Below are 53173 nucleotides of genomic sequence, written 5' to 3'. Positions count from 1 at the left end.
AGCTTTAGAATTAGGGTATCATCACAGCTTTTGACAAAAATGTTCAGACACCCAAGAAAGCTGCAAAATCAGAGTTATGTTCTAATGTACATAACATAGGTTAATCAAAAGAAATAAGGTTCATCACGAGCTAGATAATAAGATAAAAAATAATAAAGACAGGAAACACAGGTACAGCAATAAAGATCTAAGTCTGATGTACTCTTCAATTTTGATGTCACAATCCTTTTCAAATTTTCAAACAAATATACTACTGTTGAGATTCAAACACGCACCTGTTAATATTTTTGAAGAGTCTACAATATAGCCAAAAATCTTAAATGTACACTACGATGAAGTTTAGGCAGACAAAAAACTTAGAATAGATTCTAGCAACATATCTGGACAATTTTGAAGTCATGTTGCTCCTCACTGTCTTCCGAACATTTACAAAATAAAAATATATGGAGTAATTAGTTGATGTTTCAAAAGATTCCTCTAAGTATAATGACTTCCCTTAGTACACAATAAAAAAAATTATGAACCTTCACCTTTTTCAGGATCACTGTAGTTGACTTTAGATGCTGTTCTACTGTTCACTAATGAAGGACCACTTTCCTTACAGCAAACCTGAAGGTAGGAAACGTTAAGCTCTTAGGAGGATATCCAAAGCTCTATCCATTATGATGCACAATTTAACAAAAATGAGTTTTGTTCTTACAGAATTATGAATCTTATGTGGTACCCATTGGAAGTGCATATAAGTCTAAGTGATCAGTGTACAGTAAAATTAAACTGAACAAGAACAAAGAACACCAACTTCATCATCTAATAGCCGTACAGGGCAATTGAAATATCTAAACTCTTGCATATAGTTACTTTGTTACTTGCAGATGTTTAATATTGAGTTATTGTAATATCTAAAAGCAAACAAGAGAGGGGGGGGGGGGGGAGAGAACACTACAGAATGCTAACTCGAGATGAAGACATACTCATATTCATTGACAAAATCAATATGAGGTTTCAGCCTTACTAATATGAGCCCAAAATAAACCCCACATTATAAAGATCTAAGTGGCACAGACTTTTCAATTTCTATGTCACAACCCTTTTCAGATTCTCAAAAATATACTACTTCTGCGATTTGAGCACACAAATGTTAATATTTTATAAGAGTCCATGATACAGAAAAATATCTTAAAGTACGCTCCAGTTAAGGCAGACATATAACCTAGAAGAGATTCTAGCAACATAACTGGACAATTTTAAAGTCATGTTGCTCCTCACTATCTTCCAACATTTACAAACTAAAGATACATGAATTTCAAAAGCAATTGCTACTTTTGTTAAAGACAATTGCATCCATACGCTCCTCATTGTCTTCTACATACAACTGTTGCAGTTGTTAAAGAGCACTTCAAAATATTTAGTGCAAAATCAATCAAATACTGTCAGATAAATATGAAGCAGAAAAAAACATGGCATGACACTCCATCTGTACAAATATTCCTATAAATATCTCTATATTTTAAAACTTTCAACAACCTTAAAATTTTTTGTATCATTTCATAATTAAAACTTTTTTCCATGATTAAACTTAAAAAATTACTCACCATAAGTATCAACCGATCAAATATAGTACCAAATAAGAACACTTAGGCATATCCTGTATAAAAGCAAACAAATAAATTACTTAAATGTACAGTGGTGAAATAACAGTTTAAAAAAAAAAACAGTTACATTACAACAGAAATAGTACAGTTTTATATTAAACTTTTACAATTGAACTTTCAATATTTGCATTTCTAAGTGGCATATTTGCAACATTACATATCTATTGATCATCTCTTTCTTTAACAATTTACCAACTCCTAATTAGTAAAAAATATACTTTCTCCTTATTAACCCAAGTGTCATCTGTCATTTGTCATATTATTGTTATATTTATTTAGTAACTGCTATATTATTTTAAATTTTCTCTGTAAATTTTCTCCTTATTAATATTTTTGAAGAGTCCGCAATATAGCCAAAAATCTTAAATGTACACCACGGTGAAGTTTAGGCAGACAAAAAACTTAGAATAGATTCCAGCAACATATCTAGACAATTTTAAAGTCATGTTGCTCCTCACTGTCTTCCGGACATTTACAAAATACAAACATGTGGAGTAATTAGTTGATGTTTCAAAAAATTCCTCTAAGTATAATGACTTTCCATAGTACACAATAAAAAAAATTATGAACCCTCACCTTTTTCAGGATCACTGTAGTTGACTTCATATGCTGCTCTGTTGTTCACTAATGAAGGACCACTTTCCTTAGAGTAAACCTAAAGGTAGGACACGTTAAGCTCTTAGGAGGATATCCAAAGCTCTATCCATTATGATGCACAATTTAACAAAAATGAGTTTTGTTCTTACAGAATTATGAACAAGAACAAAGAACACCAACTTTCAATAGTCATCATCTAATAGCCACACAGTGTCATAAACAATTTAAATTCAATAACAGTTTCTTTAGCAATCTTTACATTTACTGCAGGGCTACAAATGCAATAAAGGAGCAGGAACCACACAAAAACAAGTTGAAAGACACATTCTCAAATTCAACATGGGAATGTGCAGTTTATATACCATCTCATTTGCACCACGATAGGATGACTTTGTAAGCAGAAAAAGAAATAGAATCCACAAGCTGCAAATTATAGTACACTATGCTCAAAGAATTAATGTGTGAAGGAAATGTCAACTTACCTCCGTAAGAATGTATGATCTATGACCCATTTGAAACATTTTTGTTGTGTATCCTTTCTTGAACAATTCACTCTATAAAAAACACTAAAAGAAAAATATCTCTAAAATGGAATTACCTAGAACACTCTGGTGAAGATCATAGACATCCCTCCTTCGAATATACATGAAATGAAGATGATAATAGGCAATACAATTGCATATAGCTGTTTCATCAAAGAAATCTGTTTAAAAAACACTAGATATTCGGTGATTTGATTAGAAAAAACTTCCACTTTTTGAAAAGTGCAAGCACAGTATAATCAACACCCCGTTCATACTCCTAATTCATCGTCTTAGGCAGTTTTATTGTAGAAAAGGAATACTCACAGTAACGGACCACGCTGATACTGTTTCATCTTTCATGGGATATTTCAGATCAGTCATCATATCCTTCTTAACAAATCGATGAAATGAAGCTTTGACATCAACAACTATATTTATATATACAAGCAGCAGTAATATAAGTCAGTTATGCGTGTTAAATATTACAATTGATAAACCATGACATAATAGTATGTCCATATCCGTGCTTAATTTCTTTTGTTTCTGTATCATATAAACCCAAATATTAATATGTGTTGTCACAAAATAAGAACGAATAAGCACTTTGATTCGAATCACATAGCATAATCGTTAGACATGGGAATACGGCGGCAACAAACATCTACGACAACAACATCATACATAGAATAGTCCCACAAAATGGAGTCTCGAAAAGGTAGAGTGTACACAATCTTAGGTAAAGTGTACGCAATCTTTACCCCTATCTCAGAGGTTGTGAGCTTTATTCCAGAACCTCAGCTCAAGGAAAACAGTCCTAAGCAGTTTAGATAAAAGAATAGGGAGTACAAAAAAAACATCAGATAAGTACGCAAAGCACCAGATATTAAGGGAAAAGAACTACAACAAAATAGTTCAAAATTTAGGTAAAAGAAAGAAGAGATAGTAAAATAATCCAAAGGACAAGAAACAAAAATGTTACATTAACAAATCTCGAATAAATCTTGACATTTACTACAAAACTCAAGTATAACAACACAATAAAAGATACTATGAATTGTGATTCAAAATCATGTACAAAATCAGCATATAATTGATATATAAATATAAAATATAATTAATACTATTTTGTTCGAGATTAACAACACAATACTAGAAAGTTTTGCAGATCAATTCCACTATTTCAATACATACAAAACAACATGCAAAAACAAATCAACCTGGATGCTAACCAATCTATTCAAAATACGAAAAGTCACAACAATACCAACAAAGCAACCCCCAATTAACAGCACATTCGACCATTTTTGACATAAATTACATAATATCAACCATAGATTCATCAATACATCAATAGAAAAGTATAACATATGCCTGAAGAATCAGTATACACATCAAATTTTGGTAAGTTAATCATGTCATTCCAACTTATAATAATCATTTTCAGCTGCATCAAGCTCAGATCTTATTTGCATGTTCAAATCGAAAAATGAAAACAAATAATAAGGAAGAAAAAGGGCTTATTTGATACTGCTAATACCACAATAACAGGGACATAATACATAGATCGAAAATCTATCTATCATTTGCCCGATATCTAACAATAAACTATTTCAAATTAGTCAACCCAGATACAAATAATAAAAACTTAGCTAACGTAAACTAATAATTACTCACACAAAATCTGGGGTTACTGAATAACAACTTTTATTGAAAATGTTAATTTAAATATAGCAAAAATAACAAAATACACAGACCCATTTACAACAATAACATACCCAGTATAGACCCATTTCGATTTAATAATGAAAAAACATATTTAAATTTAGTTTTTTACCTTCAAATTTGAAATATTACCAAGTTAGTTGCAGGCGAAAATAGAATTTTAATACAATCAGCAGATCTGATTAAGGATGTTACATATACAATCCATATAATGAAGTTAAAGAACCGAATGAGATAATTGAAAGAAGACGTATGCCTCTATATATTTACAGAAGAAGAAAATTTTATCTTAATAATGGTATAGAAATTAATATGAACAAGCATTTGCCATTTTTTTTTATCGACATCAAGAAAATAAAGATGGAGGTAATAAGATAGTGACTTTTCCGACAAAAAAACTAATACCAAATATTTCCTATTCTAGATACATCAGGTATTTATTTTATTTTTTAGAAAAAGGGACTATTATTTAATAGGCTGGATCATTATTATGAATTCACTTAGGCTAATATTTAATGGGATGGATCATTATTATGAATTAACTAGGCCTGATATTTATGGGCAGGATGTTTTTTATTTGTTTGGACTATAATTTTATTTAGGAAAACTAATTTAATAAATTCAATTAATTAAGAAAACATAAAATAAATTTGTATTTAATTTATTACTTAATATTAATGTTAGTATATTTCTTGAAACTACATGTGCCTATACATTTGCATCAGTCAATTTATTTTGATATTATGAATTTTTGTTAGTTTAATTTTTAAAAAATTTTAATATGTTAAATCAATAATAAAATTAATAAATTATTTTAGCTATTTATTAATACTTAACAATTTGGATAACATTTAATTAATAATATAATATTCATAAATAATATAATAGTAATTTATCTAAAATTTTGAATCATAGTTTAACAAAAAATCATAGATAATGAATTTTAATTTCAAATATCTAAAAATATGAAAAGATTGATAATAATTTGAGTTGTTTTGTAAAAATTATATAAACATTAAGATAAATATATATTAATAAGTATATGAATATGTATATGCATTATAATAAAATGAACATTCACATTTTTATGATATACAATTTCTTGATAGTTTCATTTTTTGCACTCTCCTACATACACCTTTTTAAAAAAAAATTATGTTATTTATGGTATTATAATTCTATTCGTTTAAAAATTAAAAATAAAAATTTTATTTATTTAATTCATAGAATTATAATATTAATTTAATACGTACATGATTCGCGCATCGTGCAGGTAAATATACTAGTTATTAGCTTCAGCAACAAACCATATAATTTTGATAACATAGTCTTTGAGCAAAATTTCAAGAGGTTGAGGAAGCATTTGTATTAAAGTGTCTTTACCTAGTTTAAGAGAATCCTATTCCTGAACTTCTACATTTAAGAGTCTGTTCACAATATTAGTCTAGTATTTAAAAAACTCAATATCAGAAGCCCTTCTTTTCCTAAAGAGATCAAGGACATTAGACACTTATGTACTAGCTTTTGGCATAAACATTAAGAAAATTGTTTAATATCATTAATTATAAGGGTTTTTTTGACCAAGTTATCCGTTATATCTCTTCAAATCTAAGTTGCTCGGACTCTTCACTAAGTTGTATTTGTTATGCTATTATGTCCTGAGCCAAGGGTCTATCATAAACAGCCTCTGATGCAAATCAAACTACGAAAGGCACGAATGGCACAAAACAGTCTACAAAGCAAGAGGAACCCGAGGACCCTTTGAGAGCTAGTTTCGGCCAACAACAACAACACAAGAATAGCAAGATACAAGGTGTATTTCACACCTAAAATAGCCAACAACATAAGGCAAACGAGATGAACACAAAGACACAAGTTTAGGATTCATTAAAGGACACAAAACAGTCCACAACGCAACAACAACAAGATGACAACAACAAATGTAAAGATAGATAGTGTGACATTGATTATTACAAGCACTAAGAACTAAGGTGTGTATCAAACACCAAAACCCTTAAAACAGGTAATAACAACACCTACACTCTTACGTAGACACAAGAGGAACGCCAATCTCCCAAGCACCAAACATTTCCAAGCCAAGAACACAACAAAAGTGAATCCACACTTTGGTTGCACTAGTTTCGGCCAAGAGGGCCTTTCTCACAAGAGAGAAATGTTTCAAGTATTATACAACTTACAGTATCATAAAAAATCTAAAGAATCAAACCCTAACATGTTCTATTTATAGCCTATTACAAATATAAGGTGAGATGACCAAAAAGTCCCTTTAATGAAGGGTGACACTTGGGCGCCCTTGGAGTGCAATTTAGGGGCTGTTTTGAGTGTGTTCCAAGCTATTCCTTTGCACTTCACTTGCACACTCCAAGTCTTTGTGTTCAATACACTCTTGCACTCATCCATTTTTGTGGTCGTGCCCGTATCATCTTCCTCTTCTTGAAAAGGATTCGACCTCGAATCCACACCTTGCAAAATCAAAGAAGGACAAACAAGCAAAATATCCTCATGACATGAGGGTTAGGGTTAGTACAATACATAACATTGTCATGCCAAGATGGGACAAACTTGAAGTATAACCAAGAAGCCTTTGTATTGATCGTAAAAAGCTTAGTACAAACGTCACAAAGGAAGTGGCTATGATAAACATCAAGAAATAAGGAACATACGCCGAGACTACTCCTTTCACACCCTAAGATGGCACCGGGATCAAATGGGAGAAGTAGCCATGGACATGGGTTACGGACATGCTCTCTTTTGAAATGGTAATCCGTACATAGCTTTAAACTACCACAGGCATAAAGAGGATAGCAACCAAAAACAATTTCACAAGTACAATCACAATTCGGGTTTCCTAAACATTCAAGCAAATCAAGGTCATCTCCACCCGATCGATAATTTTGCACGCCCTCACTAGTTGTTGGCAACTCGTATACCAACGTAGACTCACCTTGGTTTTCACAAGGGTCAACTAGTGTGTGAATACTCTTGTCAATTGGTAATGAAACTTTATTCAAGTTATATAAGTGCTAGCACTAGATGGACACAAATCATTCTTACGAGAAGAATCAATTTCGTCATCTAAAGGATCAACTAGTGCTTGCGTATGTACAACAAGAGTTTGATCCTCACATGACCTAACATAACCAAGAGTATCACAAAAGGAAGACTCAAGCACCTCTACTCTAGGCAAATCTGCAACTATATCTATTTGTTACTACTAGCCACATCATAACATTCTATGTTTATTGGAGTGTAGGGGTTAGCGTTTTTACCTTGTAGCTCACATGACCTACGGCCTTTACCTTGATATGTGTCGGGGCAGCCAAATTACTACCTTGGAAAGCTTTCACCACAAGGTTCTTGGACAAGGGAAATTGAATTTGGTGAGATAAGTGTGGATACCAATTGGCGTATCTTTTCAAGGTGTCGTTTGAATTCTGCACAATTGTCTTTGAAGCTATCAAACGTGGCATTGAAATTATTACCGGCCATGGTACCTAAAAAAAAGGACAACAACAAACTAGTTAGCTCAAAATAGCCTCACCTTACTGTCACTCTTTGATTACCTCACACGTAGCTTCACAAGTGTTGTAATCCGGATAAGGAACCCGTGAGGAGTTGAGGCTCGAGTCTACTCTTGTCCAAAATAGATTTTGGTTCGAAACTCAAACAAATCTCGTAGGACGTGATCCAAAAACTAACAACGATTCAAAACGACAAAAGCACACAACAAACGCTAACACGAACAAACGGAGTCAAAAACTAACTTACAATCTAGTAGAAGATTACTAGCTTGTCAATTAGTATTAGAACCAACAAATGAAACTAAGAAACAACAAAATGAAACTAAGAAATCAAAATTTGAGCCAAAATTGATGTGCGAACAGTAAAAATGGTGACATGGCATTCCACGATTGGTCACGGTTTTGAACAATAATTTTCTTATTCACCAATTTGAAATTTTGACCAATTTACAATTTGAACTTTAGGTGGAATTTGTTCAATGGAGGGAAATACAAACAAGTCTTGGAGCCCTTTTCCAAATTCAAAAGCAAGATTTGACTTTCTTTGTACTTCTTCCTTGAAACATGGAAAAGCATGTGAAAAGTGCTTGTCAAATCTTTGAAGTGATGTGAGCAAGTCCTTCAAGACTATCAAGTACTACACCTCTTTCCCTTCATTTTTTAGGATTTAACATTCTCTTTATGTTTCACAATATATGAAGGGTGGGTGAAGAAAATCAAGAACAACAACAACCTCCAAGGACAACAACAATTCAACACGGCCAACTTAGAACAACAACATCAACACACGACCACCTAGTTCACATCAACAACATCAACAATTCAAGCTCAAAATTAGATCTAGACTCAAGAGTGCTAGTGATGAAGAAAACTAACACTAAAAACAACAAAAGAAACAAAATGTATCCTAGACCTAGAAACACAACACTCGTCCAAGACACAACAACAAGAACACTAGTTCTCGGCCAAGAACACCAAACACAAGAACATTTTTTTTTTTAATTTTTCTAGCAAGCCCAAGATTGAATTTGTTGGAACAAAATAAACCACAAGCTCTGATACCAAATGATGCGAATCAAACTACGAAAGGCACAAAAATGGAACAAAACAGTCCACAAAGTAAGAGGAACCCGAGGACCCTTTAAGAGCTAGTTTCGGCAAACAACAACAACACAAGAATAGCAAGATACAAGGTGTATTTCACACCAAAACAACCAACAACATAAGGAAAACGAGATGAACACAAAGAAACAAGTTTCGGATTCAATAAAAGTCACAATACAGTCCACAACACAAAAACAAGATAACAACAACAAAATGTAAAGATAGATAGTGTGACATAGATTATTACAAGCACTAAGAACTAAGGTGTGTATCAAACACCAAAACCCTTAAAACAGGTAATAACAATACCTACACTCTTATGTGGACACAAGAGGGATGTCAATCTCCCAAGCACCCAACGTTTTCAAGCCAAGAACACAACAAAAGTGAATCCACACTTTGGTTGTCCTAGTTTCGACCAAGAGGTCCTTTCTCACAAGAGAGAAGTGTTTCAAGTGTTATACAACTTACAGTATCATAAAAAATCTAATGAATAAAATCCTAACACGTTCTATTTATAGCTTATTACAAATATAAGGTGAAATAACCAAAAAGTGCCTTTAATAAAGGGTGACACTTAGTGTAACGCCTCGGAAAACGGGTCCCGGAGCGTCACACGGTGCTTGAGGCTACAAGTAGCCCCAAGCTAACCCTTTGAGCCATTTTCATTCAGTTCAACACAAATCAACGGAGTTTCCATAAATAACCCTCAAATATCAATAGAGTAATCATCATTCAAGAATAAAAGAATTTCAGAAAGATAACAAAATACGACTTATTAGTCAATTTTCAACATCTATACTAGTCTGACAAGCCTCTAAGAAAATCAATAAAACCAGCGAGTCATTGAGACATGCCCCAACTGACTCATACTCAGTTATCAAATGTAAACAATTCCATGAAACCAACATCAGACATCACATCCTCGGAACATGAGGACTCACCACAACAGAGGATGTAGAATAGCGTGTCTGAAGAATCATTGTCGAACCTGAAACTGAGCACCTGAACCTATATTCCGAGAAAATACAGCCCACATCCGAAGATGTGGGTCAGTACCTTGGAAAGGAACCGAGTAAATGGGGGTGTATGCAGTTGTATAAACATCATCATCATAAATATTTATAATAAATATGCAAGATGTATGAAAGACTCACATAGCCCGAAGGAAATCATCATAATTATGAGAGGATGAAATAAGTACAATAACACATGTGAGTCATCATATAATTTGTCAATAACTTTCAGTTCATCAAGAATATCAATTCTCATAATGTAAATATCATTTAAATCTTTCGAAAGAATAACTTTCACAATTCCACTTTCAAATCACTTCACCATTCACCATTCACCATAGACACAAGGAAACACACACACACTGGGAGATCCTATAACCGACATAAATCATGTGAGCTACATGGAGTCCAACGTACAACCCACGTTGGGGAGAGTCGTCCTATCCTTGCCATCGGAGTAGGACTATCAATATCAAATCCACACAAACTAGTGATCACTATATAAATCAACCTCAGGCTCACTCCTATGGGGGCACGTAATTCTAGGAAAGTAAGGTCGTTTTATACCTCCCACTTGATGCTAAAGATTTCTGCCGGACTTAACTCAGATCATTTCAAAGACAACCCACAACAAAACAATTTCAGTAATATATAAATATACATCGGGAGCCATCATGCTTCCCATCTATCAAAATCAACCACGTTGTGGATTTCCTTCACACTCGAGTTCAAAATAACTCCATTAAGACCAAAAGGTCAAATCATTCAAAATATCTTAAGTATTCAACATCAACGTGCTTATAACACACACTTTCTAAAAAAAACACAATTTCCAATGGGGATTCACGAGCCAAATATCAAAATCATGATAAATATCATTCAAGATTCATGTTTTATATCTCCACACATGTAAATTCATCTTTCAAAATCATAAACATCAAGATTTCATAATAATCAACATAAGATATGGGTTCATGCTTCAAATTCGTAAAAAATCAAATAAAAATCATGTCTTTGCAAAGAAAAGTACTTTTGGGCACAAGAACGAAAGAGAGTTCTTGTTGAAAAACCCCACATACCTTGAATGATGAACTTTAGAGATCGATACTCATTTTTGAGATGTTAATCGTGCCTTTGAATGATGGTTCTTGGAATTCTTGAACTAGGAACTTGGAATCTTAAATAAATTTGTAGAATTAATGGTGAACTTTGGAGGTTCTTGAAGTTGGATGTAGGAGCTTAGGGTTTTCTTTTTGAGGGAATTTGATGAAATATAACATATAATGCTTCTAATAGGCTTTAATATAGGGTTTGGATGGATTTTGGGTGAGGGTGGAATGACCAAAACGCCCCTAAAAATTAAATAATTCTTGAATTTGTCATTTGGTGGACTGTTTTGATAGTCTAAAGTAGATCAACCATAACGTTTTACTACGATATCCAAATTGGATGAAACTAATTTCATTAGAAAGAGGACTCTCATATCTTTCCATTGATATATAGTATCTCACCCAGATAATTATGTACAAGGAGTTATGATCATTTGAAGTTGATCCCAAAAATTCGCTTTTGATAGGCTGAAATAGATCGACCATAACTTTTTTGCTTCGATACACAAATTGGATGAAACCAATTTCATTGGAAAGAGGACTCACAGAGCTTTTCGTTGATATATAGTAGATCACCCAGATCATTATGTACAAGGAGTTATGATCATTTAAATTTGGAGCAAAAATACGCCAGGCATCAGTACTTTTTCCTGCACGTTTTACTGTTCACTACTATTCACGATTCGATCGGAATGTTCATAACTCGTCGCTCGGGTGTCCGTTTTGGATGATCCACATATCGTTGGAAAGCTTATTCGATACTCTACACAATGGTGGGTCATAATCTAAGACATTTCACACGAAAAATTTATAATTCATTCTAGAAGATAGAACCCAACACGTTTACGCACAAAATTTCAACGAAAAATTTCCCGGGGTATTACACTTCGGTTCCCTAGGAGTGCAATTTAAGGGCTGTTTTGAGTGTGTTCCAAGCTCCTCCTATGCACATCACTTGCACACTCCAAGTCTCGGTTCAATACACTCTTGCACTCATCCATCTTCGTAGTCGTGCTCGTATCAGCCTCTCTACTTCATCTAAGGTAGTGGTATGGTTTGCGTACACATTATCCACCCCAGACCCCACTATGTGGGAATATACTGGGTATGTCATTTTTTTATGTTTTCCACATAATCTCATCATGTAGGTTTTTTAACTTTATTTTTTAAATAGATTTGAATTATTTTTGGTTGAATCTCTGCACCCTTATCCATACATGGATCCATATCCTGAATCTTAAAATTTAGATCATGAAGAATTCGACCTCTAGATCCGTACCTGTATCGAACACCCCATCCAAGTCCGATCAACTTAGCTTCAAATTACCTATTATCTCTCCACAAACCTTTTAGATCATTTATTGGAGCAATGTTTGATTTAAAAAACCACAATACACCTTGATTTCCTAAAAGGACACTTCGTACCAAGTTTGAAAAGGCTAAAACAACATTTAAAATGGACTAGAGGTAGTACCACCATCAACACCCCTACTAAACCCCATTCCTAAGAGCCCAATAGTCTCTTTTTTTCCTCATATTTCTCCATTGATGACTCAAACATCTTGTTATCTTTAAGGGTGGAGGGTCCTTACCATTAGACCATCACTCTTTTGTCACATTTATATAGCACAATTGACCGAATTAACTTAAGGATAAATCTACTAATTGTTGTTTAAGTGTATGACCATCTCATCAGAATATTTAAGTCCTTAGAGATCACACAGTTATTTACTTAAATTTTTTATTATTATGGGTAGGGGTGTACAAACCAAACCGTCAAGTCAAACCGAACCGACAAACCAAACCAAACCAAACCGAGAAAAAAAACTGACTTATGATTTGGTTTGGTTGGTTTGGCGTTAGAAAATAAAAACCGACCTTCTTGGTTTGGTTTGGTGTTAACCAAAAAAAAGTCAAACCGAACCCAAATCAAACCGACTTAATATATATATATATATATATATATATATATAGTGTCAACTTTTTATACATAAAATATTAATTATAATCTACTTTTTAAATACTTTTCAATTAGTTTTATTAATTTTCAATATTTAGAAAATAGATGTAGATATATATTCAGATTTGGGTCTTTAAGTTGTAATATTTGTCCATTAATTGCTAATTAAATGATTCAAAACCCAATATAAACTTAAAACCTAAACTATTCACTCCTCATCTTACTTTTTAGTTTCAAGAAAGTTTTCGGCTCCTCATTTTTTCATAATTGTGGTTTTCATTAGCACATGAGTGAAAACATATTTGATCTAGTCTTCAATCTCAATATAATTGTAAAAAATAAAGATTTAAAAAAAAATGAAAGAGCCGACTAAACCTAAACCGACAAAACCAAATTTATGTTGGTTTGATTTGGTTTATAGTTTTAATAAACCGACAAGATTGGTTTGTTTGTTTTTAAATTAAAAACTAAATCAACCCGACCTATGAACACCCCTAATTATGGGTGATCGTAAGACTCAAATCCTAGATCTTTATCCACTCTAATACCATTTAAGTGTTTGGTCATCTCATCAAAAAGCTTAAATTGTTAGAGAAAATACACTTTCATTTATTTAGATTGTGTTTCCAATAATTGTGATTTTGTTAAATCATCTACAACATTGTGAAGAAACATAAGAGAAAAACATTATTGAATTGTTGTATCTATGTTATTACATTGTGATCCTATTTATAGACACTATACTATAATCCTTGTCCAACTAGGATACTACACTATAATCCTTTTCCCATTGGGATGCTACATTGCAATCTTTTTCCAAGTAGGATACCACATACTATTCCTATTCCTACTCCAATTCTAACACTTCCCCTTAAGCTGGTGCATATAAGTCATATGTACCTAACATGTTACAAATACAATTAATATGAGGAACTGAGGGACTTGACGAAAATATCTGCAAGAAAACTAGTTAGGACTGCTCGGGACGTTTGCACCTATGTTGCTCGGACTCTTCAAAAATGTCAATGGATGCGTGTCGGATTCGCCAAAACTGGTGTATTTTTGAAGAATCCGACATGGGTGCGGCATCAACAGTGAAGAGTCCCCGCAACTTAGGTTTGCACAATCACAGTTGAAAAGGAGCAAACTGAAAAAGTGGTCGAAAAAATAGTTAACGTCGTGGGATTGGAAAATTGCCAAAACTAGTATTAGTATATTTGGGTTATCTCGAAATCAAGAGATGAATAGATCTTGAACAAGAAAGTATCAAAAAACTGGCCGAAACATGCTCATGTGCCGTATTATTAGAGTTGATGGCTGGAAAGCGGTCAAATTCCAAGAAAAATTATATGGATAGGTCGGAATGATGGTTCGATCCTACTGGAAAAGAGAAATTATATGGGTAAGGTTGGAATGATGGCACAACCCTACTGGAAAAGAGAAATTATATGAGTAGAATCAAAATGATGGCACGACTCTACTGAAAAAGAGAGATTAGATGGGTAGGGTTGGAATGATGACACGACCATACACAAATCAGATCAGATCTGAGGAGTCACCCAATAGATTCATGGTGGCCCAAGTTTGCTAATATGATCATTGGCCAGACGGGCGGCATATATGGATTATAATCGCCTGTCGGCAGCGGAAGCTCTTTGATTTTCTATCAAAATTATAAAGATTGTGATTTATCAACACTGGATATAATGACTCTGATACAATGTGAACAAATATAAGAGAAAAATACTATTGAATTGTTATATCTACATTATTACATTGAAACCTTATTTATAGACACTATACCATAATCCCTTTCCAACTAGGAGACTACAATATAATCCTTTTCCAATTAGGATACTACACTGAAATTCTTTTCCAAATAGGATACCATATACTATTCCTATTCCTACTCCAATTCTAACAAACATAACAGCCTTAATTTTTTTTAAAATGCTCACCGTACAAAATATTAGGAGCACAAAAATAAAAAGATTGCAAATCATTGAGACAACTTTCCTCTCTGTGATTTTAATTTCACTTTGTCCCATTTTATCACATTCAGTGATCATATATGTGCTACAACTCGTTGCTAGAAACTTTACCTAAAACCAGCTTATCATCAAAAAATACATGCTACGGTTAAAACCTTGTCGGATGAATTACTTATCAAAAGAAAATTACCCTTGTCTTTTTCATCACTATCCACATCTGCAAATTAATTACTTCTTGAAGTGATAAAAGGTGTTCTCTTTAGCTTTAAGATATCTCTACTTCTTCGAAGGTAATGATATGGACTGCGTGCATTTTACTCTCCCCAAATCCCACTTTAGAATATCCCTTTGATTCCAGTATCTTAACTGTACTATTTTAACATGTTCATTTATAACGCCAGTAGTAGCCAAAGTTATGTACGGCTTGACATTACTAGTTTTTGTATGATTGCAAGTATCTCGGTGAGTCATGCTTGTTCAACCTGATAAAAGAAAACAGTAATCAGATAACTCCCCCAGTCAAAAATAGTGCTAAAAAGGAATCCTAAAAAGTATTTCAAAGATAAGAGTGAATCAGGAAAAATCAAAGCTCCGTACCTGCTACTCTTTTTTTAGTAACCTAACCGTTCTGCCAACAAGGACTACAATCACAAGGAAAAGAAACAACTATTTATCCGTAACTTCTCCATGTTTATATTGGGTCCACTTCATTGCTCTTTTATTTTTCTTCAGGTAAATGAATCTATGTTTCTTTCCTTTTCATTGAGTAATTCATTGTTATATGTTGGAGGTTTGAGTGAATGTAAATCATTCAGAGACCATTTCCTGATAATGGGGAACATCTGACTGAAGATACTATAGCCTTCTTTCCTGCTACTGATAGGCTTGAGCATTATATAATGCAAGTTATCATATCTACTTGTGCCGATGGAACATCAGATGCTTATTACAGAAAGTTAAATTTGTTCAAGGTTAGGAATCTCTTCCTGGGCTTCTTTCTTTATTTTGATATTGGGGTAACTTAGGGTGACATAATTTTGCAAAATTAATGTGGGGCCTTTCCAAGTGAAAGATTTTGTAGCAAGTAAATTAATCTTATTGGATTTATTGTCTTCTGATTTTGGCTTTCTAAATGCTCAGAACATTTTTATTGGTCCGTGGCGGGATGGTTTGCTGATAAAGTTGTCATGTATCATGCTCAATAATTTTTATAATGAATTTGGTGACTTTCTTAGCCTTTTCTTGTTTTGATTATAGATTGAAACTACGTCTGGCTATGTTGTTGTACTGAAACTGTGTCTGGGATGTTGGTACCACGATGGGTGAACAACTTGAATGGGCTATTCAGCAGGAGGTAATGACTTAGGGAGTTGCTAAATCTGTCGATTGTAATTCATTGAACAATTATATCCTTTATTAACTTTCCCTTGATCATTATACATCCTTTTGTCTCATATTTTTCTTGCAATCCTGCTTCAAAAACATTTCTGTTAAGCCAAGGGTTTATCGGAAACAACCTCTTTATATCTCACCCTCCCTAGACCCACTTGTGGGATTACATTGGGTATGTTGTTGTTGATACATGTTTGTAGGACGGTTAAGAACATGGATACTTCAATCGGGTTGTCACATGTTAAATGCTCAGAACACTAGCCATGTGGATACAGCCTTTTTCATTTGCATCATGCATGATTAAGAGGGAAAAATGGCGATACTCGATCTCTTGGTCATAAAGTAAAATGGTATCCTTCGAATTTTTCAGGGTTATTGGTCATGAAGTTTCTTATATAAGCTGGTGAGTGTTGCTTCTGGAGTATGATGTAACGAATGTTGGTGCTCAGTGTCGAGCCTGCAAGCTGACCATTTTTGTATGAGCTAGATCAGCGATCAGTTGCATTTTCATAATGGATCTGTGTCAAGGCTGTCCCTGACCGCTTCATAGAGTGCAAAATAGGTATCCACAGTATCTGCAGTTTTCCATTGAATCTGAGGGCTTAATTGCCTGAAATAAGAACCAATGCTGATGTATAAATAATCTTTCCTTGCTTATACAGCTAGACGTTGATTATCTGATCAAACAACAGTGGCCTCTTCTGTTCATCATCCCAACATCAGTAAGTTCATTTTCAAAGGAAGCTCTGAAGCAACTTGGATGGGGCATACGTCCTTCGAGAACATGTTCAGAGCCACTAAAGCAGAGCACCTGTTCTTGGGAAAATCTAGTTGGGGTTTATTATTTTGCTTTAGTTAAGCTCTGTTTTACAGCTAATCTTCTACTTCCAGGGCAACCCAACTTACCACATATGGAACCGATAATTTTCCCTGCTTGGACGCAACAAGTACTTTGTTAACCTTCCTCCCCCCTCCCAAGGAAAAAAGAAAAGCTGAACAAATATTTCACTTTTATGGACGAATTGGTGCAAAGAGATCAATTTATGATCCATTGCAAATGTTGTCATAGTTACATTGTGTTTTTTCTCAGGAGATGGTTATATATGAGAAGTGAGATCTTTGTAAGATCATTCTATTCAGTTCAAATTGTAACTGTTCACAGGAGATCATTTCCTTTGGAATTTAGAAAGATCAATTGCGAGATGCGGTGAAAAGGAGGTCATGGCTTGACATGAACAAACTTAATTGCAGTAATGGATGGCTTTAATAAGTAGTCTTACAACTGACAATGGTTGATTATTTGATAGTAAGCAATTGCTGCAAGAGGTTTTGCCCAATGTCCTAAAGAAACAAGCATGTTCAGCAAGATGACACAATGAGGTGTCCCGTAATATTTTCACCTTCCACAGAATAAATCGTTCCTCTACTTGAGAAATCCACCATTTCTTTAGATTCCATGGTGTTTTGATTTTGTCTAGGCATTTGGAGACTGGTTTTTAGAAAAATTATGAGAAAAAGTTGTATGCTTGAATAAGCTACTGCGGAGTAGTATTTAGTCTTGATGAAAACACAGCTTAGGCTGTATATTTAGGTTTGTTTTGAAAGACGATAATGAATTTCTTAATCCAGATGCCACTTTCTAGCTTTTCATTTACCAAATGAGTTTGTCTAGAACTGTCCATAACGAATCCATAAAAAGGAACGAAATATTTCACTTGTTATACTTGTACCATACAAATGGACAATAGGCATGGGTTTCCTTTTCGCCATCCTTACTATGGCCATTGAGCTTAGTCACTGTTACATATTTTTAACCAAGTCGGACAGCAAATAAACTATCTACGAGCTACCTGGACTTTCGAAGTATACTGATTGGGGAAGGGAAATTACAGCAAAATATCTTCAACTCAAAAAGAGCAGTCCCAAATGAGTATTTAGCTGTGATTTCACACAAAAATACTCGCATTTTAATATCTTTATCTGAAGCATGAAAGCATAAAGTTAGAATGTAAAATATAAAATTCCCCCAAAGGGAAAACAAAAGGAAAAGGAATCAAAACCAACAAGAATTAGTCCTGCAGATTGCAGTTACAAATGAAAAACATGACTTTTTTAATTGGGTGAGGAAGGTAAAATTGCATTGACATCAAGCTGTGAGGAATATAAAATTTGCACTAACATCAAGCTTTGGAAAATATCACAACAAAATATCAGGGGCTTCCTTTCACCCTACCATGAGCTTTTGATCTTCCAAAAGCCGGAGAAATCAAGCAACTAATCGAAATCACAATGATAATGGGGAAACAAATGGCTTCCCTTGAACATATTGATCATACAAACGAGAAAAGCACATTGGCCGTAGTTTTACTTTCTCCAATGTTTCAGTAAATATCAGATATGCAATAGCATTAAACCATGGAATTATCCACAACTAGTGGGAGCCAAAACAATATAAAAGCTCACTTGCACTAAATTTCCTAATTCCAGTGTCTTCATTGGCATGTACCAAATGCTGTCGACTTGGCTGAGAGCACTTTCTCATCCATTTAAAGATTCTAAGGATGACTGATGTGTGGGCTCCTTTGGAGGCAGTAGTCTCATTATCACTTTAACGGTAAAAAAAGAAGAGGAACTACTCCAGATTCGCATGATGAGGAACCAATGTGTGATTTTATCTCTCAATACTGTATGGTCGATGACTCGGGATGCTGCTTATAAACTTAGGTTAGAGAAATACAGAAATACAGATAACCATCATAATAGACAGAATAAGGTGAAACTGAGTAGCTGAACAAAGACATGCTAGGCCAAGTAGCGGATACATATGTGCTCATGAATCACAGCAACAACAATAACAACATACCCCATGTAATCAACAAGTGGGGTCTGTATAGTGTACACAGACCTTACCCCTACATTGGAGGTAGAGAGGCTGTTTCCAGTTGCTCATGAATCACAGACAAGTAAATCTTTCTATTTGTTCTTCCAGCATAAATCCTTTCATTTGGTAGAGTTGGAAAGTAGCAAAATTATTCCACACTGGAAGCAATCTACTGTGAATCTCGAGGTACTTATAAGGTTACCAACTAGACTACAGGCAATATTCAGTACAATGTTACTCCTTGTCAAAGAGCAATCTGAGCTAGCATGTACCAAAAACTAGAATTAACAAAGTATAATTATCCTTACATCAACGCAAGCATCCTTCTGGAAACTTCTCTCATCTTGAAGAGAGTCGATGATATAGATCATCAGCCAAGGCCTGCCTCGCGCTTCCACCATAATAATAGAAAGACTTCTCATTCTCTAAGATCCTTGGAGAGGAACCATTCTCTTCTGGCTCCCTCCAAAGCTCTGGCTCCGGTTCCCTCGCAATCTGACACAAGTTATGCAACACACAACAAGCAACAATCGTTTGGGGTGCATGACTTAGTCCCACATTCAAATTCTGAAGAATTTTCCACCTTCCTTTCAACAAACCTATAGCTTCCTCAACCATCTTCCTCGCCTTTAACAAAGCCTCATCATACGCATTCTCAGCAGGTGAGCCAGTCCTATTCCCCGAAAATGGAGTGAGCAAAAATGACAACAACGGAAAACACCAGTCCCCAACAATGTATGGCCTCACATGTTCTCCTCTAACATTAACCCCTTTATCCCAAACAATATCACCCGAAATCAACCTATTATACAACAAACTATCTCTAAAATGCGTAGCATCGTCAAATCCACCCGGGGCTTTCACACAAACATCCCAAAATATCTTCTTGTGATCAGCAACAACCTGAAGCAATATCGATGGGAACCCATATCGGCTATAATACATACTCGAGTTAACAGTATCCGACGGAAGATGCTGCAAGTTCACAGCCGTTCCATCAATTGCTCCACATATATTAGGAAGCGAAGTCAGCTCTTGAAACCCTTGAGTAGTCTCCACAAGACGCCGTCGACTCACGGGAATCTTGATAAACTCCGGATACAGCTTAGTAGCCAAGAGGCGAGTAACCATATTAGTAATCTTCGAGATCAGATACGGTTCAAGGCCATAACGGGTAGCTAGGGTTTTAGCAGAAAACCCATGGAAGAGTCTAGAAAGTACCATAGCAACAGCATAATCAGAAGGCAATGACAATTGCGACTGAGTAATATATGGTTTCAGCTTATCAACAACAGTAGTGAAAACGGGATACGAAAGTCCGTAAAGGGACCTCCATTGAGCATCACGGAGAGGAGCTTCCATGGCCCAAATACGTTCAGTGGAAAGCGCACGAAAGGCGGATACGGAGAATTCTGCGGCGGCGGCGGGAGGAGAAGGAGAAGAAGGGTTATTATTGTGAGGTGAAGAAGTGGAAGTTTTAGGTTTTTTCTTGTGTGGGTGAGTAGCGAGGTAAGAGAGAACGGAAGCGATGGTGAAGAAGAGAAGAGGGGCGGCGGAGGTGGAAGTGAGGAGGGAAGCAGGGGAAGTGGGTGAAGCGAGGGAGGAAGAGTAGGAGGAGGAGGAATCGGAGAGAAGAGAGGTGGTTGGGTCAAGGTGGTTATGGAGGTGAAGAAGATTTGTTAGCATAAGAAGGAAAGATTGATCCATTGTTACCGACAAGGACGTCGCCGGAGATCCGATTTGCTGCTACCGGCGGCAATGTCAATGAAGCCAATTCATATTTGACGACGATGGGTTTGCGTAGGGGTGGGGTGGAAGAATTAACAGCACAAGTGCAAATAAGCCCTTGTAGTTTCGCAAATGTAGCAAAAAGGCCCATCTCAATCTTTTGATTACACATAAGCAACAAAAGAAATTGTGATGAAGTGGTAAGTAATTTCATCATAATCCCTAGAGCTGACAATATAGGTCAAGCTCGTTGGGTCGGTCTGATCCGATTTGTAATTTGATTGAGTTAGGCTTGAGTTTTTGTAGCTCATTTAAGAACAAGGCTTTTTAGCTCGTCCCGGATAAACCCGTAGCCCGTGAAGCTTGAGTAATGTGGATTGGGCTAGTCCGTGGGTCGGTCAGTAAGTCAAATACATGCAACTATTTAGATTGTTTATTAGTATTTTTATTTGATTCGAAGAATATTATGTCAAAAATTATTTAATTTTACCATTAGGAGTATTTTTTTTGGGTGTTGGAGACTTGATTAATATGTATTAACACTATATAATGTTGTTCGGTAATATTTATATATATTAACATTCTAAAATTAAATTACAAAATATTAGTATTTTTTTTAAAAAAAATAGGGTGACCCATAAGGCCTGCAGCCTATAGAGTAATGGTGTTGATTTGATGTTTTTCGTGATGGGCCAGTCTAATCTGATCCATCAAATTCAAAGCCCGTATAAGCTAGTCCAAATGAATTGAACCGACCTGTATTGACAGCTTTATTATTAATCCTGCATAATTTCTCTATATTCAAGACGAGTAAACTTTCGTACATTGTATCCTCTGAAAATCTCATCTTTTGGGATCACATATTATGAGTATCATGTAAACAGTGATTATGTTTATTAAAAATACACGTATAAGAATTTATATAATCAATAATGTTTCTTTGAATTGATATTAAGATAAACAGATAGAAAAATTTATCAAATGATCATAGATACTTTTGTTTTTTCTTGTTTGAATTTAATAGAATGTCCACATGTCAAGACGTACTATAAATAACTTTGGTCCTAATTTTCTCTATTTTGTGAATTTTGATCAAAACATCAAAAATTTGCACTTCTGGACTAAACTTACTTGGATTTCTTAAAGCGGGTCGGGCGGCCCGAATTCGAGTTTTTTTTTTTTGTCAGTTAGGACAATTTTCTCAAATTAATTCAACCTCTTTGGTTCAAAATTAGGGCTGAGAAGAAAAGGGCCGTTGATTTTGAATAGCAAACGAATTTGAGCTTTGGGAATCATCGTCTTCTCGTTGCATTCAATCCATACGTATCATCTGTTGCAGCCATGACTGAGGTACCCTATGTTAATCTTACATATTTTTACTTGCAGTTTCAAGATTAATTTAAAAAAAAAAAAAATTACTTGCGAATTCCTACTAATTCTAAATAGAATTGATTATTTTTTTTCTGTATTTTTGATTGATGAACTGTCTTAATTTTTTATCATTCGGAAAATTGACTTAACTTAGTTGAACTGATATTTTCAAAAATTGTGAAATGATAATCTTTGGAATATGACTGGTTCAGATATGATTTATACAGTAGAAATTATGTTAAATAAGTATTCAAAAAATGGTTAATTGTCATGGTTGAGGCACTGTTGAGTTTGCCATGCACCGTTAGTTGCGCTGCAGATCAAATTCTGTAAAACCATTTTTTCATAGAACATAAATATCTGTTGAATCAGTGCAATGTTGAGTATATGGTTTCAATTTGAATTTTTTATTATTGATGATTATCTTTCTCAAAGCTTGCTTATAGTGATTCCTTCATCATGATTATTTCATTGTGCATTTGTTTAAGTGTAATGTGATACGAGTACGATCGTGATTGTGGATCAATACGTTAAGAACTCGTGCTTGGGTGACTGGCCTACTAATGGAACAAGCTTTGGAGTGTTGGCTCATTAAGAGCATTTTAGTCATTTTGTAATAAGTTGTAACCTAGGCTATAAATAGAACATATTAGGTCATTTTCTCATAACTTAGATGATATTTGGAGAGCTCTTTGAGAGTGTTCATACAAGTGTGGATATCACTTGTGACAAGTGTGGAATCACTTGTGTTGGTTGCTTGTTTTGAAACGTTGGTTGCTTGGGGATTCCGTTCCCTTGAGATCACCGTAAGAACTTGATGTTATTTGTATTAATTCTTGGGTCTTAGTGTTCAATGTACACTTTGGTTCATAGTGTTTGTGCATTGTGTGTCAAGTTATCTATCATTCTATCTTATTATTGTTGCTGTGTTCATTCTCGGTTTTGGGTGTCCAAACCCGAGACCTTGTTGTGTCATTTTTGTTCTTGTAATTGTGTTGTAATCTTAGTTTGTGGCTCGCTGATTATAGGTGTTGAACACCTTAGAATCTTGTTGTTATCGTGCTTGTATTGTTATTGTGTAGTGAATCCGAGAGGGATCACCAAAAGGGGTCCTCAGTTCTTCAAATCATGGACTGTTTTGGTGCGTGTTAGTGTCTTCCTTGTCGATCTTGTATCATTTGGTATCAGAGCATGGCTTGATTTTGTTTTCACAAGATCAATCTTGTGCTAGCTAGCTTAAAAATACAAAAAAAAAAAAAAAAAAGGAAAGTGTAGAAGTTGTTCTTGTTCTTGGCCGAGACATGTTTCTTTGTGGCTAGATCTTGTAGTCTTTTGTTTGTTTAGATTGTTTCTAGTGTTGGTTTCTTTCTCACCAATACTAAAGTGTCTAGATCTAAAGGTTTGAGCTTATGTTGTTGACCTTGTTGATGTAAATTGGAAGTTGGTCGTGTGTTGATATTGTTGATCTTGGCCGTGTGTTGCAATTGTTGTGGACTTGGAGGTGAATGTTGGTAGTGTTCTTGAGAAATTGTTGTTGAGATCTTGTTGTTCTTCATATCTTGACATCTCTTAATCAATATAAAGTATAACATAGATCCAAAAAAGGTGTAAGATAAAGTTGAAAAGTTGTTGGTGAAGAGACTTGAACACATCACTTCAAAGACTTGTCAACCACTTTTCCATATTTCAAGGACCTTGTTTTGTGGGAATAGTAAAGTCAGTTCTCACTTTTTGAGTTGGAATTTGAAAAAGTTTCTTAGACTTGAATTTTTCCACCAAAAGACAAACTCATCCATTCCACTTGTATCAAAACAAAAGCTTCAAATTGGTGATTAAAAAAAAAAATTGTGTGGGACCGCGATCAATTACGTGGTTGCCACGTCATCACGTTTTACTGTTCACGCAACATAAGTAAGCTCGAATTTTTTGATTTCTTAGTTTCTAATCTTTGTTTCTTAGTTGCATTTTGTTGATTCTATTGCTAATCAACAAACTAGTAATTGTCTACTAGGTTGTAAATTAGTTTTGGGTCCGTTTATTCGTGTCTACGTTTCTTTGTGTGCTTTTATCTTTTCGAAAACTCGTTGTAGCCTTTTGACTCAAGTACATACAAATTTATTTTGAGTCGTTGCAAACAAAAATCCATTCCGACCTAAGCCGCAAGTGGGACCAAGTAACTTCATTGGAGTAAAAACGGTGTACCAACACTTGTGAGACCAATTGAGTGATACTTGAAAAAGTGTGAGCTTGAGAGTTAGTGAGGGTGATTTTTGCTAACCTTAACTTGTTATTGTTTGTGTTTTGTTTAGTATTTCTTATTAGGTACGATGGCTTCGGGTGAAGGTAGTCCAAGAGCCTCTAGAGAGGTAACCATGGATGCTTTGTTGGCGGCCATAATGAGCGTAAAACATGAACTTAGTGGTCGAATGGAGAGGATGGAGGAAAGGATGGACAGGATGGAGGGTTCCTTTTCAAGGAGAATGGATACATTGGAAGTTCGTTTAGATTCCAACTATTCAAGTCCGAAACACCACCACGCCTCGACTAGTGGACATGCTACCACCCCGGATACATTTCCCCAATTGCTCAATCCACCTAGACCAGCCCATGAACCCATCCACCAAGTCCCTACTTATCCAAAAAACCGAAGTCAAGTCCATCAAGAAGTTTCCCAAATCCAAGACCCCCTTGATATGCCGAGAGCACCACTAAACCAAAACCAACCAATCCAAATTGATGATGTGGAAGGTGAGGTTCTTTATGGAGGTGAGGGGTTAGATGAAGCAACTCTCTTTGTGGAATTTGTGCGCAATAGAAGAAAAGCTTATGGCGGGGGACATAGAGACCGAGGGGGAAGAGTTGGACCGGCTCCTCATGGTAGGGGCAACTTGGGACACCGACCTCATGTTCAAGAAGGTCTAGTGGACCAAGGAGGCAATGTGGCTAGAGACACGGGCCTAAATTCCACTAAGATCACTCTTCCTTCTTTCAAAGGGACTAGTGATCCATCTCTCTATCTTGATTGGGAGTTACAATGTAGTCGGATTTTCCAATTCAACGAGTTAACTTCCCAAAAGAAAGCCGCACTTGCCATTGCTCAATTTGAAGGTTATGCATCTACTTGGTGGGAGACAAAGCGGTTGCAACGGGCAAGGAATGACAATCTTGACCTTCCGGATTGGGATGAATTGAAAGCTCCTATGAGGGAGAGATATGTCACGGAAAGGCACAAACAAGAGCGACTAACAAAGCTCTACAACTTGAGGCAAGGAGATAGAAGTGTGGAGGAGTATTATGATGAGTTTCAAAACTTGATCCTACGTCTTGACATAGTCGAACCTCCAAATCATTGCCTAGCTCGGTTCAAGGGTGGCTTGTGCTATGAAGTTGTTTCTCAATTAGTTGTCCACAAGTTTGACCGAATTGAGGACCTTGTAGAAGCGGCCATTGAAGTTGAAAGGAACAATCATGCTAAGAAGACCTTCGGGTGGGACAAGTCCTACAAGCCCTTAGAGAAGAAGCCATTTGATAAAACAATCCAAAGGTATCCACGACTTGAAGGTACTAATTCTTCCACTCCTAATCCTAAGGGTATCGTTTGTTTGAAATGTCAAGGTTGGGGTCACAAAGCTAGCGAGTGCCCAAATCGAAGGAACATTGTACTAGTGGAGGGTGATCCTTATTTTGTTGGGGATAAAGTGACCAAAAATGATGTTAGTGAAGGAACCCCTCAAGAGGATGATGGAGATGATGGTGAACCCGAGAGGGTGGTGGAAGAAGGGGAAGTTAATGTGCCTTGCGGATTGATGAGGAGAACGCCTCATGATGATGCTTAGCCCGAAGAAGGTGAGGTCTTGATTCCACTTTGACCTCTTGATGATGAAAAACCCGAGAGTACACTATGGTCCTTGCTCAAAAGAAGTACACTTTTCTTTTTGTCTTGTTTCTTGTCATGCTTAGGTGGATAGACAAGTATTTCTTTTGGTGCTTAGAAGGGTATCTTATTCCCTAAGTTCCCACAACATGTGTAGAATGTACACTCGTGATTTGATATTTTTTTTTGTTGATTATGCTAACTTTAACCCTCATGTCATGAGGAATATGTGTTCTTTTGTCTTCTCTATTGTTTTGAAGGTTCGGATTCGAGGTCGAATCCTTTTTCAAGAAGGGGAGGATGATACGAGTACGATCGTGATTGTGGATCAATACGTAAAGAACTCGTGCTCGGGTGACTGGCCAACTAATGGAACAAGCTTTGGAGTGTTGGCTCATTAAGGGCATTTTAGTCATTTTGTAATAAGTTGTAACCTAGCTATAAATAGACATATTGGGTCATTTTCTCATAACTTAGATGATATTTTGAGAGCTCTTTGAGAGTGTTCATACAAGTGTGGATGTCACTTGTGACAAGTGTGGAATCACTTGTGTTGGTTGCTTGTTTTGAAACGTTGGTTGCTTGGGGATTCCGTTCCTTTGAGGTCACCGTAAGAACTTGATGTTATTTGTATGAATTCTTGGGTCTTAATGTTCAATATACACTTTGGTTCATAGTGTTTGTGCATTGTGTGTCAAGTTATCTATCATTCTATCTTATTATTGTTGTTGTGTTCATTCTCGATTTTGGGTGTCCAAACCCGAGGCCTTGTTGTGTCATTTTTGTTCTTGTTATTGTGTTGTAATCTTAGTTTGTGGCTCGCTAATTATAGGTGTTGAACACCTTAGAATCTTGTTGGTATCGTGCTTGTATTGTTATTGTGTAGTGAATCCGAGAGGGGTCACCAAAAGGGGTCCTCGGTTCTTCAAATCATGGACTGTTTTGGTGTGTGTTTGTGTCTTCCTTGTCAATCTTGTATCATAATGTGTCAAGTTATCCACCCATATATCTCGTATCATCTATATTGTCTATGGTTAGGCATACTCTCTCGACTTAGTCAGCTCTAGATTTTCACTCCTCGGTTTTTATTATGTTTCTTATTTCACTAGTTCTTTGAGTTGTGCTGGATAGTTTGAGTGGTGATAGTTTAATGTACCTTCACTTTTTGGACTGTGGATTAATTTTCGGGGTCATAATCTTACTTGTGTTGTAGAAATCGAAAGCCAATTCATGTTTTTTTTTTGTGTTTCGGGAAAATTTGTGAAATTAGATATTGATGTAGTTTCTGGCAATCCTATAACCGTATTTAGCTACGAACATGAGGAATTCGAGTACCTACAACAATTTCATTTCATCAATTACCAAGTTTTTTTGTTTCTTCAATCATCTTTTTGTTGGGTTTGCTTTTATTTATTTCTGATTTAGTTCTGCTCTACCTTTTCATTAATGTGTTTTATTCTTGCATCAGAATTTCCAGCCTTCTGTCAGTATTTTGCATATTTCTTGTCCTTAACGTGTTAGTCTTCTGTATTTAGATTTCTTCTTCCTTTTCCTCTGACGTCAAATTACAAAACCCGAGATAATCATACTGATGGTTACTTTCTTATGATCAACTTACAGTTTTATAAATATGGCTGATTCTTGTTTTTCTCATTGTACAGTTTTGGGTTAGCCAAGGAAATAAATGGTGTGATTTCTGCAAAATCTTCATATCGAACAATCCTTCAAGCATTAGGAACCATGAACTTGGTACGCGTCATAAGGAAAATGTGGCAAGTAGGCTCAACACAATGCGACAGGAGAAAGCTACAAAAGACAAAGAGTTAAAAGAAGCAGCCCGTGCGCTGGAGCAAATTGAAGCAGTAAGCGCTATTATATTGGGATATTTGTTCACATATTAGATTACAGATTTATGACCAGGGATTTCTGTTTTCTGGTAACAAACTAGGGGATCTGATGCTTCAGATAGAAAATTTTGATGCCACTATTTACCATCCAAAAGATGATAAAATGTTTATGCAGCATATGTAAATGTTTTTACACTAGGTTAGGGTTCAGGGTGTGTGTTTCTATGTATTTATCTGGATTTGAAGGGTTTCATCTATACCTCGGAAACAGACTTTTGACCTTTTTGCGTGCAGATCAGTTAATGTTTCTTTCTGCAATAATATCTGTTCTAAAATACTTCCCATAAAAAGAACATCTGTTTTAAAAATTGTTAAGGAAATCTTCTTCAAGTACCATTACTGCAATTCCTCCTCCATTAGGTGTGGTCTGCTCAGCAGCTAGGGGAAATTAGTGTAATTTCATGTACAAGAGGAAGTGTCTTTGTAGGGATAATTTTCTTAATCGTCTAATTAGGAGGTTATGTAGCTGTTCAAAATGTGCTGTTGGTACCAACTTATTTTATCCTTAGATATCACAAAGAGGAACACTTGTCGGAATGGATATCTTGATTAAAAAGAAAAGATATCTCTTAATGTGGTTAAGCAAGAAACACAATATCTGTCTTTCACAACCTGTAGACTGTAAAGGACACAGCTCTGAAAATTTACATGACCTCCTGTTAGAAAAGATGCACTTTCTCTTTTCGTTAGCGGTGCAGCTTTATCTTTCATTTGTTTCAGGATTAATTGACATGATCTTATTGCATAGGTTCTCTTAAACTTTAACGTATAGATTTATTAATTCTTTTATTTATTTATTTTAGCGTCAATTCAACCAATTTTGTCTTTTTGACTTATTTTATAGTTTATAGCAGAAATGAATGAACTGAGGAGTTTGTGAATGAACAAAAATGTGATGGATTAATTACTTCTTTCTTTTTTTGGCCAGAAAGCGCAACGCAGCTATCAGAAGGATATGGATCGGTTTAAAGAGGCCAGAAGTACTAATGGATCTGCTGTATCAGAAGGTGTGCAAATTTTCTGTTGTGCTATGACATTATACCTTTTACTATTTAGTTGTTCAAGTTCTCTGTTGTGCTATGACATTACACCTTTTACTATTTAGCATTTCACACTAAGTTGATAATTCTATTGGTCAATGATGTGGGTTGAGAACCTGAGGTCTCGGGTTCAAATCCCAACAGAGACAAAAGTACACTAGATGATTCTTCCCATCTGACTTAGCCTTGGTAACTACCTGTTTTATCTGTTGTTGGTGTTGTTGGTGCGTGGCGGGAGGTGATAGGTATCCTGTGGATTTAGTCAAGTTGTGCGAAAGCTGGCCCTGACACCTCGATTATCCAGAAAAAAAATCACGCTTTTCTCAATATTTTTGAATACTTCTATTCTGTTTCCCTGATAATAATTTTTGAGGGGGGTGAAAATTTCTTGTCATAAAAAAACTTGCTCATTTTTCTTTAGTGGCGAAGTTCTCTTCTATTTAGGGGAATCAAAGGTTGGTGAGTGAATAGAAAATTAACATTGTTAGGATGTTTTCCATTTACTCAACAACAATAACTTACCTAGTGTATTCCCACAGTGTGGGGTTCTGGGAGGGTAAAGTGTATACAGTCCATACCACTACCTCAGATGAAGTAGAGATAAAGTAGAGAGGCTGTTTTCGGTAGACCCCCGGCTCAAAACAGATAACATTATAACCAAACAAAAAACATAAAAATAAACAACAAAATGAGATAACACACCGCTAGATAATAAAATAAATAAGGCACAGACAGAGTAGTAATATAAACTATCTATTCGAGATCACAAACATCTTCAGAACACTACGAACGAGAAACTACCGCCGCAGCTACAAACAAAGCACTCCTCCCTACTATTACGGACGCACTCTTACCCACAAACCCTCTAATTCGTATCCTCCACATCTTCCTATCAAGAATCATCCATAGTCAGCCTCTCACACCTCCATACCGGAGCATCTATGCACCTCCTCATCACATGCCCGAACCATCGCAACGTCACTTCCCGCATCTTGTCTTCCACCGAAACCACTCCCACCTTCACTCAAACAACCTCATTCTAACCTTATCTCTCCTAGTAAGTCCACATATCCATCTCATTATCCTTATCTCCGTCACCTTTAACTTTTGGATGTGGGAGTTTTTGACTCACCAACACTCCGCTCCATACAACGTAGCCGGCCGGACTGCCACTTTGTAGAACTTACTTTTAAGCTTAAGAGGTACCTTCTTATCACACAAGACTCCCAAAGAGAGCTTCCACTTCAACCACCCTACACCAATACGGTGCGTGATATCCTCGTCAATCTCTCCATTCCCCTGAAACCATAGCCTCAAGATACTTGAAACTATCCCTCTTCCGAATGGGCTGAGAATCCAGCTTCGCTACCACGTCAGCCTCATGCGTCGAATCATTGAACTGTATTGACAATTAACACAAAGGTTGTCACCTAAGAGTTCCTTTCATTTCCACATTTAGACTATTTACATCACTTCAAGGTTGAGTTAAAATGGTGGTCTTCTTTCTGTTGTCTTGATAATTGTGTGACCTAAATCTGGTTCTGTAATAACAGAGTGGGAGTATGACAGCTCATCCAGCTACTATTACAATCAAAGTAATGGATGTTACTATGATCCTAACTCCGGCTTCTATTATACAGATGCTTTAGGTAAATTTTCTTTCTCAGAGCTCCATTAAGCTATCCCACACTTTGGCAGCTTGTTTAATTGAATGAAATGTTACAGGCAGGTGGGTAACACAGGAAGAGGCACTTGCTGCAACTCAAGTTTCTTCAACGTCCATTTCAAAGAAACCTTTAGCGAAAGCACCTGTATCAACAATGGGTGCTGGATCTTCAGAAAATAAAACCAAAGAATCTCCTCAAAATGGTCCTCCACTGGGGCATGTTGTTTCAACTCCTCCAAATCCCATGAGATCTGTCAAAGGTAAACCTTCTTCATTGATGGTTAACAAAAGAAAAAGGGAGAATGAGAAGCCGAAAGCCGTCACTGAGGAGGAAGCAGCAGCACGCAAGGCCAGGGAGGCTGCAAGGAAGAGAGTTGAAGAGAGAGAGAAATCACTGCTTGGTCTTTATAAGCATTGATTTGTTTATGGTTTAGAAACATTTTCTTGCTGAAAGGAGGTGAGTTTTCGGTATGATTGTGTCTAATCTGAATTTTAAACTTTCAGTCAGGAAGCTCCCAAGGAGTCATCTTGAGTCTTTGTATGTTGTAAAACTTTACTCTGGTGACGTCTTCAGGGTGCTTTCTTGGGTCCTTTTATGTCCTTATACTTTAGTGAATGATGTTCCTTATGGGAAATTCTATTTTGTGCTGAAGATGTTCACTTGTTTGTTTACTTGAAATATTTGTTTAGCTTTATTCACTTCACATATTATCTAGTTAAACCATCAAATTTGTGCTATTTTTCTTGAATGATTGCATGGGAAACTTTTCTAAAGAACGTTCATTTTTTTATTAGTTGGAATCCTCTGATATGCACTCAACCTTGCTATCCAATTCCCTAGGAAGTACATCTTGCTGGTGTAGTAACTACCAGTAAGTGGCATTAGAATGGAATTCAATGTTTGCCGTGTTAGGTAGGATCAGGTCTTCTCATTTTCTCGTCTATGAAAAGGAAGAAGTGGGTCAAGGGCTGTTGTGGCTTTTTTACCGGTCATGAGAATTGACGATCGGTGTCATCTGAATATTTTTCATCTTATATTTGATGTAGGAGTATTTGATGAGGTGATACCAAACAAGTATGGTGAGGATTATTCAATGGCATTTACAACATTCAATTATCCAAAATTCATCTTCATCCTAAACAATGTTAGGCTGATAAGGTGATATTCTAACTGATTTGCGAGTTGCCGACTGACGGTAAATTAAATTAAATCCCTTACACGGAGAGTCTATGCTAGGCATGCAGCCTAATCTATTTATCTGTTTCCAGCCAGTGAGCTGCCATTAGCATCGTGAAGTTGTATGTTTGTTGTATCATGTGCGGTTTATCCAAAGTAAAACGTTTTAACTTGTGCTGCTTTATACCAGTAAATGTGTCTCTTTTTTGCTCAAAGTTGTAAGAGTATATTGCAGATGAATATATTTGGTTCTTATTATTTCCATTCTGTGACTTTCAAGATCAAGTTATCCATGTCTTTGGTCTTCTTGCCACCCACCTACCCATCTAGTTCAGAGAAATTGAATGAAAATGAGAATCTTCTTTTCTTTTCTTCTCAAGTTGTATTAACATTATGTTTTCATTCTCTTGGAGGAATGCTTCATGTCCTTCAATTTTGTTCCTTTCTCTGAAGATTAGGTGCATGTAGTTAATTGTTTATGCGTAATGAAGACCCACAACATGATGAATGTGGATTCAAGATTGTCCTCTACGCTTAAGAATTGGCTTAGGTGGGTCAGATATATTTGACTTTGAATGTCAAATATATCAGCCGTGATTGTGATATTAGTAGTAAATGGTGTTCCAGTGGGTGCAGTCACGTGGTTGACTGATGCATTTTGGACTTAAAAAAGTGCTATAAATGCCTAAACAGTGAGAGCTCTTTCTGTATACTCTCTTTATGGACTTCTGATTCTTGTAGCAAGGGGGGGGTCAATGGGTTCACACAAGTCTCGTTCCATTAATTGTTTTCAGTACAGGTTGACTTGTACAAAAAAAAATGTTTAAACAAATGTATGCAAAGACACATGTTTTGTATATAACCTTTAATGATTTTAAGTGATGTATATTCCTGCTTTACTTTGCAGACTCGTATGTTTAAATCGTTTCATGTGGTAACAATGGATGTGAATAAGTATTTTTCTTTTACGCCTTACGCTAAGATCTCAAGGAAGATGGGTTCTATATAAGCATGAGTAGGTACCCTGAGATTGATTTCTTATCAAAGGTGTTGTATGCAACAAAGAAATTTTCATGATTTTTGGGCAACATTAAGTTTTCCTGTTTACTAAATAGAGCTTTCGAACAAGTTTCTATTGAATACTCATGTTTGAATATTTTAACGTTTGATATGGTTGTCTGGTCATCAGTTCCATGACTTTTCTTTTGCTTTGTTCCATTAGTTGTTCTGCAATGTACTTCCCTCAAAGGCAACATCAACGGCTAAATGTATTTTACAAGTTATATTTCGAAGATGAATCAAAATTAAAGGGATAAAACGATCAAATTGTTCCTACACTTCCTTTTCTTAAAAAGGGTTAAAAGAATACCAGAATTAGAATATTTTCCAGGAATTCAAATGCTTAGGTAGACATACATTTCCCCTTAAAACGGAATTAGAATCATGTACTACCTAGATAGGTTATGAAGTTGCAATGTTGGAGATTGTTTCAGCCTTAATCAGAGGTCTCGAATTCGAGCCTTGGGTAATAGAGAAAATTCTGTTGGAAGCGTCAGCCCCCAAAATGGGCCCTGCAGCGATCGATTCGGATTAGCTGAGCTCCAATGTAGGTACCAGACACCACACCGGGTGAGAAACAAAAAAAAAAAAAAAAAAAAACTACCAATTAATTGCACCAATTCCTGCTGGAGGAGAGAAGTTTATGAACATGCAGGATATTTGATTAATTTATGTAATCACACTTATTTAGCCATAATGAATAAACATACATTAGAATAATTGTTCATGTTGATAGAGTCAAAATCGAGGGACAACTAGAAAGTATAACATTTTTACTTCATTTTTCTCCATCCCCCCCCTTCCCCCACACATAAAAAAAACTGTACATCTGTGAAGAGCATAAATTATAGTAACAACTACCGACACTAACACTGTAAGGTCATGATTATGATGTTAAAATTTTTGTTTATATGAACAAACAATGTACATTTAGGCATGGGGACACTTGGAATTTGTAAACACCAAACGATTTAAATCATTGCATCCACTCCCCCCATTTAAGCTCAGTCTAATCCGTCATTTACCCCCTAATCTAATCATAAGAATATATGGTTGATTTTTAGCCAAAACAAACCAAGAATAGAGATTAAAAAAACAAATAGAAAAAGATAAAACATATCTCATTATCTATTGATATATTCAATGAATTTCATCTATTTTTCATTTAGGTTTTCCTCTAAAAAGTTGATTCCCACGATGGTGGTCGTTCCTACTTTAACCTACAAAGATTAATTATTGCCTAAACAAAAGTTAATACCAAAGTAATGATGCTTCTTCCCCCTAAAAAGAGCACAAAGTTCTCTATTATATCTTGGCCATTACATTAGTTTATTTTAAAAAAATATTGACACTGTAGTGCATACGTACGTTTTGACAACTAACAAGTAACAAAGTAATCAAAAATGAAAATGATATCAAAAGTTGGATTAAAGTGTTAGAGTAGATAATCATTAATCAAGTATGTAATATAATACCAGATTGAGCTGTAATGGCATGGAAATTAATCTTGTAATACCAAAAAGGTCTCATTTGGAGAGTAATTAAATTGTTCCATGAAAGGAATATTTGCAATTCATAAACAACTTGGCACTTCCTTGCACACAACAATTATTAGTAAATTTTTTTTTAATGGGTGGGGGTCCTTCTTGCTTAATTAAACTGTGCCTAATAATATTAGTAGCTGGACCATAATGAAAATTGTACCTCTAGGCATTACTTTAATTACTTACATTTTATGTACTGGTCCAATCATATTTCTTCAGGTATAGTTTTCCGTCATTACAAATCGACAGGTGATCCATCCTTCGCTATTAAAATAATAGAAATTAACAGCAGTCAAATTATGTAGCTAAATAGAAATGTTTCGCTAACAGAATTACTACATTCCCTCCATATTACATGTTTTTATGATATTACAAAATCTTTAAGAACGATATTGAATAGTCTTAATCACAAGAACATTTATCTAAATAACACTAATTATTTTGAAACGTCTTACTTAATTATCATTATACTTATCAGGACAATAAGTTTTATAATAAAAACAATTGTTACTTTTTAAAAAAATATTTTAACAAACTCAGTTTACTAAAACGACTAATATATTCCCTAATGGAGTATTATAACAGCTTAAGATTCTTTATTTTATTATCTTATAAACGAGGAAACTAGGTCCAGTATGTACTTTGTCACATTAATTTTATGCAAACTTTTGTGGACTTTATTATATTAGAAAATTTAGATAGTACATGAATCCGCACAAATGTGGTTGTCGACCGGCCGAAAACTATTTGTCATCATGATCTACTTGGCCATGACCTTCTAATGTAAAATATTGGTACTAATAAAAATATTAACATATACTTTATTCGATATGAGATTGATCTTTTATTCTTCAGTAGAAATTTCGAGTTTGAGCCTTGAAAATGAAAAAAAATTATATTAAAGTGTTTTCGCTGAATAGGTCTTACATAACATGACGAGTTTGGATTAATTAAATCGGTAGGTTTCAGATACCAAATGATTATATCGAGAGAGAAAAATTAATCAACTTAAAAAAAAAAAACTATATATGCTTTAGAAAAGACTCAAAATATTTTGGTTAGTGTCTTAATACAAGATGAAACAACCCACGAATTCAAATAATTATCTCATATATTTGATTAGTTTCTAAAATAATTAAGTCCAATTTGAGGGAACACCCAAAATTATAATTTATTTATTTTTTTTGAAACTAGAGGATATTTAGTTTTGAAAATTGTAAAAGAGTAATTTAATGATGGAAGTTCTGAATTTTTTTTTTTAGAGAAGAAATTGAAAATCCCGTCCTTAGAAATGGAAAGAAAATCTCAAAATAATGGAATTTATTTCAATTATTCTATTAATCATGAAAGGAAACAACAACTATAAACTATTTATTGGTACGAATCTTAAATTATTCAGTACCTTCTAATTTATTGGTACGAACCTGCTATTTTTTAATAAATGCACCTAATTTTAAACTGCATGAAATTATAAAGAAATAAAAATCTAGATACTGATTGATTGTCCTGAGACGTCATTGGATAATCCGAATAAAAATGTGTTAAGTATATTATCAAGAATAAATGAAACAAGTTAAAATAAAAACAATCATTTGTATAATCCTAAAAATGCCCTTTTTTATGTACAACTAAAATTCTAAAACAGATATATATATAAGTACATAAGACGTGCCATCCATAAAGTATATATACTCATGATATAAAATGCATAAAGTGAAAAAAGATTGGAAATTATATGAAGAGTACATTATTAAGTAATAGCTATGTATATCAATCATGTTAAAACTATAAATCAATTATAGTGAAGCTTTCATATCCATTCTTACGTGTTGAGACGTTTTCACATACGGCCATTGTACTCTTTTGACCATGCTCGCTCACAAAATTATTAAGATAATAATCCAAGCACAATAACTATGACCAGTAATTATTAAACTTGTGAATTACCAATTAAAGCTTGTGGCAGAATAATATATCGCTCTATCCTTAACCAGTAATTTCGAGTTTAGAAAAAAATTCTCCTAGATGGTGGTTTTCCTTAAACGGGTTTCGTTATCTCGCTCAAATCTATATTAATCTGGTTTTTAAATGTGGATATCGTATATCAAATTCGAACAATAATAATATATCCGTTGTAATTCTACAAATAGAGTTTTATTGAAGGTACGATGAATACCTACTTTTGCGGGTTAGACAAATCTTATATTTTCAATCGATCCCCAGTTCAAAAAGAAGTATCCTATGAATATAAGAAAGAAAATACTTCATTCGACTCATATTACTTGGCATGTTTGCCTTTTACATAATTTTTAAGGAGAAATTAATAAGAAATGCAAATTGATTAATATAATCCTATTAACTCATATTAAATAACATAAATATCAATACTTTTGGAAGTAATTACAATCTCTCCCACTTTTTTAATTACTTTACTCTCTCCCTATTAATATACATAATATAGCCGATATATACATAGCATTCTGTATATATGTTGGAATTTTTGTAATATGTTTAGAGAGTTGTGATTTTTTGTAATATTGAAAACATAAATTGTGTATTTGTGTAATTTTTAGATTAAAAATATTGTCATTAATTATTAAAATAATTACTCATATATTAAATTACCAAGAGTAAAGTTGAAAAAAGATGTTAACTATTTTGAGACTAAATATATTAGCAAATATGTCACAAATAATATGAGACTGAAGAAGTAACAAAATAAGAAAGATGCAGAACAAATGCAAGTAGAAATACAAACAAGTGTACGCAAGACGATTTTGGGAATGAACATTTTATGCACAATAAAAAGTCATGCAAGATGGAAAAAATATGAAACTATAAAAACTCTCTCTTTAGTATTTTAAAATATTTTTCCAGAGAGAAGAAATATATGTAACAAAGTATAATTTTCCAAGAGGAAAATGATCAAATGAGTAACAAAATTAAACCAAAAAAATTACAGATGTAGAGAATGTGAACTATCAACGACGACCCATAGACATAGAATTAGCTACACTTTTTGAAACTGAATCCTGCAACGATGCATTGAAACCTAAGCAACCCAATAAGCCCTGTTTATATGGTAAAAATGTTTTCTTCTTCATCTCTTCTGATACTGCCCTGTTCATAGTGTAATGCAATTCATGTGCCGAAACTGGTCCGTTTTTTCTTGATCTAACACTCTCTGTTGATCGAAAACTGGAGCTCTTAACATCTTCTTGATGAGTTTTCTTCAACAATTCGTACTTGTTTAAGTGTTCTGTACTACTCGGTCGACCTTCTGAAGAGCTTCTGAATAGTAATAATTCTTTGATCTTCCATTTTTTGGACCATTGTGAGATCATGGAAGAAACTGAAGTACTCGAAGAGGAGGAGGACGAAGATGATGACGATGAAACGGAGGCGGATTTTTTCGCGTTTTCTTGATTGCTTTCGTGATCAAATAGTAAGTCGGATACTCTCAACTCTTTGCCCCTTTTCGAAACCTTTTCTTGTTCCTCTGTTCGACTCTGTTTTGCATCGAAATCTTTCTTCTTGAACAATTTCTTCGGGGATTTCGGAGAATCCATGTGCTTTCCATCGTACAAAAACCGTGGAGTTGGTGGTTTCAAAGGCTTGATTTTACCACAATCAAAGAGCTCATCAGCTGCTGATAACGAAATCCTCTCTAACTGACCACTGAAATCAAAAGCAAAATCATCATCTTCATCTGGACCAACATTGACAATATCTTTCTCCTTTTGATTTTCTTCCCAGCTGAATTCGTCGTAAAGCGGGGAAATCCTAGTAGGACTAGCAGGTGCACTGTAAAACAAAGTGGCAGTACGTGGGGGACTTGAAGGTGCACTCATGTAAGGAGTGGTACAACCACTGTCGACGTTGAAATCTACCGGCACCGGAGATGGCATCGTAACTTCTATCTTCATTTAGGAAAAAGAAAGAGAGGATAACGAAAGCTCGAGTTTTGGAAAAACAGGGGAAGAGAAGAATGGTAATAATATAGGTGAAGAGGAGAAAAGGGAAATAGGGAGGAAATTAGAGGAATTGAATGGAAGCAATTTGGCAAATGACTATATGGCCCAATAACAGAGACACAGTCGCCTTTTCTTTTATGTTTGTTTTTATGAACCTTTTTTATTTTCCCTTCATCCTTTTTCTATATTTCGATCAAGACTCACTGACAATTACTTTTGAATGCCTATTTTGCCCCTCCTAAGATGCGATAATAAGCTCATCATAGATTTTGAACTTGAAATTTAAAAAATTTGAGTTTTTAAAATCGTGATTTTTAGATTATGAAATTGTGTTTGAGCATATATTTTACATCAAAAAAAATCAAAGCTTTGTGATTGAAAGTCTCAAAAAATCTTTAATTGGTTTGAATCGATTTGAGAACTTGAAAATAATTTTTAACAATTGGTCAAATTTGATGGTCAAATAAAAATATTTGCAGATAATTTTTTAAAATATACTTGATTAAATTTTATGGTCAAACAGATATTTGTATTTTTTTTCATAATATACATTCTAAATATTTTTATGATTAAATAAACGAATATTTGAAGATAATTTTTTAAAATCTACTCACGAAATTTATGATCAAATGCTAATATGGTGTGTTGTGATTGAAAATGTGTAGAGTTTTGATTGTCAATTTTAGTTAGAAAAAAGGGTGATAATGTGATGTAAGAATCCGAATATTTTGTGATTTTACCGTTTGATTTCCATTTAAGTGTTTTTTTTTCCTTTTGTTTAGAAGTTTAAATTAAAGGATAGCAACTTATGATGATGAGAAAATTATGGCTAAGTTAAAGTCAGCCAAATGCAGCTAGTGGATATCTAGGCTGACATACACAAAATCTTTTTTCTTTTTGGCCTAATCAAGGTAGAAAAATAAACAAAGGAACAAGGATAAAGCAACAAAATAAGGAAAACGAAATGTGAAGAATGGAGTAATCAAATAGAAGATTCACCCAATGAGTCAAATAACTTTCAAATTGAAGAAGAGGCTAAAAATGTGTCAAATGTAATTGACTTAAATCTAATTACATGGACTTAAAATTAATTACCTTTCTTATAATTGTGATATATTGATCAATTTATACGCATTTTAATAACTCTTGTGAAATACTCTTTCCTTTCATTTTACTTGACATTCTTTCTAAATATGTTTGTTTCAAATCAACTGTCTATTTTCGTAAATCAAGAATGTTTTATTATTTTTTTCCTATATTACCCTTAGAATTAAATAACTAAAGAAAATAATAATAGTTAGATTTAGAGTTTCAAAACATTATTAATAAAATTAATTTTATAAAATATACTTTTAAGTAATATTTTTAATGAATGTATCAAGTCGAAAGAGGGCAAGTAAAATGGAAGTAAGAGTGCTCCTTTTATTTGTTACAAATAAAGATGTCCTGAATAGTTTTGTCTATCAAAATTTGAGTAATAACAAAAAAATATATATTATATTTTTAGCTATGGTGAAAATTGAACCTCACAGGCTGACACCCTTTGGAATTGTCATTGATATCTCTTTTTTGTTTGATATTCCTATGAATTTCTAGTTTTCTTTTCATGCAAACCAATTAATGCTATGGGGCTATGATTTTAAACTTTCATAATTTTCTCCCCAATTCTTCAGTTATTTTCGATCATAACGGTTACAGGAATATGACAGCATGTATTAATGATGCTCATAATAGCATGCAGATTTTAATTAGGACCTCATCTCCAAAAATAAAAATTCAAATTTGCAAATTAAAGGACTATAATTGCATTTTAATTGATGGATTTATTAGGATCAAAGCATTGAGTATATAGAAGGAAATTATTTGTAAATATTCATTAAGCAGGACCACCCTATTCTTTGAGATAGCATTGGATGGATATATCATTTTCTCCATTTGACACTTGTCCTATTTAAATGTGAAAATTTCAGACTTCCTATTTTTATAAATAACACTGTCTTAACCACGATTAATAAATTACCATTGTGTTTTTTCAACCACTTGTTTCATTGTAATATTTGGGTTTGGTGCCCAATATTATATATATATGTTTTTGACAACGTGCAGTATTATAATCATAATCAGGGGCGAATCTAGGATGCTGCGTGGGGTTTTCAAAAATCCAGTAACTTTCGTGCGGATCATGTTGCATGATTGTGTGAGTCACGTTGTGTGCTCCATAACATATTATACCCATAAATACGTTATTTGAATACTACGTTGGATACAAATTGACTAAAAGAACGGACGATGAAATATAGTACTCCGTAATAGAACATATCATTATTTGATAATGTGTTTTTAACCCACAAAAAATAAATAAATTAACTTTATTCTTTGGAGTATTTTTTGTTTAGTTGATCAGTATATATTAGGTACTTAAATTGGTCTATACTGCATATGAATGTCTCTATCAATTATAATATTGTTGTCTAGCACATGATTTCCATTTTAGCTATAATATTAGATCTTATCAATAATTTTAAACGTTACTCACAAGTATAACAGTTCAAAATACATGTAAACTAGATAGTAATACTTTTTTCTGCGTAGAAGTACATGATCCTTAAGAAGAAAATTGATACCTATTTAGATCTCTTATAATTATAATTATCTCTTTTTGTTTTTTCTTTTTCATTTAAATTATTACACAAAAATATAATTTGCTCAGCTGATTAACTTAGTCGTATATTTATTGGTAGTCAATTTAGATATTACTCAAGTTAACACGGTTAAAAAAATTGAGTCAAGATGAGCTAAAATAACTAATCTAAATTAACCGATACATATATTGTCAAAGCACAAAAATAATGTTATTTTATTTGATTTATTAAATATGACACGTGATAAAGGGAAAAAGAGCTTTTGGTAGTTTGGTTTGGTAATTAAATATGTTCCTGAAAATGGACAAAGTAAAATTGGGGATGAATTAGGTGACTTGAATTATTGACTTATTATTTTGTTCAAATTGACTAAATTCGTCTTGATCCAAATAAATATTGAATGGGTATAACTCAATATATTTATCAATTTGACCATTTTATAGCAAATCCAAAATTATTGTAACCTGTCCATTTAACCTTCCTAATGGTCTAACAAATCAAAATAGTGGAAAATTGTTAAAGGGGCAAAATAATATTATTCCTATAGACTATGAATCACGACTTTCCAACAAATAGAGGAAAAAAAATCTCTAAGTTACGTAATCACATATACAATAAAATACAAAATTGATTTGGGATTATGACGATCAAAGCCTCATCCTAATTCCCTATTTGACTTTTGTCTAAGAATTTTTTTTATTTCCCCCCTCCAATTTTGTTTTATAAAATTATTTTCTTGTCGATTTTTAATTATAGACATATCTACTCTCTTTGACCCAAATATCCCCCCCTACATAGGATATTTTCATAAATGAGACTGATGGCTGAATTTCAGAAATTAGCAACTGGGTACATCTAGATGATTGTGTTTTGAACGCAATTTGATTAAATATCATGTTAATTTGGTGATTAAACTAAATATATTCTAGCCATTAAATTTGGAATAAACACAAAATATGTGTACATATATGTGCTTTGCATGTCAAATATCGATCATAGGCCCATAATATTTAGCACGTTTTCTACAAGTCTTTCAATTATTCCTTTTGTCATTTCCTGTATTCTTCCTGTTCAGCAAACTACTACTAATATATAATTTTGCTTGGGGGGAATATATATATATATAAATATATATATATATAATTTAAATTTATTACTCTTACATTGGAGTAGTTGGAATACCTACTAGATCTGATTTGAACTAAAATAAAAAGAAAGGTAGAAGTAGAAGAAGGCCATATTTTTTCAGTAAAGTTTGATCAAAAGACTACTTAAATAGAATTGTAGGATACAAAATAAAATTCTAATTAAGTCAAAAGTGTTAAATATTATGATTTTTTATCTAAAGTAAATAAGAATTTTAATTGATTTCTTAATAATGTTTATGGTAAAATAGCCTTTGTAGTTTTTTTTAAAAAGAAAATCATACGTATATCTCTTTAAGTTTAAAAATGCTTACCTTGCTTTTCATGCCTTTCCAGTTTTTTTTTTTCTCACTTTAAAGTTTTTTATTGATTAGAGAAATAGATTTTTTTTATTTTGTTACAAATAAATTAATTGTAAAATAATTTAAGAAAATAGTAAACGACAGTTATGTCTATTGAAGAAATTTTTAATTAAGGGCAAAAAGTTTAACTCACTTTATAAGTTTATAAGAGTTTTCACACTTTTAATATATTAGAGATTAAAGATTAGAGATTACTTTTAATATATTAGAGATTAGAGATTAAAAATAGAAATTAGACATAGAGATGAGAGATTCGTGATAAAGCTGATTTATATATGAACGTGCTCATTAGTAAAGGAAAAAAAATATATAGGAAAAATGGTGCTTGTAATAGTTTAATATATACTCCGTAGTATATATATATATAGCACTTGTAACAATTGAAAATGACCAAGGAAACAAATTGTTATTATGTCAACAATGTTGGGCCAGCTTGCAATATTTATCCAAATTAGATTATCATGATATCACAATTATTGCCTCTCTTTTTGGAACTTAATGTATGAGTAAGTAATTAAATATATAACTTATCCCTCCTAAAATAATTCTAGCGTTCAACATTGTTGCACTAACAATTAAGCTTATTTTTCTTTTCTATTTTTTCTAAATACAATTCCAATTTTTCTTTTCTTTTTTTGGATAGAAAAAGGAGATAATTATAATTTTTCTATTACAAGTATATTGACTATTGTTATTCAAAACTATAATGCAATTTGACATGCAAATACCGAGCAGACATTGTATAAATGCTGACTTTGTTAATGCAACAATAAGTTAATATCAAACCATTAATTATAAGTTATACATTTGTTTAGTAAATGCAAACAAATTTTGCTCTTTATTTGTCAATAATCAACAATCTGTTGGGTTTAATTGGTGTGAATGGAAAATGGAGAGACACAACCTTTGAGCAAAAGATATATTGTTTTGGAAAAGGTGCGACTGTTCAGATAGTTGTGTCTGTTCAGAAAAAGACACAATGTTTCGAATGAACAAACATGACTCTTCCAAAGGATACACCTTTTTAAGTGAACCATTGCCACCTTTCAGAAGAGGCATCTGATGGCCATTTAAACCTGCTTTCATCCACAGGTTTAGAAAAAAAAAATGAAAAATTTTCTGAAATAAAAACTCTTTTTGTCTTCAAAACATTCTTTGTGATCAATCAAATCGTTGAGTGAGTTCGACGAATTCAATTATTTGAGGTACCGCTATAGTTGGATTGAAAGTCATTTTATCCTGGGAGAAAGATTCCAAAACCATGGGTACAGTAAGAGAAATTATTCCTTAAGGACACTCCTTGAAGTCGGGGGACTTGGCTTTATATCTTTGTTTCATCTTAATTTTTGAAAAAATAAAATACACTTCTTAGAAAGATCACTTTGATCTTGTGTTGAGGGTATTTTTGTACTTCGTAGTGTTCTTTGTTTTAAACTTGAACTAGTGTTCAAGTTGTTGTGCCTAAATACAGATTCTTGTACCCGAAAATACCATAAAATAACAATCTTAAGGAATAATACTTGCAGAATCTGTATTGCTTATTTTTGGAGATTAAAGCTTTAAGCTTTCTACTCCGTTTGAACTTAACTAGTGATTCGAAGACATAAAATCTTCATCACAAGTTAAAGATTATTCGGTTGACGATTGGAAGTCATAAAAAATTCATCGTTAACTAGAAGCAAGAAGAAAAGTTTAAAGTTGCTTAACTTTATAAATAGTATTCTGAAAATACTAAATTTTATTGTCTTGTGGTGACTGAAAAAATGACTAACGAAAGTCAAATGCAAGATGCGGCTATGACTATGGGGGCAACTAGTATTGCCTCAACAAGTTGAGCAAATGCTCCGCAACCAATGGCGCCTGCGAAGAAGCCCAGAAAATTTGCGGGTATTGACTTTAAGCGACGGTAGCAAAAGATGTTCTTTTACCTCACCACTCTATGCCTTCAAAGGTTCACCAGTGAGGATGCTCCTGAGGTGCCCGAGGGAACCTCGGACAAAGAGCATTTCATGATTGTAGAGGCTTCGAAGCACTCAGACTTCCTTTTGCAGGAATTATATCCTGAGTGGTCTCCAAGATGACCTCTACAATGTTTACAATGAAACTAAGACATCGAAGGAATTGTGGGGGGCACTAGAACGAAAATATAAAACAAAGGATGCAGGAATTAAGAAATTCTTTGTTGCAAGGTTTCTGGACTTTAAAATGATAGATAGCAAATCGGTTGTCTCTCAAGTTCAGGAATTACAAGTAATCATCCATGATCTCTTAGCAGAAGGTATATCTTTGAAAAATACCTTAGTTGAACAAATTGAAAATGTTCTTAGTACTCATATAAACTGTCTTATAGGTTTGATTGTGAATGATGTATTTCAAGTAGCAACGATCATTGAGAAGCTACCACCTATGTGGAAAGACTTCAAAAACTACTTAAAGTACAAACGCAAGGAGATGACTGTCGAAGATCTTATTGTCCGACTGTGTATTGAAGAGGATAATAAGGCTGCCGAGAGAAGGTCAAAAGAAAAATTTATAATTAATGGAGCACATATTATGGAAGATGACCAAAAAAATTCTAAGAAAAGGAAGAAAGTTGAACAGGGAAGCAATCAACCCAAGAAGAAATTCAAAGGGAAGTGCTTTAACTGTGGCAAAATTGGCCATAAGTCCAGGATTGTCATACCCCTAAGAAAGGCAAGAAAAGGGACCAAGCTAATATGGTTGAGTCCAACAAAGAATGTGATGATCTGTGTACTCTGTTCTCAGAATGCAATTTGGTGGGGAATCCTCGCGAATGGTGGATGGATTCTGGTGCCACCCACCATATGTGTGCCAACAAAGAGTTGTTTTCGTCATTCGCTCTGGCTCAAGTAGAAGAAATGATCTACATGGCTAACTCTGTTACTGCTAAGGTAGAAGGAACAGGAAAAGTGTGCTTGAAAATGACTTCAGGCAAGGTTTTGACACTGACCAATGTCTTGTATGTTCCGGAATTATGTAGGAACTTGATTTTTGTTTCACTTCTAGACAAGAATGGATTCAAATGTGTAACCGTTTCTGGAAAAATTATAATTAGCAAAAGAGAAATGTATGTAGGAAAAGACTATCTTACTGAGGGCCTTTATAAGATGAATGTTGAAATCAATAAAATTTTAAATTCTTCTTACTTGCTTGAGTCATATAATTTGTTGCATGAACGTTTAGGCCATATTAATTACAAAACATTACGAAAACTGATTAACTTAGAAGTTTTGCAAAACTTTGAGTGCAATATATCAAAGTGTCAAACGTGTGTGGAATCAAAGTATGCAAACCATCCTTATAAGTTCATTGAAAATAATTCCAATCCCTTAGACTTAGTACACACTGACAATTGTGATATGAAGTCAACACCATCACGTGGTGGGAAAAAGTATTTCATAACTTTTATTGACGATTGCACTAGATATTGTTATGTCTATTTGCTAAATAGTAAGGATGAAGCAATAGATGCGTTTAGGCAATACAAGACTGAAGTAGAAAATCAGTTAGAGAAAAAGATAAAAATGATAAGAAGTGATAGGGGCGGAGATTATGAATCTTCCTTCGCCGAAATATGTGTAGAGAATAAAATCGTCCATCAAACTACGACCCCGTATTCACCTCAATCTAACAGAATTGCAAAAAGAAAAAATCGAACGTTGAAGGAAATGATGAATGTCTTACTTATAAGTTTCGGTTTACCGCAAAACTTGTGGGGGAGGCTATACTTACAGCCAATTGTATACTCAATAGAGTTCTTCATAGTAAGACACAATCAATTCCTTATGAAAAATGGAAAGGAAGGAAATCCAACTTGAAATATTTCAAAGTGTGGGAGTGTCTAGCAAAGGTTCAAGTTCCTATGCCTAAAAAGGTTAAGATAGGACCTAAGACTATGGACTGTGTGTTCATAGGATATGCTAAAATCAGTAAAATATGTTGGTTTTTGATTCATAAATTCAAACATCCGGATATAAATAAAAATACGATAATTGAACCAGATAATGCTGAATTCTTTGAAAATATTTACCCGTATAAAACTAGACATGAGCAGTCTAGTGGAGGATCTAAACGACCTCGAGATGAACCAAGTGAGAATGTACATAATGAAGAGAATCCTAGACGTAGTACACGTCAAAGAACTTCTACTACGTTTGGATCAGCTTATGTAATATTTCTCTTACAAAATGAGCCTCAAACATTTAAAAAAGCGATGTCATTTTCGGACTTATCCTTTAGGAAAGAGGCAGTCAATAGTGAGATTGATTCAATCTTAAGCAACCATATATGCGAATTGGTTGATCTTCCTCCAAAAAATAAACCTTTAGATTCTAAATGTATTTTCAAAAGAAAAATGAAAGCGGATGGTACTATTGACAAATACAAGGCAAGACTTATAGTAAAAGGATTCAAGTAAAAAGAAGGCCTTGATTACTTTGATACATACTCGCCCGTAACAAGGATAACATCAATTCGAATGTTAATTGTCTTGATGACAGTATATGGTCTTGAAATCCATCAAATGGATGTGAAAACCGCATTCCTAAATGGAGAATTGGAGGAAGAAATTTACATGGAACAACCTGAGGGTTTTGTGGTTCCAAGAAAGAAGAATAAGGTGTGTAAACTTATTAAGTCGTTGTATGAACTAAAGCAAGCACCTAAATAATGGCATGCGAAGTTTGACCAAACCATGTTGGCAAACGGGTTCAAGATAAATGAATGTGATAAATGTGTTTACATTAAAGACACTCCGAATCACCAAGTCATTGTTTGTTTATATGTTGATGATATGTTGATCATCAGTAGAGATATTTTAGACATAAATGCAACGAAACGAATGCTCGAAAGCAAGTTCGATATGAAAGACCTTGAAGTTGCAGATGTAATCTTAGGTATAAGAATCTATATAACTCCACAAAGGTTGGCATTGTTACAGTCTCATTATATCGAAAAGGTACTTGACAAATTCAAGTATATGAAATTCGGTATTGTCAAGACTCCTTTGGATGTGAGCTTTGCACTTTGAAAGAATGAAGGTGAAAGTAACTCGCAATTGGAGTACGCAAGAGTATTAGGATGTTTAATATATATAATGGACTGTACACGATCAGATATAGCATGCGCTATTAGTAAATTGAGTCGGTACACAAGTAATCCCAACAAAACTCATTGGATGACAATGAAAAGAATTTTGGGGTATCTTAAATACACTCAATACTATGCCTTGCATTATAATAAATATCCTATATTACTTTAAGGATATAGTGATGCAAATTGGATCACCGGATCTAACGAAGTAAAATCCACAAATAGATATGTATTTACTATCGGTGGAGGAGCAGTCTCTTGGAAATCATCCAAACAGACATGTATTGCTCGCTCTAAAATGAAATCTGAATTTATCACATTGGATAAAGCCGATGAAGAAGTAGAATAGCTCTGAAATTTCTTGAAAGATATTCCTTATTGGCCCAAACCAGTGGCACTAATATGTATACACTGTAATAGCCAAGCGGTAATAGGTAGGGCAGGGAGCATGATGTACAACGGTAAATCTCATCACATAAGACGGAGACATAATACCATTAGAGAACTTCTCTCTAGTGGAATTATCACTGTTGACTATGTTAAGTCAAAGGATAATGTGTCGGATCCACTTACAAAAGGCCTATCTAGAGAAAGAGTAGAAAGGACAGCCAAGGGAATGGGTTTAAGGCCTAGGACAAGTCAGCATAGTAGAAATTCTACCTAGCAGACTGGAGGTCCTAAGATCTAGGTTCAAGGAGATCAAACAAAGTTGTGTCTGACAGGTTTAACATTATCAATTACCCAACCCATTCTCATGATGTCGACAATGTCTAGTAAACAAGGATAAGACTTAGAGTGAAAAGTATTTTAATGATTATCTAAATTTGGCAGATTTGACCAAATAGTTTAATCTATAGGATTGAACGTTTAGAAATCATCTATGTAAAGGAAAAGTGGAAGTCGCTTCAAGGAGAATGTTAGTAAAGGCTTATTCTCTAAGCTCTCATGAAATCGGGACATGTTCATGGCTGAAAAGAACAAAATCGTGAGAACCATAAATGGTAAAAGGCTGACTGTGTGACATGTGTTGTCTGGTGTACATTAAAGTTCGACGGTTCAAAGATATCAAATCTACCGATTGACCGAGTTCATTCGATGCATGTTCACTACAGAAAGTTCAAAGGGAAACTCACTTATCTAGATGCAATCAGTCTTTGCTTGATGATCACATACTTGTCCGTACAGTTTTAAAAAGAATAGTCATTCCCCATTCATGTGGGGGATTGTTGGGTTTAATTGGTGTGAATGGAAAATGAAGGGACACAACCGTTGAGTAAAAGACATATTGTTTTGAAAAAGTTGTGACTGTTCAGATAGTTGTGTCTGTTAAAAAAAAGACACAATGTTTCGAATGAACAAACATGATTCTTCCAAAGGACAAACCTTTTAAGTGAACCATTGCCACCTTTCAGAAAAGGCATTTGATGGCCATATAAACCTGCTTTCATCCACAGGTTTAGAAAAAAAAATTGAAATAAAAACTTTTCTTGTCTTCAAAACATTCTTTGTGATCAATCAAATCGTTGAGTGAGTTAGATGAATTCAATTATTTGAGGTACCACTATAGTTGGATTGAAAGTTATTTTATCCTGGGAGGAAGATTCCAAAACCTCAGGTACAGTAAGGAAAATTATTCCTTAAGGACACTCCGTGAAGTCGGGGGACTTGGCTTTATATTTCTGTTTCATCTTAGTTTCTGAAAAAATAAAACACACTTCTTAGAAAGATCACTTTAATCTTGTGTTGAGGGTATTTTTGTACTTCATAGTGTTCTTGTTTTAAACTTGAACTAGTGTTGAAGTTGTTGTGCCTAAATACAGATCTTGTACCCGAAAACACCATAAAATAACACAATCTATGCATTGTTCATTTGAGACATTCATTAGGAGGAAGTGTGCCATTGATGAAAGAAGAAAACAAGGGGAAAACACGACCAGGTTGATAGCTTGGTACAAAATGCCCAGATCCCCTTACTGTCACAAATGTCAAGTTTTGATATTCAACTGCATAACCACCAACCTTCAACAAAAATATTTTTAAAAAATAATTTAAAAAGTCATATAACATGTTATATATGAGACGATTTAGAAACATAATTCTATTTGGAAGAAATATCAAACATTGTTGTTAATTACATACCTCTCCTTGGAAATACCAAGGGTACCATGATGTCTTGATTGGGGTCTTAATTTATTCTATGACATATTTACTTGTTGTAACTGATACGTATCAGTATTTCCGCTGCAGTCGTAATATTATAATTTCAGAAACATATCAATTAATGTTATAAATGTATTTACATTATAATAAATGTCTATCAAGATCTACTTTAATATCTATTAGGATTTGAAGCATCAGCCTTTTACTCAGACTAAGAGTAAATTTTTCCTATAAATAGAGGGGTTTTGTTCATCGTATTTACACTCTTATGATCTCTCATCTCTCAAGAGAAGAAATAAGAATCACTCTCTCTATTCTCTCTACTCTTCTTATTGTTCTTTATTATTTTATAACACGTTATCAACACGAGACTCTACCAAATAAGGTGAGATTATAAATCTAAAGGTCAAGGTTAGTAATTCCTTATGTTATTTGTATTTTTCTATTAATGATATAATTATTGTTGGATTTGAGGAAAAATAATTGGTTTGGAACCATTTATATTTTAAATTTACTCCTCAAGAACAATATTATCAAAAAGGATGATAATATTTTGGGTTCAAGTCCCATCGATTCATGTCTAAGACGTCTTTATATGGATCAAATATTGAGTTTGAATGTCAATACACCATATTGATGATATTGTGATGGTTAAGGCAAAATAATGGGTGTTTGATGAAAAGTTTGAAATTCGACCCATTAAATATGTTTCATTCCATGAAGTGAATGTGGTAGCAATATATGATAAGTCTGAAATATGACAACTTACTTCATTCTTGAGGTGTATGTGGTAGCAGTGCATAATATGTCTGAAAGAAGACAAGTGATTGAATGCACGAATATACGCGTGGAGGGACAATATGATAATGATCATCAAAAGTGATGATATTTTCACACGCTTATATAATTATAAGATATGCTAGATAAAAATTCTCTACATTATATGTATGCCTCGATTTGGTTCTGAAGTAGCAAAATCTTGAAAGAGGTTATAAGCTATCATAATTTGATAGGCTTAAGGCACGATTATATTCCATTCCTGAGGAATGAGAAACTTATTAATGCAAACGTGCACTTGATTGTGATTGTATCACAACTCATCTCCGAAAGAGGTTGCATAATTTTGAAATCTACTTCTAAAGTAGTAAATCTAAAATTTATTCATGTAATAGTAAATCTGTAATTTACTAAAGAAAAAGTACATATCATGGTAAACTTGAAGTTTACTAGAATAAAAGTTCATAAATTGATATGAACGATTGTGACATCTCGAAGATGTGCATGTATTGAAGAACTAGAAGATTCTTCAAGAATTGTTTATGTCATTTGTTCTTATGACAAGTTGGTTGGACCAACTAATATTGGGATTGGATCCCTTCAAATCTGAAACTTATAAAAGGTGAATAAGGGCCCGTTCACCGATCATGTGATATGTTGAAAAGATGCATCAATAAGATGATCACATGTACATTCATGGTCAACCTACGTTTGACATTCATAAAGTTACTTGTTCAATATAAATTGAGCATAATTTTCAGATTGTGTAATCAAGATAATTCATCTTGATGATGATGGTTTAGCATTGAATGTCTTCGATAAATATCTAAACCATTGTTAATGAGAACAAAACTTCATGTATTGGTATAAAATATGATATATTACAATAGCATTGGTATACATTAGACCAATAAATTATGATTATTTCTTCCCTCTCAATTGGTTCAAGGTCGAAAACCAATTATTCCATCTAATAATTTTGATATGCGGTATACGATTAATAAATATACCATAATGCACAAAGATGGATTCCTCAAAGAAGTAGAGGATGTATGTTAGTTTTCCTAACATAAGGGGGAGATTATAAGCGCTATGAAATATGTTAGGAATTATCACCATATCCTCATCCAAAAGATAATTCAAGTCAAATGCTGAAAGCATCTCCTATTAAGCGCAAGTGCTCTTATTTTGTGTTCCTAAAGGACAAAGTCTATGCATGCGTGAAGCGTGGTAGACTGATCGGTTCCAAATGAAATAGTCCTTGAAAAATAAGAAGCAAATAATCATAATAAGAAGGCAATGAGCTCTTGAAGAGCCTACGACATAACACTTCATGAAACCTTATGAGAGGTTCATGTATCTGAAAATAATGAAGTGATGAGATCTCAAAATGTTATGTTGCATTGTGAACCGATACTAAATGATATATCATCAATATATTTGACACAATATTGGCGCAATATTGTGAAAGATTACGAGGATCTTAATTCTACGTTAATTTAAGCATGCTGACGTAGAAATATTTATGAAGTGACATGAAAGGATGCATCTTGGTAAGTATTAAACTTATTTGATTTGCAGTCTAGATATTTAAAGATGTCACTCATCAAATGTTGAATATTGTCAGTTGACAAAACTTATGTGAAAAACTTTTAAGGATTCAAAATGCTTGAAGCATATAAAAGTTTTTGGGAAACTTATTTATAATCCTTATATTGTATAAGCTTATTTCTTGAACATCATTGGAACTCTTGGAGAGTTTTCAAAGCAATAGATTATTTGCTGAAATTCAAAATATATCGAATTGGATTGGTTATGAAGTACCATATCTTAGTGCAATTAATGCACTCATGTACCTTGCAAATACTACAACGCCTATAGCCTTTTCAGTCAATTTGTTAGCAAGATATATTTCTGCTCCTACTATGAGACATCAAAATGGGATAAAACATATAAGCTTGTTTTATTCTAAAGATTGCAGTCCCGATCTTATTGGTCATGCTGATGTTGGGTACTTATCTGACCCGCATAAAGCTCGGTCTCAAATAGGCTATGTGTTCATATGTGGTGGTACTGCCATATCTTGGAGATATACAAGGCAGTCTATCGTAGCCACTTCATCGAATCATGCTGAGATAATAACTA

General features: G+C 34.1%; 4 protein-coding genes and 1 long non-coding RNA gene across 5 annotated transcripts in view; 2 read left to right on the top strand and 3 right to left on the bottom strand.

Annotated features, from left to right (window-relative positions):
- Positions 1–15255: 15255 nt before the first annotated feature.
- LOC124886483 lies at positions 15256–17755 on the top strand. Its single transcript, XR_007043763.1, has 5 exons — positions 15256–15949; positions 16033–16188; positions 16475–16571; positions 16980–17171; positions 17272–17755. It is a non-coding gene; the product is annotated as an uncharacterized LOC124886483 (long non-coding RNA).
- A 1129-nt stretch (positions 17756–18884) lies between these two features.
- LOC107840311 (putative nuclease HARBI1) lies at positions 18885–21702 on the bottom strand. The gene is made up of 2 exons (XM_016684133.2): positions 19799–21702; positions 18885–19317 (listed from the first exon to the last, which is right to left on the bottom strand). Exon 1 carries the CDS (start codon positions 21195–21197, stop codon positions 19830–19832), a length of 1368 nt encoding a protein of 455 aa, XP_016539619.1. The 5' UTR covers positions 21198–21702; the 3' UTR covers positions 18885–19317; positions 19799–19829.
- A 324-nt stretch (positions 21703–22026) lies between these two features.
- On the top strand, positions 22027–32538 carry LOC107840310 (zinc finger protein ZOP1). The gene is made up of 6 exons (XM_016684131.2): positions 22027–22568; positions 28125–28325; positions 29299–29377; positions 30964–31059; positions 31136–31533; positions 32124–32538. Exons 1-5 carry the CDS (start codon positions 22560–22562, stop codon positions 31492–31494), a joined length of 744 nt encoding a protein of 247 aa, XP_016539617.1. The 5' UTR covers positions 22027–22559; the 3' UTR covers positions 31495–31533; positions 32124–32538.
- A 5150-nt stretch (positions 32539–37688) lies between these two features.
- LOC107879974 lies at positions 37689–38998 on the bottom strand. The gene has a single exon (XM_016726895.2). It carries the CDS (start codon positions 38780–38782, stop codon positions 37838–37840), a length of 945 nt encoding a protein of 314 aa, XP_016582381.1. The 5' UTR covers positions 38783–38998; the 3' UTR covers positions 37689–37837.
- Positions 38999–49957: 10959 nt separating this feature from the next.
- LOC107879513 overlaps positions 49958–53173 on the bottom strand; it is a 19901-nt gene continuing 16685 nt past the window's right edge. Inside the window, 3 exon segments of the mRNA XM_016726893.2 lie at positions 49958–50110; positions 50231–50319; positions 50322–50332. Coding sequence (XP_016582379.2) covers positions 49958–50110; positions 50231–50319; positions 50322–50332 — 253 coding nt within the window.

This window comes from Capsicum annuum, chromosome 8 (assembly GCF_002878395.1).
Source record: "Capsicum annuum cultivar UCD-10X-F1 chromosome 8, UCD10Xv1.1, whole genome shotgun sequence".
In the NCBI taxonomy this organism is placed as follows: domain Eukaryota; kingdom Viridiplantae; phylum Streptophyta; class Magnoliopsida; order Solanales; family Solanaceae; genus Capsicum; species Capsicum annuum.
Note: the sequence above shows the minus strand (reverse complement) of the source record. Positions and strands in the feature narration are given on the sequence as shown.

What these genes read in the sequence shown, in the direction of transcription:
- LOC107840311 (XM_016684133.2), bottom strand. Translation starts at nt 21,197, where the DNA reads ATGGATCAATCTTTCCTTCTTATGCTAACAAATCTTCTTCACCTCCAT.
- LOC107840310 (XM_016684131.2), top strand. An exon ending in TGGATCTGCTGTATCAGAAG is followed by an intron (nt 29,378 to 30,963) that starts GTGTGCAAATTT and finishes CTGTAATAACAG; the next exon opens with AGTGGGAGTATGACAGCTCA. An exon ending in CTATTATACAGATGCTTTAG is followed by an intron (nt 31,060 to 31,135) that starts GTAAATTTTCTT and finishes GAAATGTTACAG; the next exon opens with GCAGGTGGGTAACACAGGAA.
- LOC107879974 (XM_016726895.2), bottom strand. Translation starts at nt 38,782, where the DNA reads ATGAAGATAGAAGTTACGATGCCATCTCCGGTGCCGGTAGATTTCAAC.